We start from the raw sequence: 72,089 nt of genomic DNA on the forward strand, positions 1-72,089 counted from the left end.
CTGATAAACTCCATTTCGCTCTTAGGGTTACCGCACATTAATTCGTTCATCTACGGGAAATACGCCATTTTCCCTAGTCTATGGGATGGGTGCCGTACAACCTGTAGAATTGGAAATACCTTCCTTACGCATCGCGTTGGAAAGTAAACTTGATGAGGTCGAATGGACAAGGGCAAATTATGAAGAGCTAATTCTACTCGATGAAAAACAATTGGAAGCTCTACATCATACCCAATGTTACCAAACTCGCATGGCTAGACACTTCAATAAAAAGGTCAAGACGAGAAACATCAAAGTAGGAGACTTGGTGTTAAAAGCATTAAGGAAAAATTTTCAAACTCCAAGAGGTAAATTAAGGCCTAATTGGTTCGGACCATACCTTGTCAAAACTATCCTATCAGGAGGTGCCGCAAAACTAACTAACATGGATGGTAATGAATTCTCAAACATGACAAATCTTGACCACCTTAAGAAATTCTACCCATTATTACTTGAGTTTCATACTCAAAAGAGCTACGTTCGGGCTGATTCCTTGACAAGGATACGTAGGCAACCTTTTACGGGGTGCGGCCACTTTAAATTTTATAAATATTGCACTCCCGCATCATCACGCTGAGTTAGCGTCAACGTCGCGTTAAAAAAGAGACCAACACGCCGTGATAGTCCTATCGCGCCGCGATAAGATCATCGCGTTGCGTTGAGTTCGAATTTTTAGCGTTGAGAAACTGCTATAAATCTAGGCAAATTTCGGTCAATTTCGAGATATTTCGACTTCCGTACTTGAATCTTTTTTCGAAATTGTTCAAGTTGTTTTCATTGCTTTAATATAACAAAGAATTTAGAATAAAGTTGATTTAATTAAAAAGCTTAAAAATTGCATTAATAAAGAAAATTACATTATTGATGGAGTTAAATGAATCTTTAAAATAAAATTGACTTAAAATTAAAAATTGTCTAATAAGCTAAAAGCAATGCAATGCTCTAATCTGCCTTCTCCTTTCTAGCCCTTTTCCAATTCTTCTCTGCTTCTTCCTCATCATCTAAATCCTTCACCAACAAGGACCCTTTAGCAAACACACTAACCTTATTTTCAACCCACACTTTCTTGTCTGTAGAGTCAGTCTTTCTTTTCTCCTTGCCCTTAGAAACACTCTTTTTCTTAGGCATAACAGGAGTCTTAAGTTCAACTTTTGAACCCAGACGGTCTTTGGCAGGGATTATCTAGTCACCTAAACAATCTTTAATATGTGTCTTCTCTGCAATCGTACTTTGAGCTTTGCCTTTGTCCTTTTGGGATTTGTTAAGCAACCATTACTTCACTTCTCTAGATGAAGGAGGTAATACTGGATTGGAGACAGCTTCCCATAAGGGACGGGTATACCAATAATCATCAAAGCGTTCAATGTCATGCGAAACAGGATGCTCGTAGAGTCTACGAAGATCCCCAGAAGGGATAGTTTGTGCAAGGACATATTGTCTTTTTACCCTGCTAGGGAAATAAAAGGTCATCTTTGATAAACTTGGAATACGGCAAGCAGGTTGAGCATTGGTCCTAACCATCTTCTCAATTTTCCACCAAGGGATGACCCACTTGACAGATAAGTCCCGAGCTTCAAAGATTTTACTCCACTCCTGGCGACCTATCTTCAAAGAGAAGAGTTTCTTTCTTCTTACAAGACAATTAGGAGTGTATTTTTCAATATTGTTAGGAGGACTTATTAATCTAAGTCTCTCCATTAGCCAAACTTGCATGAATAAAATAGAATTATTATTATTGTTACAAAATTGTATTTTTAATTTCTGTAATTCAAAGTATTAATTTTCTACGTGTAATATAATTGGAGATCCTCGAAGCGGAGCTTTGGGGTCCTTTTTCAATTCATCCAAGCTAAGCATTGTTTCACCAACAATTAATGGCATGGGATTCCTCCCGGCATCTATTTGTTCCATGACACATGCTAAAATAGCTTCACCTATATGCGTGCTACCATTGGTAAGTAAATATTGGCTAACCATGCAAAAAAGGAAGGCTCTTCTCCTTCAAACATGAAAGACACCGACTTTGGTTTATTAAAATAAAAAGAAGCAAAATTTTAAGATGAACCTCGGTGCCATCAACTATGACTTTTAAATCATTAACTTTAAGTTTGAAAAATCTCTCAAAATCCTTATAATAGTACTCACATATCGTGGGAATCACTGCTAGATCTAAGGAAGGGAAACCAAGAATCGTACCAAATTCCTCCGATAAAGGGCTAATCTCATCATCGACAAATCTAAAAGAATGGGTAATCCCAATGTTCTACGGCAACATGGATAAAATCAATATCAAGATCTACCCCTTTTATGCCAAATAAACCCCCCATGTGGAAGAAGTCAAGCTATTTTCTCTCCTTAGAGAATAAAGACCAACACTACTCACGGGTTGTTTCACAAAAATTCCTAACCATTACTACTTGATTGGGAATTCAAATATCTACATTGCTATTTACTCGAAATTGTTAGGTTTTGATGAGTCCAACTCACCGCGGAAACAAAACCCAAGCCCAAGGAAAAACTCACAATTAATATAACCAAAAGACATAAATAACAAGGTTAGAGAAAAGACTAAATTACCCTTGATGCGTGCTTCGCTTGACCAACGGAGCTCTTACTTGAGAAAGCTAAGCCTCACAAGCGCAACGGCCTCCGACGATATCCATTCACAACATGACCCCGACCGGTCTCTTACTTGGAGGGTAGCCAAGTCGGACCAAAACACTACTCGAGTAATTAATGAACTTAAAGGTTTTCAGTCAAGTAGAGATGTCTTATTGAGTTCTTACTCAAGTGAGTTTTCCCAATTCCCAAGTGGGATATTTATAGGGAAACTCAAGTAAGAAAACCACTCTCCCATTAATGTGGGAGAGTTGGTAAAATCAAGTTTCCCTTTTTATTTTTAAATCAAAAATAAAAGAAAATAGCAAACAACTAATTAATCAACAAGTGGCAATTACACAAGGAGAGGTTAGGTGAGGACCACAAGGGGAGGGGACCATGCCATCCTCCCTAAGCTTCCCCAAAACCAGTTCAAGCAAGCCACATGCGCCAACCAGCTTGCGCTGCCACAGCAGCACTGCTATGTGCGTTGCTAGCTTGCTTGGCTAGCTTGCTTGGCTCGCCATAGCAGCTGCTACTATGTGCAGGCCTTGCTAGCGTTGGCTCGCCATAGCTGATGCGGCTATGCGTGTGCCCTACTAGCATGTTGGCGCGCCATAGCTGCTGCGACTATGTGCGTGCCATGCTTAGCATGTTGGCGTAGCACCAAGCCATGCACTCACATGCAGGCTGCTGCTGCCTTGTGCGCGGCTGGTGCTTGCGAGCCATGTACATCTAGCACCATTGCCTAGGTGCGGTGCACATGCTAGCACCAATTGCCCCTAGCACTCGGTTTGCTCGGGGCATTCCAATGCTAGGGGTATTTTGGTAATTGTCTATTAATTAGTTTGATTTTACCATCTCGTCTTTTATTAATTTGACTCGACTTGCGACGCTCGGTCTCGACGCTCCTAGCTAGATTTTCAACGTCTAATTCATATTACTCGAGCGACTCATTAATTCTTTCCGAATTAATTCGTCGTGTCGGATCCTTAGTTGCTTAGGTGTGACCCGAAGGGTTCAGTCAAGACTAAGCTGTAATATTAATTATACATTAAAATTACTGATCGGAAGCGGCCTCCACCTAGGCATTCCGATCACTTGAACTTACTGAATAATTAGCTTTTTAATAGGTCCAAACCCTCTATCGGAATAATACACTTGTTCGAAGGACACCATTCCTTTCAGATATTATGTTAGAACTGGCGTATTTGGGGGCTTTTTTATAAACGCATCGACGCAAAACTCTATTCGAATTCGGAGAAATCGAGACCATCGTGCTGCGATAGGACTATCACGCCGCGACAAATTTCTGGGGCCAGCACTGACAACGTGTTATCCGGAGCATGTTAATTCGACTTTGACTCGAATTTGTACTTCGATTTTTCCGGGGGAATTTTAAATTTTGAAAAAATTTGTCCAACTCTATTTTGGGAAATACAAATCCTCACACATTCATGATTTGGAAAAAATTATTTTATGTTTAGATCATTTTAAGCTTATTTTAGTCAACTCCATTTTTATTTTTTCATTTTTTTCTTTTTGGAGAGAAATTCGGTTACCCTCCGATGATAATAAAAATGTCGGAAACTAAGCACAAATTTGTCAAAAATCTCACACACTAACATGCATATAATAAAATGTAAAAATAAAATGCAGAGAATAAAAATGTACATAATAAGTCTAGTGTATACATACATCACGCCTAATTGAGTCATAAATCCATAATGAACAAAGTCCTACATAGTCAAAAATATACACAAATAAATAAATCTACACAGGTACAAAGGTTATGGCGTCGGAGGACGGATACCAAATGTATCGTAGAACTACAAGTTCCGAGGACTCACTCCCTGACCATCATCAGCGCCCCCAAGCATCAGAATCGAGAGTGTGGGGCCAGCCCATCCCGACTGACCCTACTACAGCTGCCGCGACGACGAACCCACCTCGTACGTCCCACCAAATCCGAAAGGGACCAATATCGGACTTCCCCGACCAGGAGGCCTTACCGCCGCTCCTTTAGAAGAAGAGCCGAAATCATCCAGTACTACGGTATGATCCGACACCTCTCTCCCATCCTCAGTCTCGACCGAGGTATGACGACGCCTCGATCCAACTCTCTCTCTCGAGCCCTCTAGCCTCGAGCGAGTACATGACGGAGGGGCAAGATGAAAAAAAGACCATAAAGTGAATCAGATGCAAAATGGAAAATAAACATAATAATAAAAGTCAAGAAGCATACCGGTGCAACGTCATTACCACCACGGCACGAGGCTCAGTGACTCGGCCTCACCAGCTAGTACCGGAAGGCGTCCATGGCTGCCGCCATACTCGTCATCACCTCCCGCGAGAACTGCAAAAGTAATAAAGTCATAAATAATCAAGATATACATGCTGATGAATGCAAAGAGATAACTCACCCTGTTCTAACTTCGAGGGATGGACCTCGAGACCAGACGCCACTCCTCAGTGGCAGGAAGCACCATCTCCTCAATCGGACCGTATGTCCCCTGGTACACGATGGACATACGTGGAGGCATGAACTCAGTAGCTACTACAGCCTACGAAAGTAAACTCTACCAAGTTAGTATCGTTGCGGGCTACCGAGAAAGACCAATCAAAGATGCGAGAACAAACCTCCTCCTCCTCCTTGACGCAAGGAGGCGGGGTCAACCGCGGCATAAGCCTCTCCCCATAAGATCGACCCGGATGGTTAAAGCTCCGCCAATCCTTACCGATCGGCGATGAACCCATATGAGCTCGAATACGCACCTGGTACATCATATGCGCTTGAGGACGAGATTGGACGACGAAAACCTCCGCGAAGTGCTGAACTGCAACCCTCTCGCCCAGGTACACCACAGCATCCTATGTACCCCAGAAGTAACGCCTCTGGACGGTGTACTGATAAACTAGCGCAGAACAGTCCAATCCCATCTATGGACGTTAAAATACGTCAAGACCCTGCAAAGGACATCTACAGCGGAATAGACGACAATGTAGCCGATCCTCTTACTAAACCTTTGTCTCAAGAGAAACACAACAAACACGTTGAGGTAATGGGAATCAGGCATGTTGGAGATTGGCTTTGATTTCCCAAGTTATGTGTTTTAATTAATTTTGGATATTTCAATGTAAAACACTATGTTGAACCATTCAGTTTATGGAGTAATTCAAATTTTATACAATTTTTATCACTCCATTTCTATTTAATTGTGGTTTAGAATTAAATAATTAGCCCATTCGATTTTAAGAATATTCAAAATAGGGTATCAAGACAATGTCTTGGATAAAGAAACACCTATTAAGTGAACGTTGAATATTATAATCGAAAATTATCCCTAATCAAGGTCATTTAAATGTTGGACGATTAATGACCACTTGAGATTAGTGTGTAGTATGATTTATAGCACCATTTCTTGTGCTACAAGAACATGATTGTCGTAAATTATTTGCACAGGTATTGGTTTAGAACAATACTGGATAGACCTATGAGAATACTTTAAGAGATTAACAAATTGTCATATGTATATTTCTCATTAGGACTATCGGAACCTTTTTCCTCGACCATGAGTATTGCAAGTTCTCTTGTTTGAGTACTAGTCCGTTTTGATGTCTGACAAGCGTCCGCCGTACATGGGGATTATAACGGCAACACTCGGGAAGCTAGATCCTCTTAGTATGAGAAGCTTACAGTACAAGACTGGGACACTACTAAAATTCAACCAAATTGAGACGGTCGCTGAGTAAAAACGGTCGCTAAAAATTGCAACCATCAACGGTCGTAACGTGGTGGTCGTTATTCACTTGGTCTCAAAAAAGCATTATTATGACCGATTGATGGTCGCAGATTTTTTGCGACTATTTTTATTGTTTTCAACGACCATTTGGAAAACAGTCGCAAATAGTAATAATTGCGACTGGTTTAATCAGCAGTCGCAAAATTGGAATTAGCAACCGTCATAAGCCGTCGCTAAAATTTTTTAAAAAAAAAACAAAAATAAGAAAAATCACACCCACCCTTGTAGTTTACATGCAGCCTCACTAACCCACCCAAACCACCTTTACCCACCACCACTGCCAACCTGAACCACCTTTACCCACCACCACTGCTCACACTAACCACCTTTACCCACCACCCACCTTTACCCACCACCACTGCTCACACTAACCACCTTTACCCACCACCACTGCTCACCCTAACCACCATTACCCACGACCACTGCCCACCCTAAAATACCACTAGCCACCTTGAATACACTACCTAATCACCTCGAAAACACCACCAGCCACCACGAAAACTCCAACCCACCCCATAAAACTCACCCGGCCACCTCAAATTCCCATCCCTTTCCCACGAAAACCCTACTCAGCCACCACAAAAATCACCCGTAAACCAAATTAACAAAAATTTTGAACATGAAAATAAAGCAAAAATTAAACCTACAAAAATTAACGAAAATTAAATCCAAAAATAACAAAAATCAAACAATTTCACTTCGAATGTCAAACCCAAAAATTAATGAAAATTAAACCACAAAATTATCTAGAAATGACCCAAAAATCAACAAATGAATAAAATCAAACCCAAAAAGAAACGAAAATCAACCAAAAACGAAAAAAAAAAACCAAAAACACGAAAATATACCTCAAATTTTGAAGTTTACCTCAAATTTGTTTTATTTATGGCCAAATTCGACCATGAAAAGTCTAGATCTATAGTTTTCATGGTCGAATTCGACCTTAAAAACAGTTAACTTGTTTACACCATCACCTATGCATCAAACCAAGGGAAAAACGGACCCGAACTCGCCAACACTGGACTCACCAACAACACCACCATTGCCAGACTTCTTAAAAAGAGAAGGAGAAGAGGAAAGAGAAGAGGAAAGAGAAGAAGGAGAAGAGGAAAGAGAAGAAGAAGAGAAGAGGTGAATTAACGGTGTAGGGAGGAAAGAGAAAGTAAGGAGAAGAGGAGAGAGGCGTGAGAAGAGAGAGAAAGGAAAGAAAGAGTAAAGCGGCTTTCGACAAATTAGGGTTAGGGTGCACCTCTTTTATACATGTTTTTTTTTAAAAAAAAAAAAAGGCACTTTTGTGACCGTTGTTAGCGATCGTAATTTTGTGACCGTTTCTTAAACGGTCGCATATTGCGACCGCTACTGACGGTCGCAACAGAATTAATTTAGTTTTGAATTATTTTTCACATGTATTTTATTTTAAAAAAATGTTTAAATACCTTTGCGACCGTTTTATAACCCAAAAACGGTCGCAATATTACGACCGCGTAAAAATCGGTCGCAAATTTCATATTTTTCATGACGGTCGCAGAAAAAATGTCGCAAATTGACCGAATTTTAGTAGTGGAAATGTCCTCCTATTAAAAAACAATGGAACATGTCTTTGTTGTTTACAAGGCCTCTCGATGAGCGAGACTGTGAAAATGCATGGCCGTGCTCAGATGAATTTTAGAAATCATCTGCTTATTGACAATCAAACTCGAATATTGAGAAACACTTTTAGACGTAATAAGGATGACGAATAATCTTACGTTATAGTTCATGAAGAGACATTAAGTGACATAGGAAATAGGCTATACACAAAAGCCGCACTTGCCCAGAAGGACAAGTGGGAGATTGAAAGGAATGGTGTCCTTCGAACAAGTGTATTATTCAGATACAGGGTTCAGAATTATTAGAAAGCTAATTATTTAGAAAGGTTAAGTAATCGGAATGCCTAGTTGGAGGCCGCTTTCGATCAGTAATATTAATGTATAATTAATATTACAGCTTAATCTTGACTGAACCCTATGTGTCACACTCAATCAATTCAAGTAGACGATCCGTAAAGACGAATTAATCCGAAAGAAATGAATAAGTCATTAGAGTACTATGAGCATAGACGTCGGATATCGAGCTAGGAGTGTCGAGATCGAGCGTCACGAGCTGAGTCGGAGTAATAAGACGACGAGGCGGTAAAAATCAAGCAATCAACAAGTGCTAAATACCCCTAGCATCGGAATGCCCGAGAAAACTAAGTGCTAGGGGCATGGGTGTTAGCATGCGCGCCATACCAAGCCGAGGCTACTAGCAGCGCTGGCTGATGCGGGCATTGCGTGCTAGCATGCGCGTGCTAGCATCGCTAGCAATAGCAACATGCTAACATCGCTGGCGCGCGCTAGCATGCTAGCGAGCTGGCAGCAACTAGCAGAGCCTAGTTTTCAGCGCTAGTAGGCCAGCAGCAAGCTAGGCCCTGCTAGTTGCTGCTAGTAAGACGCGCACTGCCCCGAGCCCAGCAGCCCGCAAGCGCGCAAGGCTTTCTGGGCCGAGGCAGCAGCCCCGCACCAAGGCCAGCAAGCCCAACCAAGGGAGCCATGCGCCAGCGTGGCGGCCTTGGTGCCTAAGGTTGGTTGTGGCCAGCTAGTGTGTGGGGAGTGGGGAGGCCGAGTATGTTGCGTTTTGTGAGGGAAGCTTAGGGAGCAAGGATTTGGTCCCCTCCCCTTGTGATCCTCACCTACTCCCTCTCTCTTGATATGCCACTTGTTTATTCTTGATTGCATTGCCTTTTTCTTTTGATTTTTTATTTAAATTAAAATAGAAAAAAGATATTTTACCAACTCTCCCACATTAATGGGAGAGAGGAATGTTCATGGAATTTCTCTATAAATACCAAGCTTTGGAATTTGAGAAAACTCACTTTGAGTTGAACTTAATAAGGTATCTCCTAATAAGTGAGAAAACCTTTAAGTTCGTAATACTCTAAGTTCTTTTTGGTCTAGCCCAGGCTAAACTCCAAGGTAGGGGTCGTAAAAGTAGTGCTTGATGGTGGAATTTCATAGGAGGTTCACGCACTTGCGGAACTAGCTGTTCAAGTACGTGCTTTCTAAGGAGCGAAGCACGCTACATGGGTAAAATCGTCTTTCCTCTTCTCTTGTTAATTATGTTATTAATTACGTTAATTAATATGCTTAGTTACATTTATTTATGTGCGCGTCTTGGGGTCGGGTTTTGTTTCCGTGTGGTGTTGGACATCACGAAACCCAACACTGCAGCATTACTGGTTGAAAAGGGAAGGGGTAGATGGGGATGGTCGAATTGCGTTTTCTGGTGGGAAGGGGGTAGGGGTATGGGTGTGCTAGGAAAGGTTTTTTTATTATTTTTTTACCATTGAACATATAACACGTGTCACATTAGAAAAATAAAAAAGTTTTACCCATTCATATTGGTCTGTTAGAGGAAAACACATATCAAAGTTCAGCTTATTAGATAGTAATCGAAAATTCAAATTATTCAAAGCAAATCGGTCAAAGTTTGGATTATTAAAGAGAATTTTTCCTTAAGTTTTCCCATGCATTTCCCTTTTTAAATATTTTTCAATTCACATTTTAAGTCATAAATTTTGTAATTAACGATAGTAAAAAAATATGATTAAATTGATTATAAAAGATAATATTCTAAAGGTACATATCAAGACGAATCAAATGCAACCTGTTTTGATCATGTTTTTTTGTTATATACTCCATATAAAAGTGTTTGATAAATTTTGTGAGGGGGAAGTAATTGCTTAAAAACTACCAAAAAACAAGGAAATTTTATGAAGAACTATCCCAAAGATAGATTGTTTTATGAACACATACCTATTTTTTTTATTTGTGAACAACCATATGTGCATAGAATGGAAAATGTTTGTCTAGCACTACTGATTCCATCCAACTGTACCGTTTGTAGGGCCCACCCCTACGATTTCTCCCCAATTAACTCCTTCCCCAAGAACCCTAAAGTCATCCAAAAATCCAAAAAAAAAAAAAAAATCGATCAATTCAACACAATTTCTCACAAATTAGGTAATGTTATAAGCTATTGTTTTAATCCTTTGTCTCTTTGATTGGTTTAGGGGTTTTAATTTACTTCAATTAACATAATTCGATATTCAATAAAGGATTTAGGGTTTCAATTCAATTTCGGGATTTTATTTTCGAGGGTTAGGGTAGGGGTTTTGCTTAATTATTTAGGGTTAGGGTTTGAATTCAATTGCATTTTAATTAATAAATAGTTACTTTTGTTTCATATTTATTGGGTAGGGCGTCTAATTCTTCATACCACTCTATTTTGTAATATCGAAGCAAGCAACTATGACATTCCACAAAAAAATAGAGACATCTTTGGCTATAAAAAACTTAGGCAAAAACTTGTAAATTTCTACAACAAGGAGATGAGTACGAAAGAGAGAGATAGTTGTGAGAGGAAACAAAGATTTGTCTAGGTTATATTAAGAGTGTGAAGGATGTAAGGTCTAAGCAGAGAAGTAAAAATGGAGGAAAAGTAAATGAAAGAGAATAAAATACTTAGGGTGAAAATTTCATCGTACACCCAGGTGTACCATGAGCATGGTACACCCGGTCAAAATACATGAGTTATAAAAACGCGGAAAGAACATTGTATACAAGTACAAAGTACACGACCAAAAAAATAAAAATAAATAAATAAATTCCCCTCTTGATTTAAAAAGATTGACTTGTTATTTTTATTCCTTGATTCATTATTTACATTCCATATTACTTTTGATAAACAAAATTTCATTTTTTTTTTTTTGTTAAGAGAAAGAAATTGGGTTTATAGAGAAAGAAACTATGGTAACTTTGAATTTCAAAGTGATTTAATGTTATTTCGGAGTTCATTTTATCTTTTTGATGAATCATTTAATTGAAAGATCGATGTAATTGACAAATTCGTAGTTGAGAGTAAAGGTATTTTCAAATATTTTTTTTTGTTATCTATTTTTATGTTTTGGTGTTATTTTCTAAGGTTGAAGATGATGTTCTTCTTTTTTTTATGAATGTTCTTTTATCATTTTTTTAATTGCAATGAAATATGTGTTTTAAGTCTGATCAATATGTTCTTTGAGTCTAAACTGTATGTTCTTTACAATACAAACAATGTTATTTAAGGTAGTATATATTAATCATGTTCTTTGGTTATAATAATATAAATTATGTTCTTTGGGTATAATAATACAAATTATGTTCTTTTTACTTATATAAGATGTTCTTATATTTTGAATTTTGAATTTTTGAAATTTAAGAAAAAAATTTAAATTATATTTGTTTAAAATTAATTTTAGATAGAGAAATTTTTTTTATCTGAATATTTTCTGATTCAAATGTAATATTTTAAAATGATTTGACATTAAATAATTGGTAAAACTCAATTCATAAATATGTTTTACCTCTTTGATAATAAGTATCTCATAATATATTGTGTTCTTTATATTTTAGTGATATGTTCTTTTATAAATTCATGATGTACTTTATAATTATTTGCTATGTTCTTTCCGTTTTAATCTGGGTGTACCATGGGCATGGTACACCCGGGTGTACAAACCACCAATTATAGGAAAGTGCTAGACAAACTTTTGCCATCTTATAGGTAATTGTTCACAAATTTTAAAAAATAGATAATTATTTACAAAACACCCTATCACAAAATTTCAAAAAAACAAGGAAAATTTGCAAATTGCAACCATTTAAAGTTCATATTTTGCAAATTGCAGCCATTTAAAAAAAATTGCAAATTGTAGTCCAAAAGTTTGTATAAATTGTAAATTGCAGCCTGATTCAACTTTTTCATCGATTTACGTGTCGAAAAATCTTCGTTTAAGGTTTTAAGGGTCATTTTAGCCCTTAGGAGCCCGAATTAAGCTCTGAATTAGCAAAAAAAATAACGTAAGTGTTTCATTTTTACAGTTTCCTACAAATCGATACATTTTTATTACGCAAAATGAGGCACTTGCGTTATTTTTTTGCTAATTCCGAGCTCAATTCGGATCCCTAAGGCCTAAAATGGCTCCTAAAACCTTAATAGAAAATTTTTCGACTTGTAAACCGATGAAAAAGTTGAATTGGACTGCAATTTACAATTTATACGAACTTTTGGGCTGCAATTTGCAATTTTTTTTTAAATGACTGTAATTTGTAAAATATAAACTTTAAATGGCTGCCAATTTGCAAATTTGCAAAAAAAAACAAAAAGAAAACAAATACAAAAACACAAAAGAAAAGCTGAACGACCAAAATCCGTTTTCAGTTTGAAAAGTTGACAATCAGAGCCCCTAATCCCAGCCAAAAAAGGCTCAGAAAAGTGACACATCAGCTGCAGTTATGAGCACCCAATAAGCAGGCACACTTGTCTTTCTTTACTACATAATCTCATACTGTTACTTTACAAATACCCAAAAAAATATTAATTTTCGGAACACCAAAAATTAAAGAAGAAAATACCAAAATACATTAAAGAACCTTCTCAAGAAAAGCCTTTTGGTTTTAAATTTCTTTGTTAATTTATCTCAAATTCATTGATCTATTTTGTAGTTATACACTTATATCTAAATGAATGCTATCCCTATGTCAAAGTCCCTTCATTTTTTTTTTCCTACCATCTATTGCAAATACACAATTTAAGAACATTCAAGTATTGAATAATGTGTTTAGGTGTAGAAAAATAAGGTAGCATACGAAAGAGAATGTGGAAAGGTGGTTCTATGTACTTTTTGTTCTCGAATATCTTATATGCTTTGTATTAAATCATATCTTAGGGTATTAATATTTTAATCGGGTACTGATAAAAAATTATAAATGAAATTGATATTTTAATAAAAAACATTGAGATAATCAATAATCCGTATGTAACAGAAGTAAGATTTCATTTATTATAATAGAAAAACTAATGGTCAAATTTGTGCTTAAAGTCAGAGTGTGTCACATATTCAGTAATGGAGATAGTATTACAAAGTGAATAGGATGCTGAAGACATATTATATTCTAAGACGCTAAGGTGTATGCCAAAAAAACTTCCTCTAATATTTTTAGTTGCATTACTTTGTAAATTGGGGATTTCTAGAAAATTTTTAGAGATAAGAGAAACAGAAAGAAAAAAAAATGACCCGTATGATAAGAGAGAAAGAGAGAATTTATTATTTGTATTTAAAAAGGAAAGTGATGCAACTATTTTTACTGATTTTCTATTATATGTTGAACTTACTGATTTTTACATAAGCACCGCTAACAAAAATATGTTGAGAACATAAATTAAAAGAAGAAGAAGAAAAAACAAAAAAAAACAAAAAAAAAAAAAAAGGGTTATTATGGAAGAAATTCGGTAATCCACCATGATATCAACAAAATCGAGGGAGAGGACCAAACAGTCAAAGTTTCACTATCCTCCATAATTCTAAATCCTCTTTTCTTTTTCTCTCTTTTTTCACAGCTATTCCTCTTTCACTATGTAAAAAAGGTTCAAATTATAAATCATTATAAATCCTAGCACATTATCACATCACACTCCCTAAGTGTAGCCTCACTCACTCACTCACTCTCACTAGAGGATAACAAATACAAAATAATGTACCTTCTTCAACTATAGTAGCCTTAATCCACCATTACATTTTCACATTAAACCCGATTACCCGGCCCGTTTATTACTACTAGAAATATGCTTCAAAGAAGGTACATTGTTCAAATATTGGCTCTATGTTCAGTATTTACACTAGGTCTGGGCCAATACAACTTCACTATTCCGGGCCAGCACCCGGACCCGGAAGCTGTCGCCCGAGAAGTTCATAGGTAAGAGTATCATTTTTACACTCTTCAACATTATTTTATGTTGCATAACATCTTTTGTTACGAATAAATCAAGTTATTATTGGCTACATTGTTGAATTCTAAGATAAATTCACCACATATATATATATGCAAAAGTAGTTTATCATATAAGGGGCATTTTCTTATCATTTTTATAAAAACTGCTTTCCTAATCTTTTTTAATCAGGTTGTTGTGTGTTCATTCTACGTACATTTTATGAATATTGATTGTTATCCCATTTTTAAGGTATTTTGGTTATTTCTTTGTTCATGTGTTCGTTAAAGATAGTCTTGGTTAGTTGTATCTTAGTATCTTTACCAAAGAATACCTTGATTAGTGGTGTTCTGCTTTATTCCTTAGTTTACGAACAAGTATATGTTTTTCATTTTGATATTTGAAATAGAAAATGAACTCCGTAATAATAATGTACTATATAAAACCAATGTTATATCAGAACTATAATTTTTAACCTACATCTACAAAAATATAACTTTGTTTTGTACAAATTTAAAAGTAGTGTCTACTATCTAGTGTGCAATGTAAATTGAAAAGTTACTGAAATTGTGGGGATCGATAGAGAGATAAAGTTTCTTTAAAAAAAGATAATTGAAACTTTTTAGAATATACATTTGGGTATATATTTGATACAAAGATGTTAAAAAAATGCCCATCCTTACAAAGAAAAGTAGTGCCAATTTATAAAGAGATTAGATCACATATGTCCAAAAAAAAAAAGGGAGAGACTAGTAATCTAATAATGTACAAATCTAAAGTTTATATGAGATATTAAACTTCATACATTTTTATTATTGGCTCACCAAAATCTAAAAGTAATTTTACTCAGTAGAACAATGGTAAAAAAAACTAAAATTACACTAAGACTATGTTCACTTCACCCTTAAATGATAATAGTTAGTAAAAATAATTTTAGCTCATTAAAAATAAGTTCAGTTCAGTAACAATAATTTTAGTTTAGTTGAAATCAGTAACTTTTAAGAAAAAACATAATAGAGAATTACTAAGTAAAAATAATTTAAATTTTGCAATCATAAATTTTAGCAAAACTAAGCTGAAATGACAAGGGCCTAATTATAGAAAAAAAAAATTCAAAAAAAAAAAAAAATCATTTCAACAAAAATAAGTTAAGTACATGAAAAAAAAAATAAAAAAAAAAATAATACCAACAAGGATTAATATTACTCGTATAATTAAGTTAAACAAAAATAAGGGGAGGAAAACATAATGTTAATCAATTTGCAAACAAAATCCAGATACAAGTATATGATTTTCTGCTTTTATTTGAGCTATTTATTTTAATACTACGTACTTCGTATGTCACTTTAACTTTTAGCTTTGGGTTATGTTTAGGATAATAGAATAATGTTAAGTGATCTCTTTATGAGATTATGGATTAATGAATCATACATTTTATTTTACTGTATAAATATGATGAATAAAAAGAAAAAGTATTGTACTAGTGTGTAGTGTGTTTGAGGTTGGAATGTGAGCTTAGCTACCCTACATGGGGCAATGGGAAACTCCATGTTTCTTTGAGCAGTGTAATTTCATGAATAGTCTAAGCTAATTTTGTCAGCAGAGTCGAGGACTAGCTATAGCCTTAGAATTCTACATTTTCACAGTCTTTTATGCGACAACATTCCAAATTTCCAACTCTCTCTTCTTTCTTCTTCTATCCAGGTGTACGAGTACGGAGTAGTTTATTACCCTTTCCTGCACTTTTAAAAAATCTTGCCCACTAACTCAAGCTAGATCCAATTGTAAGAGATTTTAGTTTTAAAGGGCTGAGCCTTCTTATTTGAAAACAAAAATTAAGATTCGTGCGTGTGGTTGGTCACACCATGTTGATGGTCGCTTGTTAAAAAGAAAGAAAAAAAAAAAAAAAAACTCTTATAATACTAGTCGAGTAACTATTATAATATTGATCAATTAACCTGTATGACACTAATCAAATAACTGTTATAACACTAATAAGGTAATTGTTCTAACACTGATCGAGTAATCCGGTCTTATAACACTAACGGTCACATATAAGAATTTGTGATTCATCTTTTGAAACTTGTTAATTAAAGCTGCTCGTCTCCTTAATAAACTATAGAATATTGCACATTTCTAAAGGAGAAAACATGGATTTTTGTCTTTAATGATTTATTCATTGGATTTCCTATGTTAATAATTAGAAAAGTCACGTTCCTTCAAATAAAAGTTACTAATAGGGAGTAATTATGCTAAGTGATTATATCTTAATACATACATTTCTATATAATAATCGATGGTGGGGTAGGATGGTTGCCTAATACGTATATAAAAGTCAAAACATGGGAAGAAAAACTGGATGCACTTGAAATCTGTAAATGCCTCTTCTTCTTTTTGATTTTAACTTTTCTTTAGCTTCGTATTTCACTTTGTGCAAACTTATTTAAATAATTTAACTACAACCTGTTACGTAGTTTATAACAACATTTGTACTCTTAGAGAACCAAAAGAGTCGGGAAAAGAAGCTAATTTAGGCCCACATTCCAATAATTGTTAAGGCCAACATATAAATTTATAATACCTAATGATTTGTTCTACTCGGCTTAATTTCAGTTCATCAATTCAGTTTAGTTCAATTTAATTCTTAATTTCCTTCTCTCATAAACAATTTATTTTAGGTCTATTCAGTTCAGTTCAGCTCAGTTCAGTAAATTAGAACACGCGCTAAATTCCGAATTCCCAATATAGTACCCTTTATTGGGACACATAGATGAAATTATAGCGTGAAGACAGATTGTTATTATGATAAAAATCATAAAATGCATAGAATAAGTTAGAGGTGACAATTCAAATCCATAATTTTGATTTAATCAAGTTTGATTGGATCTAATTCGAATATAAGTCATGTTAAATTATATTGATAATTTGGATTAGGTTATTTTCAGGTTGGGTCAGCTTTTGACATCTCTAGATTAAGTGTATAAGAGCGTAGCTTAGTAGAATAAAAGTTACTAGAAAACTGGTTAAAAGTTAGGTTAAAACTAATGTTATAACAAAAAATTTTGTACACCTAGTGTATTTTGCCTTAGAAGTAAGAAGTGAGTCATTGCATTTATTCAAGCAAAATGGACATTAGTAATATGAACATGCGAAGTTGCTAACGATTTTATGGCTATTTATGTACACATTTGCAATCAGAATATATATTAAGTTGAATATTGATGACAATTTCGCATGTTCTTCAGCGCACTTTGTTTAATTAGTTAAACTATCTGACGAAAGTAAACATTATTGTTTTCCTACGCAGGCTGGTGAATGTTTCAGTAACAAGAAGACATTTACTTGAAGATGCTTCAAACTGCGCCACCGGCAATCCAATAGACGATTGCTGGCGATGTGACCCAAATTGGGGAAACGACCGTCAAAGGTTGGCCGATTGCGGTATCGGGTTTGGGCAGTATGCTTTAGGTGGCAAAGGTGGTGAGTATTACATAGTCACTGACCCTTCTGACGATGATGTTGTTAATCCAAAGCCTGGTACACTACGCTATGCTGTTATACGAACTGAACCTCTTTGGATCATCTTCGCTTCTAATATGGTTATCCACCTTTCTCAGGTATGCAACTCTTGTATGTTATCCCAATATTAGTCTCTTTTTTTTTTTTTTTTTTTTTTTTTTAGCAATCATGCATATATAATAAGACGTATGCTTCATAATTCAATCTATGATTTCATTAGAATTTCTTATAATAGTTCGTATCAATCATATAGGCCCTGTTCACTTTACCTTAAAAAAATATTATTAAGTAAAAATAATTTCAGTTCAGTAAAAATAAGTTCAGTTCAGGAAAATTAGTTTCAGTTCAGCAAAAATAATTTCAATTCAGTAAAAATAAGTTCAGTTCAGTAAAATTCAGTTATCTTAAAAAAGAATTATAATAAAAATCAGTAAAAATAATTTCAGTTCAGCAAAAATAGTTTCTGTTCTGTAAAAATTAATTTAAGTTCAGTAAAAATAATTCAAGTTCAGCAAATATAATTTTGTTTCAGTAAAAATAATTTCAGTTCATCAAAAATAAAGTGAAGTGAACGGAGCCTTAATCCGTCATTCTCTCCATTTCTAAATCTAATTGATTAGAGACTGACTTAGAAAATCTTTTTTTTTTTTTTTACTGAAACCATAGAAAATCTTATTTAATAGAAATCATATTTGCAAAATGTGACTATGGTCCAATATAATACATGACAATATTTTGGCTATGTTAGGCCACGACGGATAGATTAATCAAAATTTTTAAATTGGCTGAGCCTGATAAGATGCCGAAATTAACAAGGTAAAACTTTAAGCTAAATTGAGCCTTGATTCTAATAAAACAAGACATACATGCTTAGCAAAATTCTTAAATCAATTTCATCTATCAGAATTTCATTTTAAGCACAATTTTAGTACAAAAATTTAATTTCTACTTGAGTAAGGCTAGTTTTTTAATGTGTTGTAGGAGTTAATCTTCAACAGTTACAAGACAGTAGATGGGAGAGGGGTGGATGTACACATAACAGGAGGAGGTTGCATAACCTTGCAATATATTAGCAATGTAATTATCACCAACATCCACGTCCACCACTGCCATCCATCTGGTAACACCATGGTCCGAGACAGCCCAACCCATTATGGTTATCGAGGTTTGTCCGATGGGGATGGGATCTCTATATTTGGATCTAAGGATCTTTGGATCGACCACTGCTCGCTGTCTCACTGTAAGGATGGGCTCATCGACATTGTAATGGGCTCAACCGCTATCACGGTGTCCAACAACCATTTCTCCCACCACAATGAGGTTATGCTTCTAGGGCATAGTGACACGTACGATCCTGATACAGGAATGCAGGTACGTAACATTATATAACACTAAGGAAAATAAAAAACATAATCATGTGAGATGTGACAGACTGACAAATAACTACGTGATTTATTAATATTTAACAGGTTACAATCGCGTTCAACCATTTTGGACCGAAGTTAGTACAGAGGATGCCAAGGTGTAGAAAAGGGTATATACATGTTGTAAATAATGATTTTACACAATGGGAGATGTACGCAATTGGTGGTAGTGGAAATCCAACCATTAATAGCCAAGGAAATCGTTTCATTGCTCCTTTTGATCGTTATGCCAAAGAGGTAATACTTGCTTAAGCCTCTAACCAATGCCGTTTCAATAATCTTGCTAATTTCTGATTTGATGTAACTATTAAACTGTTTTAGATGTCATGTTATTTAACTAATAAAATCGGAGGTGACATTTAGAGTCGTAGACCACGTATCTATTTTGATTTAACATATTTCTCCGTTGTTTGTGGCTTGAATTATATACAGGTACCAAAGTAAAAGGTTCTCTATGTTAAATACTGTAATAATATTCATTGATCATGTAAAAGTATAATTTTTTTTTTTTTTTTTTTTTTTTTGAAATCTTGTAAAAGTATAATTTAAACTATGTGCATGACAGCTAAGTCTGAAGGCGAGGTGAATTTGTTTAACTCAAACAAAAAACTATGGGAAAAACTTGCTCCGTTTTCTTAAATCCTACTCAATTATTGTTAATACGTAAATCAAGAAAAGTGAAAATAGAGACCATATATATGAACACTTTTGTATTAATAGGAGAGAAATAGAGCAAGAGTAAAATATTTTTAAATGAAAGGTAGAATGCACAAAGTGATTAAAAGCTTATTATAAAAGGAATAGTGTAAAAGTGATTAAAATTAAAAAAAAGAAAACCGATGAAAACAAAATGTAAATACGGTAGGTTTTAAGAGAAAGGAGGAGGTATTAAATTTTAAATTATGAAGTTTGCCAATATGCAAAATGATAACTAACTTTGACGTGGGTCCCACGATATGATTAAAAGTCATTTGTTTTTGACTTTGTATGAAATTGAAGGTCCCGTATCTGATAGTAGGACCTAAATTATCGTTGGATACCATTTTTTCCAATAACATTAATGAACTCTGTTGTCCTACCTCCTACGTATGAGTAAAGGGGAGTGATTGTGTGAACATGCATCAGCACTTCCATTGATCTAAAATTATTAATCACTCGGCTGGCTAGCTAGCTAGTGAACTATTTGCATGCATGTTTAACTTTAATTAAATATTTTACAAAAAAATAAATAAATAAAATAAAATAAATAAAAAATACATATTAATCGTAACATACCGGGTAAGTCTTGTATGTAGCTAGCCACACGGTGTGGCCACATTTTATTTATATGTATGAGTAATCTCAATTTTTCATAAGAGTAACCTCATGTTGTCTGTAAAAGTAACCTAAATTCATTATATGAGTGAATTTAAGTAATTTAGAAATAAGTAACTTCAATTGTTCATTTGAGTAACCCATATTCTTTTGTTTTAAAAAATGAAAGAATAATTCTACTTATTTAAGAGAGTAACCCCTATTTCTCATTTAAGTAACTTACATTCGCGTTAAGGTAACCCTATTTGCTCATCATCGTAACCCCCTAGCCACATATAAGATTTTGTGTAACATGAATCTTCTCTTCTTTCTTGGTTACAATATAAGTTGAACTTGTTAGTTATGTTTAGCCCATGTCATGAAAAGACCAGTATTAAGGTGAAACTACAGAAAAAATGTAAACTACATAAAGTAATTTTGTAATTATTTTGGGACAGTTTTGCAATGGAGCCATTGTAAAAACAAAATCTACACCATTGGTTGTCACTACGTATATTAGGACCGTTGATTTAAATTGACAAGAAATATATCCAAAAAAAATTTCTTAAGCAGTTTTTCATTATTCCTTTGCAAAATAAACAATACGAAAGCTTTCATAAAAAACTTCTGCCAAGTATATATGATCAAAGAATCCACTTAACATAATCTTGGCTTTTGGGAGAAATTCAGAGGGATATTCATGGAAATTTGGGGAGTTTGGAGAAATTTTGGTCATTCTATTCTACAAACAATCAAAAGCAAAATTTGTGAGGTTTGTAGCCGAATTTCGATCATAGATTCTGAATTGGGGATTAGTGTTCGAACTATTGTTACATCAATTAGTACAAGAATCCGTTCAAAAAAAAAATAGTACAAGAATAAGTAGGGAGAGTTGTGGAGAGCAGTAATTAAATAATTTTGAACTGTATAATTAAATTAAAGTTGGAACAATCAATCTTGGTTATACTAATCTTATCCATGTATAAAACTATCCAATGTATAAAATCAGATTCCTTTTTAAGTTTAGTTGGGAGTTTTCCATTGATTATTTATTTATACTTTAATCTCCATACTTATTTAATGGGGATTAAGTTGAAGGTTGAAAGTTGGATACTTAGAAGTTAGAACGGTATCAATGGCAGCAACAAGCAGTTTTTTTTTTTTTTTTTCAGTTTTTTTTCTAAAATAAAGTAGCTTTTGAAATTTATTAATTTTGTTTTTAATGTAAAAGTCAAATAATAAATGGACAAGATTAAACTTTAATATTTACTAGGGGAGCCTACGCGCGCGTTGCGCGCGACATATTCGATGTTTATGGTCGAGTTGTAATAGCTTGTCATGACACCCAAAACTTAGTGACTAGGCTTTTAAACGCATATACTAAGAAATAAATTGTTAACAATCATATCCTTGCGTAGGTACGGAAATGTAACACTTGAAAATATATATACACTATTCACTTTTTAGTTGTAAGCTTTTAATGGTGCAATATGGCTTTTATTGTGAATTATAATATACACCATCCGTCACTTTTAGTTGCAACACTTGAAAAAATATATATATATTTCATTTTTTAATAATTGATCTTTATTTTTATTAACTTTTTTGTTGGGCAAAAGAGTCATGTGGGATCTTATTAGATTCATCTCGATTTATATATATGTTTTAAATATTTAATTTTTAGATTTTTTACATGTCTATAATGTGAGATATAAGAGATTGAAATTATGTATTGACAAGCGTGAAAATTAAAATGTTGCAACTAAAAGTTAACAGAGAAAGTTTCAAAAGAAAAAAGTCTAATTAGGTGATGAGGTATTGAATTCGGTGGATTTGTGTGTGTGTGTGTGTGTGTGTGTTTTTTTTTTTTTTTATGAAAATAGTAACAAAGTGGATTATATCCAGCCTATTCCCTAACCCCTTGAAGAGGACTATGATCAGGTTAAATAGTTTTGCTTTCTTACATTAGAAGAAAAATAACTTTAGGCGATGGAAGTGGGAAGGGAAGGAAGACTAAAGAAGCTAAGAAAAATAAATACGGAAAGCATTAGAGTTAATACGACATAAATTGGTATATGGGTAAATAAATTTTTTTAGGGGTAAAAAAGTCATCACACTATTCATAAGAGTTCTTTTAAACTTAAACGGTTGAGATTAAAAGTAGTTATAATGGCTATAATTTTTATGTAGTCATTGAATAGTCTTCCATTATTTTGTAATTTTCAGTAATGTAAAATCTTGCAAACAATTGTATTCTAATGAAAACTACTTTATTGATAATGTATATTTTTTTTTCCTTCATACAATCAATATATTAACCTTATTACCTTATACGAAGCAGTCTATAATAAGAGTGTTTGTTTTAACAACGGAGTAAAGTGACCAAAAAGGACAAAAACCCAATCAAGCACTTCTAAGCTATTTTTCCAAAATCAATTTATAAATCAAAAGCTATACTTGTATATCTTATTAATTCCTCCAAAAAAACCAATAACTGCCTTAATCCAATAATCACATCAATAAATATTTGAAAGACAACATATCTTCATTATACTGTTACATCGAAGTCAAATTTCCATCATAGAAAAACATGTTATAGCAAATTCTATGTCATTGTGCACAATACAATATAACTTGCATTTACACGAGTACATTCTAACACGATAGTATAATGATGTGGGGATAAATTGGAAAAATGGATGCAGGTAACAAAGAGAGTAGGAACAGACGAGAAAGATTGGAAGGGGTGGAATTGGAGATCAGAAGGAGACGAAATGGTGAAAGGTGCATATTTTGTGGCGTCAGGAGCGGCTGTTGAAGTCCAATATGAGAAAGCTTACAGTGTGGAGCCCAAATCTTCTGCCTTCATTGACCAACTTGTCATGCATGCTGGCGTTCTTGGTGACAGGTTTATCATCTTTCCCTTTCTTTTTCTTTTTAAGCATCTTTCTCTTTACATATTATTAATATTATTTTCGTGATTAAAATTAAGGAATCCCCGTTTAATCTTTGGAATAAATAAATCAACAAGTTTATCCAGTCAGTATCACTGTGGGACCCATTTTTATTGAAAAAGTTGTTGATTTATTTACGAAATTTCCATGTGATAACAAATATTGTGTATCTCAAAGATTAATTTGTATTTACCCATTAAAATTGACTTTTAATTTACTACACTCTCCGTCCCATAATATAACTCCTGTTTTTCTATTTTGGAGAACCAAAATGTTGTTCATATTTCCATGTTTTAATAGTATGTAAATATCATTATACCCTCACTTTTTTAACTTTATTCATTATACTTCCTAATTTACCCTTAAATTTTGCACATGCTTTGTGCTTTTTTTCACTTTCTCTTTCTAACTTTTGTCCATGATTGTACATCATTTTTATTAATATACTTTACCCACTTTCTCCTTCTATTTGTTAAATACCGTAAAAAAAAAAAAAAAAAAAAAAAAAAAAAAAAAAAAAAAAAAAAAAAACAAACAAAAACTATATTATAGGACGGAGGGAATAAATTTAAATGGTAATTGTATGTGATACTACCTAGTCCCAATAATGCTACCTATGAGGCTATGATAATCAAATACACAAGGGCCAGGAATACAGTACGGATTACTGAATAGTAGATGAGTTTAACTTTAGAACAAGATTAGCCCTATCTCGTCTTAAGATTTTTTTCACATGCCACCATCATATATTAATAATTTTTGATATTTTATAATTATGTTAAGACTCTTTAAGATTCAACTAAATTTAGATCTTTATTCCTCATACTCATTTAATATTGCTTAAATTTACGTACTATTTTTATTTTCTTTTTTATATACGATATTTTAATAGTATAATTTGCAATCGTGTTGTAAGTTACATATCTTACTTAGCTGAAAAATAATATCAAACCACTAGATACAAAATTATAAATAATAATGAAATAACATGAATATTGCATTGTGATATATATACATAATACCATAGTCGTAAAATTTACATAGTATTTGATTAAAATACAACAAAAAATAGCAAATAAAAGAATACTTTGTATTAAAATACAATAAACAATTTTATCAATAAATATATATACAATAGTCAATAACATGAAAATCAATTAAATTTACACTTTACATATTTTTTTCAATAAAATTAAATCAAATATTGTTAACGATTATATTTTTCAAGGGAAAAAAAATGTGCTTTCGTATACATACATAGGCAAATTATAGTGTATAAAGTATTAAAATGAGTCTTAAGTTGGGTCTTGAATTTTCAAGACTCCATTTAAGACTTTGCTTCATAAATGTTGAAATTTTGTGAAGTCTTGTCTTAAGACAGTTTAAAAGTGATTTGCTGATGTCATGTATAGTTTTAAGACCTAGGGCTAATCTTGCTTTATATAGTGTTTATACAAATACGAAGTAGGAAATTTATAAGTCCAAAAACAAAATTTAATTGTAGCCAACATAAAAGATGTGGATATGTTAATAACATTAAAATTTATTGATATACAATTTTGTTAAACATTCCATAAATTTTAGTATGTTTTTTTTTTCTTATGTTGTTTAAAGATCTTTTCAATTGCATTTTATTTCGTTTCATATTGTCTCATGTCATGTACTCTGTAATAAATATGTTGTGTTTAATAAATGCAGTAGACACAATCTAGGCAAGTGGAGTGCTGGACCAGGTGACAAAACAGGATTAGACTCAGATGATTATGATTACAGCGATGATTATGATGGAGCCACACCTACAAATTCATCCCCAACTTACACTCTTCTATTCCTTTTGTTGATGTTATCATTTTGTTATTTGTATGTCATCCCGCCTAACGTCGATTTTCTATGACAAACATCTTAAAATCGAATTAATTCTTGTTTGTTACTTCTAACTTTGACATTAATGAGTAAAACTCTTTATGTCTCTTAACTAGGGCTCTTTGTCATTACGGAGTACAAACTTTCTTTTATAACTTTGTCTTTTATCAAATATTTGGGCTTAACATTTGGGCTTAGGTATATAATTCGGTTTTTATTTGGTTTTTTATTTTATTTTATTTTATTTTATTTTTATTTTTAAACCCAACCAAATCGTAAACCATATTTTAAAAGTTTCCCAAACCGAACCATTAAAAAAAAAGAGAAAAAAAAAACGGATTAGTAATTCGATTCGGTTAGGTTTTAAACTGAATCACTTTCACCCCCTAGTTAATATATTTATTCTTTTCCTCTATATCTCTCCTATTCTTGAAATCCGTGTCCTCTGCTCATGTTCCAATATTAGGTAGAGTGCCTCTCCGGTTGTAGGTGATCTTAGGATTAATTTTCATCACTTGCCCTTGTGCTTCTCTTTAAAAAAATGTGACATGAGACATGACACTTAAATTAATTATTTTGATCGTGCGATAAGATAGGAAAAGAAGAGAACAGAATATATGAATTAAACAAAAAAAGAATCATGTTGAACATGAATATATATATATAGGGTGTGTTTTATTTACCTAATTTTTACTAATATGAACTTATCTTATCTTAATTGAACTTATTAAAACTTATTTTAATTGTAATTTGAACTTTGGTGACCATCATCAATCCTTATTAAAAACTTATTTTTCCTGAATTTATCTACTTATGAAGTTTGAAATAAGTGAAAATAAGGTGAACATAACTTATTTTTAAAGTACATATCTTATTTTTAAAGTGTATATCTTTAATTATTTAGTCTCCTATTTCTTCTCCTATAGCTTCCTTCTCCATCTCATTTATTTTTACCACCTTTCCCTCAATGATAAAAACCATGCGTTGCAATAAGAATCATTACATCAATTAACAATTACAAATTTATAATAACTTGACCACAAAGGTAATAACTGTATTCATATTGACTAAGGATGAGAAGGATATCAAATAATTAGGCCACATCTTCTATTTCTATTCAAATCTTCACATTCCAAAACTAGGGAAATTGTTCTTTGAGAAAAGGCTCTATCTTCTTGAATATATATATATAAGCCACTACAAATTAATAAGCTTCTAATTTTCGCATAAAACCAAATTATTCCCATGACTACGTAATATATAAGTAATGGTTACACTTTCATTATATATACGATTATTGAAGTTGGTCAAGCGTGAGCATGCATGGGCAAGCTAGAAGGATAATTTCCAAAGAATATATTTGCATATAATTTGGTGTCTAAATGAACTGAATGATCTTGGATATAGTGGATATGTTTGGTGATCTAAAAATAATTAATTTACATCTTATGTTATCCATATTTTATCCTTCTTTAATTTATAATCTCACTTTGAATAGCTTTCTTTTCCCTTTTTAGGAAGTGTACGCAGCTTTGAGGACCGATCTCTGACGTCCAAAACAAAACCGGATATAAAGTTTGGATTATAAAACTAATGTACCTAAGATAAATTTGATGCATTTGCATATGATTAGATAGAATCATAGAATAAACCTATATGCCTCAAAGCAACTCCAATGGCAAGCTAATTGTCAAATTAGCTTGCCATGCCACATAAGATTTTAAGCTAATTATCATTTTAGTTCTCTTTTGCTTCAATGGCTAGCTATTAGCTTAGTTTAGTAGTAGTTGTTGAATAGAAGATACATGGAAAGAGCTTAATTGGTACAATGAACATTTTATTTTGGCAAGTTTAATTCCCAAGCAAATTAGCTTGACTTAGCCAAGCTAATTAAGTTTTCTAGCTTCAATGGTCAAGCTAGTAGTTAGGGAATTATTGAAATTGCAAGCAAGTCCCTAGCTACAACCATTGGAGTTGCTCTCAATGCCTCATCCAAGCCGCTGACCGTACAAATGGAAAGTACTCATTGTATAAGGCGGGATGTTAGGATGGACAATACACAATTTAGTATAGGGTGTACAATATAATTTAGTATATCCGAAATGACAATACAACGGGAATCGGATATGAAAAACAGGTTAGTGTCAAAGGGTTACGATTAAATTAATTAGGTGATTCGACATGACAAGAAATATGTTTAATTAAGCATGTCATTTAATTTAGTGTTAACATTTCCAACTTGAATTAAGATTTAAAATGTACTCAACCTATTAAAGAAGGATAACCAATACGGTTTTTTCACAAAACATCCATGAGTTATCGACCACTTAATATAATTAGCCATATACCCATCAAAATTTTCATACTCGCCATCTATGTACCCATGAGTTTCCCGAAATTGTCACCGAATGCATGCCCTTAATGACAAACACCATTAACTCTTTTAGTCATTAAGGTTAATTATGCCACATAACAACTTCTGATTGATTCAAATTTAAATTAGTTAATTAATTAATTAATTAATATAAACTTTAAAAAATTATGTAAAAAAAAACCACTACCCCATCCCAACTACCCATCCCCGTCCCCAACCCAACTTGTCCCCCACCCTCGCCGACGCCCCTCCTGGTGTCGATCGTGCCGCCCCTTTTCCCCTGAACCAGCATACCCTACCCCAAATTCCCTGTCCTTTTTTCCCAAAACCCTTACACGAAACCCCTTACCAACTAGCCTAGACCACCCATCCATTCCAGGACCCTACCCCACACCCGTCATGGTGGCCTCACGCTTCCCCCTAACCACCATTGTCCCACCTCGACACCCCTTCCCCCCCATAACGCATTGAAAAACCCCTCCCTTACCCCTGAAACCCCCAACCACCCCTCCTCTTATCCTCGAATACCCTAGCCGCTAGGTTTAAGGGTTGGGCGAAGGGTGGTAAGGGTGGGGGATAATGGTTCAGGGGGAGAGGGGCATGTAACCCCGACCCACATTTTAACTATTTTTCAATTACTTAATTAATTATTTATCACAATATTTCTTAAAAACAACATTTTGGTAATTTAATTAGTAATTTGAATTTTTGGACAAAAAAGGTATTCGGATTTTGACGCCAAGTCTATTTTCAAGGTTAATTATTATTTTGGATTTGGATAAAATTAATAATCCATTTAAATTAATTACAAAAACTGAAAATTATATAATTATAATTTTGGATATATATAAAATATAAAAATTTGATTTTTTTAAATTTATTTTGGTTTTTTTTTTTTTACAAGAATTTCCTACATTAACTATTTTAATAAACCAGAAATTAATATATGATTTTTGGATTTTTGAAATACAATATATGATTATTATTAAATGGTTTGGTCTGAAAATCTGTAAAATAAAATGAATTTTGATTGATTTAATTATCTTACCTTATATTATTTAAATCTCTAGATTTTCCTATTTCCATAAAATAGTATCTTACTTATATTTGATCATGTATATTTTGTTACTAAGTCTCATATATATACTTCTTTAAGTAAACCTTTTATTCCTTAAACCATATTCATGACCTTGCCCTCGCTCAGTGGTGGTGTTAGTTTAGATGAATTACTACAAGAGGGGGGGTGAATAGTAGTAGGTTCCAATCGCGGAACTTAAGCGGAAATTAAAAACAAAACGCAAAAGGAACTTAAAGCACACAGCAATTTTACGAGGAAACCATCCAGTGCCTAGCTGGAAGTAAAACCTCGGCCCTATAGGGACTTATAAACAAATTCCACTATAATAGGCAACTCTCCTGGTACAACCTATTACACAGACCTTTGCTTTAAAAGTTCCTCCACGGACACTCGCTAATTGATAAGAACCTATCCTATCAGACCTAAGACACACTCAGGCACCTTTTTCGACCCAAGACACACTCAGGTTCCTTTTTCGACCTAAGACACACTCAGGTTCCTTTTTCCCACTGTGCACCCCAAGACACACTCGAAGTGACTCACTACCACTCGAATTTTAGAGAATTCAAACTCTTACACTCAAACGTGAATTTAAAAGAATTCACAATCTCACCCCAAAACCCAAAACACTCAAACCTTTTTTCCCATTACAAGATCTCATTGAATAACTCTAAATACATATATATGAATAAAGAGATAAAACTAATATGTTGGACACTCGAGATTTGTCTGGAACTCACTGGACGAACTGTAACCAAAACCTGATAGGAACTTTTACCAGGAGGACTGACTTAGCTTCGTGGTGAAGGATAAAACCATTATGCACGACCACTCCACTTCATCAGCCTCAACTTTGAATGAATACATATGAGCATATTTATAGTACACTCAAATTATTCATTTCACCTTGAAAAAGATAGGTTTTATGAAAAGATAAGTTTAAAAGATATTTTCTAAAACAAGTCTTCCGAAAATATATCTTTTTGTTAAGAATAAAATCTGTCAATAATAAAAAGATATAATTAATATAAAATCAGATTTTATTCAAAACTTATCTTTTTGTTTAAAAATACTTTTTAAACTTACTTATCTTTTTCCAAAAGGGATTTATTAGAAAATAAATATCTTTATTCAGTAAAACCAAATCCCTAAAAGATATGCACGTATTAGATAAATATATATCATTAAAACCGACTTTTAAAGACGTGCATACTTAAGTTCCTATTAGGTTCGGAACTTCTAACAGTCTGTGAGTTCCTGACAAGTCAGTAACTCTAATTTCATTGACTGTCTGGAATTCACCTTGGCTCTATATAAACTTGTTCCAGACCGACTTTTATGTCCAACATACTTACATGAATCCTAGAGCAATATACTTCTATTTCTCCGTCTTCATGTTGCTTCTCTGAGATTCTTGTTCTGGAATTCTGTAGTCTTGATGTATTCTGGATCTCAGGATTTGCCCCAACATTACACCGGAACCAGGTCGTTACACCCGTTTTGAAGTTCCTGTTAGGAAACTTTGGGAAGTTCCATTACTGGAACTCTTCTTCTGTATTTACTTGTCCTCATGGATCTTCCAAAGTTCCTTTGTCTCAGTTCCTACTTCAGCTCCCAACGCTTACTGAACCTGCAAACATCACAACACTAGAAAATCCTTATTAGATGGAAGTTTGCTCAATCATAACTATCATCATCAAAACCTCATAAGGGTCAACAAGTTGCCCCTTTTTGATGATGACAAACTGAGCAAACTTCTGAGGATAACAAAGTAAAACAGAAGGTTAGTTTTTTCATTTATAAAAACAATAAAGAAAACTAAACTAAATTAAAAGACTCCTACACATACATGACCTATATATGCATAGGATACTTACCTCGTGAAACTAACATATGCAAACACCTATTTACATAGTTACCTTCATGGTTCCTTAGCCATCATCATACTTATCAACCATAACACTCATCATTGTTCTTGTTCCCTTATTGTTTATCCTATATTGCTTAAGTTCCTGATATATACCTGACGTTACTCAGGTTCCTTGTACCCTGTTCCAAGCATGACTTGTTCTTTCTATGCACAACTAGACAAACATGTTAGATAGATAATCATCATTAGTTTATAATCGTTAAAACCTAATTACTCAACAGGTGGTCAGTGGTAGTTTGTTGGGAGGAAAGAATATTAGAATATGTATTAGAGAGGATAAAAACATTGAATACATGCGAGGGTATGTTCATCCATTTAAATTTAAAATACAGACGTTGCCTGATAAAATATTAATGCGGGCATCGTTTAACAACTAACCCCGATTAATATATTACTCCATCCGTTTCAATTTGTTAGTCCCACATACTATTTTGGGCGTTTCAAAAAGATCTACCCATATTGAATGTATTCTACTTTTAACTTAGTTTTTATTTCCTATTTTATACATATTAAATTCTGGTTGGTTAGATTAATTGATTGTGAATTAATGACAAGACTCTAAGTAAATAAATTACTCCCTTGATTTATGTAATTATGGCTAATGCTTTCCTAAAAAAAATCAAAAAAATTAAATAAGGCAAAACTATTTATGAATTCTTTTTTTACTTTAATGCTAGATTCTAAACATTCTCCTTTTCTTATTTTAAGTGATTGATTCCATATGGGACTATCATACTGAAATGGAGGGAGTACTTTGTATCATAATTTTGGAGCGTAACCTATGGTATAAATTGTGTAACTAATGAATCAATTGCCCTATATAAGCCTTAGCTTGTTAATTAACTTCTTACTCAGCTAATTGCCTCTTGATTGCCATTCATTATGGACTTACCATTCTTTTATCATCCTTAATCTTAGAGAGCTAATTAATGGCCTTCCATGTTTTGATTTCCTTGGTATACAATATTCTTCTTTCAAAGGGAGAGAGGAAAAGAGAACTCTATTAAACTACACAAAAGAAGAAAAAACAAAAAAAAAAAAAAAAAAAAAAAAAAAAAACAATTAAAGAAAACTCTTGATTTTTTTAGTGCTTATTACTCCCAAAAATCAGATTTTTGACTTTTTATTGACTTTTCTTGACTTTGACCAAGCGAATTGGGTCTTAGAGTCAGCAAAAGGCTTTCGGGCTGAACTGATAGGGATATAATGAAAATTGGGCTAATATCATCTAAAGGCTCAATGTTAAAAGCCGATTTGGAGGCAAAATGGGTAATTTAATTTTTAAAAAGAGTTGGCATCAAGAGGCATAACTATACAACAGTTGTGGGAGTCAGCCATAACTACTCCAATTTGCCTACAAATAGAAGTATGAAGATCAAAAGAAGGATATTAGCAAATTAATCAACAACAAGCATTTCATTTCTTTTAAACTTTCTTCTTAGCATTCGTAGTTTCCCTTGGCTTAGTAGCCAAGCGATAGTTTATTTTATTTTCTCTTAGAATGTATTGAAGACCGTTCGTCTTTTCTAATTGTATGATCATGGAGTTAACCTCTCCTTCAACTTATACAATTATAGACCTGACTCTATCCTTTAATTAATACAAATGCATTCATATATATCTTTTGTCATATATATGTTTATCTACTTGTTTCTTTAAGTAATCTAACTTTTTTTTACTTTCTTTGGAAAAGCTTCCTTATTATTTGTGATGTTACGTTAGCAAGGTTATCAATCTTTGAAACCGGTAACTCGAAGGGCAGCCACCTAATACTCTAGAACGAGATAGAATATTTAATTTGTTGACAAAGAACAATATTTGCCTCAACAATGCTCAATCTCATCCAGTTGGACAATTTTGGCATTCAAACGATTTTATCCATACAAATTGGTACATTTTTTTTGGTACATTATATATATAATTCACTCCAATTCTACTATTTAAAACTCTGTAGTGTGCAATATCCAGAATTGTTATTTTCCATGTTTTTGTATACGATAAAATGTTCAATCATATAATAAGTGAATGCATGCTATTTAAAATTATTTTAAAAAATATCATTATTGTTAGGTAGAACAAGATAGAGTATTTAACTTATTGGCAAAGAACAATATTAACAGTGCTCAATCTCATCCAGTTGGACATTTTTTGGCATTATTCAAACGATTTCATCCATACAAATTGGTACATTATATATCTAATTCACTCCAATTTTACTACTTAAAAACTCTGATTAGTGTGCAATGTCCTGAATTGTTATTTTCCATGATTTTTTGTATATGATAAAATGTTCAATCATATAACAAGTGAATGCATGCTATTTGAAAATTATTTTTAAAAATAGGAAAATTTGTTTAGAAGGGACATATATGTTCATTATTTTGTCTGGAAGGATCTTATATGTTTAAAGTGGTCTAAAAGGACCTTACAAGTTGATTTTGTTGTTTGGGGGAACCTTAAGGTCGGAATCCGACGATAACTGATTTTTTCCTCCGACGTTGACCTCTCATGTGATCTTAAAAAATGACCCCCTTTTCTTTTTTTTCCATGATTTCCCTCAAATTCTCTTATTTTGATTTGTGTCATTTGGGGATTAGAAGAGAGAGGAGGAACTGGAGGGAACTCGTGGAAAAAAAAGGAAAGGGGGTAATTTTTAAGACCACATGAGAGGTCAACGTCGGAGAAAAAAAGTTAATTATTGCCGGATTCCGACCTCAAGATCTCCCAAACAACAAAAAGGTCCTTTTAGACTACTTTAAACATATAAGGTCCTTCCAAACGAAATATTTAACATATATGTCCCTTCTAGAAAAAATTTTGCTTAAAAATATCATTATTGTTATGGAAAAAAAAAATTAAAAAAAAAATGCTTAATTGTTATTGCACTAAATGTGATAAAGGCATAATTAATTACGCAGTAAATTTGTAGGAAATATATAATCTTAAGATTTTTTTTTTTTATTTTTTTAAAAAGACCCAATTAATATTGATGTGGTGATTGCTATGTCTTCATTTTTCATTCTATAGATCACGTGTTTAAAACATTGTACTAACACTTACTCCGTAACTTTTTAATTGAAAAGCCGACATGTACATTGAATAATTTCATGAGAATATGTGACACATAAAAAATTTTTAACACGCTTTTTAATATATAAAAAAAGTATGGCAAGATGATTTACATTAATTGAACAAATCCATATCCCACGTGGTATCTAGGAAATCCCATGCACTAGCATCTTCAATACACCACGTCGTTGGATAACTTAAACTTAAATCTGGTAAACCATTGCTCATCTCCCAACACCCTGGATTGTATTTATCAGTTTGATCCACATCCCTTGATACCGTGTTCAACCAATCCGATACCCGGTTTTCGTTGGGCGAGCTTGTGATCATGCAATCGGATAATCGGTTTTCATAGGACAAGTTCGTGTTCATACAATCTGATAGTCCCTTTAGTTTGTCGTTAAAATCAACATAATAATGACTAGTTACGGCTTCAATGTTTTCATCGGTAGGTTTCGTGTTATTATTGTTACTACTTATTTGTGGAGTGATCATATTGCCTTCTTGGATCAACACATCTAACTGATTGGAATAGTTGTTTGTTTCCTCGCTTGAAGAAGATGTTTCTATCGACGATGAAACGTTACGTGTAGGGGATGAGATTGAGTGGTTTAATAATGAAAATTGCATTTGCATTTTCTTCCTCAGATGAGTTCTCCAGTAATTCTTCACCTCGTTGTCAGTTCTTCCAGGCAATCTTCGAGCAATCTTAGCCCATCTATCGCAAAACAATTTAAATCAATTTAATAATATTCCACATGATTTCGTAGAAATTGTCCTTACAAGTTAAATACGTAATAACCATAAAAAGGTGAAGTTTTCTAACTTAGGCATGGCGGTTAGTGAAAGATACAATAGAGAAACGTTAGAAATTTAAAGTGGATATATAAAAACTATGAAAAGGATTGACCAAGGATGATACGTGCTCTACTAAAAGGTTATTTTGGTAGCTTTCACAAAATATTAACTAAAAAACTTGTAACATATGCAATTTGGAATTAGTAATGTTTTGGTGTAGGTAATAAAACATAAAACATGTGACACTTTAAAAATTATTGTCGAACACACTTTCATAGATACTTAAATCATAAAACTCACTTGTTACCCCATCTCTGATGTAGCTGAAGTATTAGCAACTCCTCTTGTGAAGTTATAGAGCCATGCTTTAGACAAGGCCGAAGATAGTTCAACCATCTTAACCTACAGCTTTTCCCACTCCTACTTAACCCTGCAAAACATTGAAATATAAAATATAAATCATCCATGTCAACAATACTCGTAGATTGTTTTATTTATTTATTTTAAATGAGGATTGGGTACGCAATCTAATAAAGAAGAGATATTGATCCACTTACTGACTTACAAGTGTAAAGTTTCATACTAAAACCAATTAGTGATCATAAGAGTACTTCCAGTAACTTATAAAAGTGGTATTTTCATTTCTGATTCTCTAATATGACTATATGAGATAAGTATAAACGACAAAGGAGTTTTAATAATACTACATGAACCAATATCATTTACAATGATGCATTGATACATTAGCAAACACTAACCTGAGATCTTAGCCACTGTATCCCATCGCCGTGCACCCAAAACCGCGACAAAAGTTTTGAGTCGCTCATCTTCCTCTTCGTACCAAGGTCCCTTACGTAGATTTTCTTTCCCCATTGTTGGTTAACAAAACAAATATCTATGATAGTAGCAAACAATGACTATGAATCGTCTTAAGAAATTGAACTCGTAGATGAAGATGTTTTGCTAAGAGCTAGTTTAGCTATTTATACTGATGAAATAATGGCAAAGAACATCACAAAAAGGTTATTAAGACTCAGTAATCTTACCTGGCAACAATTATAGGTGGATAAACACCCAAATTTATATGAATACATAAATAAAAAGGTACCCAATTGGCTCAAATTGAACTCATGGTGATAATCATACATTAATTATCTAGTATGTCATCTTCTGGACATGGACTAGTACATAAACATTATTAGATTAGCTTCCTTTTTGCATCACCCATTGTTGCTTTTGGCTATTGATGTTGTGTAATTTAATGTTAATTAGCGAGATTTTCGTGTGCTTAGGTACTTAATTAAGTGATGTAAGCTCCGCAGCTCTTTAAAGATTGCGTATATTTGGTAGTCCACTTGACACTTTAAACCATATTGTTTAATACTAACATATGAAATGAAAGTGTAAGAAATAATAAAACTTGAGATAAGATAGCTTAGGATAATATTCAATGAATGATGAGCCACTGGCGATTTGAAGAGCTAATACCGAATCTACGAAATCTGATCTTATGTGCTTCCATCATTTCTTTATTATGAAATTATCTGAAATGGATATATTTGATGAGTTAGCTAGGGTATTGCTTGTGAAATTGTGTTATTAAAGATTGGAATTCCAAGATCATTGCCTATCCAAACATATTCGATAATGTAAGTAGTCATTGTTCGTCCATAATATATTGTCGCTTTTAATTTTTAATGACGAAAATAATTGTTAATTTCAACCCATGGAGGTTATTGGGGACTAATTGAGATATGAGGCTAGAGCAGATAGCTAGCTCTCCGACTTTCAAACATGGTTAGGGGACGAATCTCACCAAAATAAAAGGGTTTTAGAGCAATGATAGACGCCTAAACCCTTAACTGTTCTCTAGCAGCCGCCTATGCTGTGCACTTTGTAGTCACCCCTCACCCGACTCACTACCAACATAATGTAATGAGGAAAAAGAAAGGGGTGAATTTGACTAAATACCCCTTTATAGATTAAAAGGTCAGTGGGTTGTACTTCAGTAGCAACCATCGTAATCAAATATTGCTCATCCTATCCAGGGGTTGTATAGTACTCCCTCCATCCCTAAATTACCCCTTTATGTTTGTTTCATGGGTTTGAGAATAGAGACTGGGAAAGAGGTTGGAATTTGGGTATATATGCCCTCCATTCCCAACAAAATATTACGGGGGGCAAGTATTAGGAGATGAGAATTGTGAGAGGTGAAAAATGACTAAAATGACATTGATGAATGGGGTAAGAGGAGAAATTTTAGAACGGATAATTTTGTAAATTTCTAATATATACTCCACATATTACCATTTACTGCCAAATAAAATATTGGTCTTATTGTCTTATTTTTAAAGATTCCAAGCTGCAAATTCCAATCCCTAATTTCATCTATATTTTTCAAACTCTCATTCTCACATACCAAACGTCCATAGGATTAAAAGTAAACAAAAGCACTTTTCATAACCCAAACTACTTTGCAATTAATCAATCAATAACTACATACTAAAAGACATATCAGCAATGACACATTTTATTTCTAGTACGTCCCTTATTTTTATTTTTTTTTAATATCTATATAGGAAATAAATCTTATATATAAATAAAAGATTACAAAAGATTTTCTTTTAAAAAAAAAATAGATTTAATGTATCATTCCAAATTTATATTGATACCATAATTTTTTAACATAATTTATAACATATGTAGAGTTACGCACTACTTTATCATTAATAAAACAAGGATTTTTTTTTAAAAAAAATATGTATTTAATCATGTATGAAAAGCTTGTCAAGTCTTTAGAAAGAGAGAGAGAGGAAAAAAAAAAAAAAAAAAACTTGCCAAGAATGATATGAAATTAAGTCAGTTGATTATTGAGAAAAAAAAAATGCAACATACATAATAAAGAGAATGAATAATAGTGTGCAAAAAACAAATCTATTTACGGATTAAATATATATTGTTAAGATTTTTATTTGGTTAACAAAAAGAAAACGGTATAAATTTGTTGGTGAAATTTATATAAATATATATACATACGCATTTTAAAATATCTATTTTGCCAATAATAGACTTTCATAACAAATTCATTTTACAAATTAATACTCCCTTCATCCTTATTTACATTCCTATTTCTAAAATTACACGAAAATTAAGGAACTTTAAGTAATCTTAAAACCCATGATTGGAAAGTAATGTGGGAATTACAAAACATTTATTGTTGTATTTGAATAAAACAGAGATCAAATGATATTAAATGAAGCACATGACATCAATCTTCTTTAAAAAAAAAGGACCAATCACATTTTTTGGTGAAAAATAAATGGACCAATCATATTTCAATATAGTGCTACACATGAATTCAGAATGTTTAAAAGGGTGAATGCCAAAATTATGGTTTATGTGCCATTAATTGCAAAACAGAAAAATAATAAAAGTAATGTCACATCACAACTATTTAGGGGTAATTTGGGGATATTTGACAAAAATTTACTTACTAAAAAGGAAAAGTAAGAATGTAATTTTCAAACACCTAAAATAAAAAGCAGGATGTAAATAAGAGACGGAGGCAGTAACTTATAATTTAAGGTCAATTAAAGAATAGTTATTGAAAGTTACCATGCAAGGCACGGAACCTAACCTAATGTAGTTATATAGTCAATATAGCTGGCACTCACAATTTGCCAAAATAAGCCAGGAAAGCTTCTTTGCTCATTGTCAAAAAAATAATTTTAAAAAAACAGAGTAACATTTTGGCCTAACTTGACCAAAGCTCATATATAAGCCAATTATATCATGATGTCAACAAACATTACGATCGAACCCAAAAAGGAAACCCAAATAGATTATCAACGCCCATATTGTTACTATAAGTCTATTACCCCTTAAGAGCAAAAGTAAAGGAGGTCATCCTTACAAGAAGAAAACTCACTCCCCCAAGTACTTTCAAATGTACGAGGTATACTATTTAAGTACTAACTTGGACATCGGAGGCTCTTCCCTTAGAACCCACACCCTCATCTTGCAAGGACCTGTGTCAGAATCGAAGACAAGAACTGCAAACACTCATACCATAATTAGGGCACCCTTAAACCACCCAAAACCATTTGATTACTCCGCGGCTTAATCTACCCATAAACCAAAAATGGGAATGACCTACAAGGAGTTTACTTAACCAAACACTTAAATTCCAATCTAGACATTTTACATCAACAATACAGCAACTCATTCTCTTCAACAAAAACATTGGGTATATTTAAAAGGAGATTATGATAGTTAGCGCAGAAGTGATTGCTTTATAATAATACGGAGTAATAAAAAGATTTCTAGTTGTTCAGGACAAAAAACATATTTTACAAACAAAATTTCACCATCGTAATTCAAATAATAGCATATTACATTTATGTAACATCACGCTGAGAAAATTCTTTGACAGATGACACAGATAAACAAGTAACTCCACAATGAAACCCAAAAGCCTATTCAAGTATACCTGACAGGTTATCTTCAGCTTTGTAACCCACAGCTCATCTACTTGAAAAAAATATGCAGTACCAACAACCAAGAGTCAGCCAATAAGACGAGGACCTCCGCAATAATTCTTATTTCTCAATGTTAAATAATTATCAACGATCAATGAATGACTTGTTCATCAGATCCACCGCTGAATCCATAAACTGCATACACAGCCATCAATAGAAGTTCAGCCAATAGCACGAAGTACAAAAAAACTGCATACAAAGGCTGTTTGCTTGTTTCTAATTGCAACAGTATCTAAATAATCTAATAAGTGGTTGTTGCCTGGGGGGGGGGATGTTGCACGAAGAATGGGTCATGAAGATGGCTAGCTAAATCAGCAATGAAACTTAATCAATCTTCAATAAGAGAGAAAAATCAGTGGCTTAAGAACACTCAATTCCAACTCCTGTGTTGAGACCTAAAATCTTGGGCCAAGGTCCTTCCAATTGGATCAACATTTTTTTTCCCCCTTCTATTCAGAAGGATCACTACTTCTGCCCCAACAAGTTTTCAGCAATATTTTTTAAAAAAGTGTTAGCATCCTACGAAGAAGAAGCAATACCTTCAAATCAAATTATTCACGCCACTTTTAACTCGAGATTATATTCTTAAGAGGGTTAGTCACCATGCCAACACTACATATGCATTCTTGAGTTTTAATCCTTGGGGACAGCAAAACAAGCCTTATAAACTACAGTCAATCCTTCAACAACTAAAAGTAGAACCGCATAGGCATGCTGTACATGACCTTCCACTATTTTCTTCTGATACATGGCATACGAAGAATAGAGGTGTAACAAATATTTTAAAATGAAGGCCAAGTAAATCCAATTATCCATGAGCAAAGTCTCCCAAACTCACAGAATTTGAGATCATTTTTCCATGAGGATGCATTAAACTAACCAACATATTAGAAGTCACCACCAACTAACCAGGAAATTGGCTAATCCTCACTACTAACAATAAAAGTTATAAAACCTCTAACCAGGTTGTTTCCTCTTTGAAACAATTCTGCAACAATTTCCCCTAAAGCACACTATTCCTGACTACAAGTCTCCATGTAATACTTTCAACTCACAAAGATATAGAATAGGAACTAGCCCACCTCAAAATAATTTAAATGGTTGACATCTGGAACTATAACCACACAGCAACCTAGAAATTTTCCATATAGACAAATTATGCCTTAGATAAAACTTAAGAATAGCACAGTTAAATAAATGAAACTTGGGGACAAAAGTAGAGGATATATATATAGCTATCGTAACTAAGAATGATTTAGTATTTTACCTTCCCAATATTCTTGAGTTCCCGCCCAACTGGCTCCATGAATTTCAAGTCAACTTCTATAGGCCACACCTGAACACATAGCAAAATGCAAACATAAGGGTGAGGATGACATGCAAAACTAGAAAAAGACCATTATAATCAACAGATTAAGGTTTAAGATATAAAAAAGGGAACACCAAGAAAATATAATTTGCACAAAGCAACCTCGCCCCATCTAGAAGCAAATGATAAGGATGAAGTGCAACGGGTCATTAGCAACAATTTGATTACTAAAGATATGAGAGATGGTGTTAAAAGACAAATTCTCTCACCAATAAGCAAATCTTTTAATTTTAGGGCACAAACCCCAACAAATCAGACCTCATGAAAAATACGAATGAGGCTGAAGATAAAGTTAAGCAGCACAAATACATGCAATTAGATGTCAAAGGACTTGAAATGAAACACAGTCCTTCCCCCCCACCCCACCCACCCCCCCCCCCCTCCCCCTTGGAAGTCGTAATGAACTGCTATTGTGGGAAAGCTGCAATCCGTGAATTGCCATCCATTGGAATTCATTCCATTAGAGCCAACAGACGTCCTAACCTTGAACTCAAAGTTGGAACCCTATGCCACTCTGTTACGAGATTACAGGTGTACATCTCTAGTTTGAACCCCATGAACTCAAAGAAAGATTTATTGCTGAAATATCCATCAAGAAAAGCTTTAAGCTTGAACAGAAGCTTTGGAACAACCTTATCAGACAACAACCTTATATCAAATGTCTAAGATTTGAAGATATATGCTTCTCCTTTTTTACACTTCTGCTAAGCAAAGATTAACCTCTCAATCAATATATGCTGAAAAATGATGCTGGTAGTAAGCTCACTGATAACACAAGATAGGAAGATATAGCGACATTTCAATAAGATCTATTTGGAGGCTATTCGAAAACAAGGCAAGTGCCACAGATACATGCTACCAAAGAATAAGAGCATAACTCATCAAACCAATCTAAGGCAGGGAGATCAAGAAGCCTTTTTTCTATGAGCGACAATATGGATTCACAGGCAGATGGGTTTCACACGTTCAACAAGTGCTGGCATAATGCAGAGGAAATCACTGAAACCATTCTTTCTTCAGCAGGAAGCTCTGTATTCAAGTCGATAACAATTCAACTTGACTGATTTCAGATACGTAAAACCTTGCTCATCTTAAGAATTTCAGACTTCTCTCTTGCTACAAGTATCAATAACAAGCCATCACTTCCCCAACTGTTTTGTGACATGCTTCGTTTCAGCTCTGCCAAGTTCTCAATATAGTCATAGGGAAAATGGAATTCTATATCCAAGGCGCTAAAGACTTGAGGTAGGTAGCCTCTTCTTATCTCTTTGTATTGGCAATGGAGTTTTGTCACAAGAGAGTTCAAAGGATAATCAGAAAACCAGGGTTTTACAAGTCATCGAGGATGTTAAGAACTCAAGCTGGCCTATCCCAGATATGAGAATGAGTAGATAATTGATAGTAAAGAAAAGTTATATTCAGCTGCAAACTTAGGGAAGCCTTGACGAAGTTTGATGTTTATTGGGAAAATCAATATGAAGACATGACAGAAATCAGTTAGCTTCCTGGCTTCAATCAGGGGATATTACCCACCTGGAAATCAAGAGTTCCCTTTACACCCTTCTAACTAAGGAGAGCAGACAGTGTAAGCTTAATTTCTAGCATTAAAACCAGGATACAGGCTGGGATTATACATTAGGTTTTAAGTGGAACTCAATATTTCTGGTGCAGTATTCTTGCCATTGTTGAGTTTAAGCTTTAGCTAGTTATTTTTATAGAATGAACTTGAGACTAACAGAGATAGATTAATGGCTTGAAGCAATGTAACTATGCACAGGAAAGAAGGACGTCTAGGACTTAAGGAAGTGCTGGCTTGGAACAAGGCCTTCCAAAGCAAGAATTGTATGGGAAAAAGAAAATGGTTCGAGTCTTTATGTGAGAAACTTAATCTCTCTCCTCAACTAATTTTGTAATCCTCCAAGCATAATTGGATCCATGGAAACTAATCTCCCTCCTCAACTAATTTTGTGATTTCCTGAGCATATCTGGGTGTATGGTGCACAGCTTTGTTTTGTTTGATACAAGCTAACTTTTCTCAGAAATAAACAAAATTTGAACAACAGAAAATTACTGGTGGACAGAACCTGCATCCAACCTTTCCTTAAAACATAGCCTCAAAACATTTTCTAACTTCAGTTAACTATAGCTATATTGGAAAAAACATTAGCATGTCAAATTCATTGAACAAACTACAAAGACAAACATGGATTTTAAAAAAATGATGCAACTTTATGCATGTTTTACACTTCTCAATCTTTACAATCAATTTTCATTTAAAACCGAAACAAATTACATTCAACTTGAGAGGTGTTTTCTCCTCAAACTCGCAGTAACTGGGATCTCTAAAAGTGTACCTTTTTGTAACCCTCCTACTAATCACTTATTAGAGGCTGTAGAAAATACCAAGCAAAATGTTATTCGGAGATCAAACTACCTTATTACTACTCCAATTACATAACACCTCAAGATATTTTGGTGATCCTTTTGATGTAGCTTTATGATTATCATCACTTCACTATTCGAAGCATACATGAAGTCATCAATACACCAATCCATTGAGACACAAATAATGCCTTAAAGATATCAATCATCGCCATATAAGAAGAAAGTACTATACAACAAACAAGGGAAGGAGATTTTCCCACAACTCCACACATTGTACATAAAACAAAAAGAACTCCATAACAAAGTTATATCAAATAGACAAAAGCCTAACTTATTTTCTAATATTGTGCACGAAAAACTCCCAATCTATGTCCTTATTAAATACGAAGCATACATAGATTAGTAATTTTTAACAAAACCAATACATAAAGTTATATACAGTCATAATTGTTGAACATAAAATTGCAAAATCTTGATATATTTTTGAACATTTATCAAAGAGCTAAACAGTAAAACATCAATAATTGATTAAATAAGAAGTTAATTAATCAAAATAAACAAAATTTAAAGTAAAAAACAGAAGAAAAAAAAAAAAAACACCTTTAAACCAAGCAATTTAACAGGTGTAGCCTGACCAGGAACAATGCAATCTGGTCCTGCAGACTCCAATACAGCATCAACAGCTAACCCATTTCCCACTGGATTTGAATCCTGCAAATCAAATTACATGAAAAAAATAGCTAAATAACGGACAAAATTACAACCCAACAACCCAAATTTCATCCCAAATTCATTGATAAAATTTTGTGAAAGAAAAAACCCAGAAAAATTAAGGGAGAAACGAAAGAGAATGATACCCTCATAATGGAAACAGCGTAATTGGAAAAGGGATTTTGGGGAATGCGAAGAACAGGGGAATGGTGAATTTTGGGAATGGGTTTCCCCTGAGATGCCCTCCAAGGCGCATCCTTTTGAAGCCCTACTCCACCTCCTTTCTTTGACATTTCAATTTTATTTATGGCAAATTTGTCTTAATTTGAAGCTGTTTTTTAAAATTATGAGAAGAAAGAAAGAAAGTGGTGGAAGTTCAGAGGAAGAAGATGAAGTTATGAGATAAATTTTGTGAAGTGAGGATTTTAGTTAAGCTCGAATTTGGATTAGGGGACTAACTCCTAGTCTCCTATACTTACTTGTGCTTAGAGAAATCCCCTATTTTGCAATTTTACAAAGATAGCCAAATTTTAGTTAAAGAGAAATTTGAATGACAAATTTTAATTTTTAACCCCTCAAGACAACGCGAAAATGGTTTTTAACACTATAAAAATAAAATCGGCAACTTCGCCCCTTCCTTTACCCCTCCCCAAAACCGAGAACCCTTCCCAAACGGCAGCTTACGGTCAAAATCGGCCGATTTAGGGCCGAAATGGTCGATTGTGATAGTAAGTAGTTGATTTAGGATCGTTTTGTGGTTGTTCGAAAGATGAAGGGCCTTTAATTATGGTCGTTGGGGTGAGATTGTCGGTTTTGGGGAGGGGGGAGGGAAGGAGGGGATTTCCCGATGGCTAGGGCTGGTAATGGAAGCGTCAGGGGTGGAGCTGTGGTGGCAGCACGGTGCTGGCGGTGGGGCTAGGGTGGTTGGGTTAGTTTTAGGGTTTTTTTTTAATTTTTCTTTTTTTTCAAAAATAATAATATGGTGACACGTGGCACAATGGACCTCAATTAATATAATTTTAGATGGCAACTGTTAAGTGGTAGTAAAATCAAATTTTTTAAACTTTCGATAATTTTTTATTTTTATTTTTGCAGCGTTAAAACTCAAATTTGTGTTTTTTTTTTTTTGTGTGTGTTAAAATTCAAAATTTCTAATTTTAAATTCTATGAGTTTTTTTTTTTAATTTTTTTTAAAATGTTGTACAAAAATAACTACAAAGTAAGAAGTATTTTGTTTATTTCATTAATCCTAAAAAGTTTTTTTTTATTATTATTTTTTGTTAAAATGCTAATACAATTAGTCAATGCAATGTGAATGTCCACACCTTAGTTTTCTTCATTGCAATTAATGTTTAGCCAACCTCCTTGTCACCCTCTAAGGTTGTAACTCATACTGTTTTACTTCGTAGTATTTTGCACTACTATAAATACCATGCATGTATGATGAACACAAAAACCATAAAGGAAAATTTGAAATAAAAAAATCCAACCTTTGCACTTTCTTCCCAAAAAATCCAACCTTAATTTATTCCATTAAAAACCCAACCTTTATACCCCTATTCATCTAAAGATCCATTACTTGTTGATGACTGGTTTTTTTTAAGTTATATGCCACGTGTCAGCTATGAATTGGTCAATTTTTTTTAATAAAAAACAACAAAAATTCCGAAAACCCTTTCCACCACCACCACCTTCCCCTGCCACCACTCCCGCTCCCCCTCCCCTGCGCGCAACTCCCCTCCCCCACCCCGGAATTCGGGCGGCCAAAGTCCAACTCACCCACCGCCGGCCTTCCCACACTACACCTCCCCTCCACGAACCCAGATGCCTACCCCAACTTCCACCATTGCTCGCCACCACTAACTCCAAACCGCCCAACTACCAGTACCAAACCTCAACCCACAACACCGCACCTGCTCCAACCCACACCAATTAACAATCGACCAACGCACCTTATTAAAGTTGGTTGAGGTTGGTTTCCGGTGGTTATGGAGGGGTTTCAGATCTTGGTTGTGGCTGCGAATTTTCGGATTTTAGTTGTGGTGGCTGGGTTACGGGTTGTGGTGTTGGTGCGATGAGTTGTTGAGGGTGGTTATGGTGGGATTTCATGCCAAGGTGGTGGTGAGAGTGGTTACGGGATGGGTTGTGGTGGTGAGAGAGTGGTTGACTGGTGTTGGCGGTGTGGTGGTACGAAGTTCTGGTGGTGGTGTTGATGGAGTACTGGTGGTATTAGTGGGTGGTTTCAATTTTTGAGGGGAGAGGAGAGAGAAAGAAGAGGAGTGAGAAGGAAAGTGAGAGAATTTAAAAAAAAGAAAAAAAAAACCTGTTTAATAGGTTAAAGGTCAAATGGACCTGTTAACGAAGGGGGTAATAAAGGTTGGATTTTTATTAGAATAAATTGAGGTTGGATTTTTTTTGGGAAGAAAATGCATAGGTTGGATTTTTTATTTCAAATTTTCCAACCATAAAAGAGTTTTATATAATGGTTGCACTACTATAAAAGAGTTTGTTATACTTCGTAGTATTTTACAGTGTATGACATACATTATACACATAAGTTATTTTATTGAACTGAAATCAATTTTACTAAACTTAAATTATTTTTACTGAAGTGAAATTAATTTTATTGAACCAAAATTATTATTTTTGTTAAACTTAAATTAATTTTACATAACTGAAATTAGTTTTGCTAAACTTAAGTTATTTTTATTGATTTTTCTGTTATATTTCTTGTTCAAAATGACTAATTTTTACTGAAATGAAATTAATTATACCAAACTAAACTTAATTTTACTGAACTGAAATTATTTTTACTGTACTAAAATTATTTTCACTAGATATTATTTTTACAAACAAACAGTGCATTGCACGGGCTTCATCTAGTGAATATATTATACAATAGTATATTATTAGCAGTATATACATTTTGAAATACACATATAAATGTATATTTACGTACAATATGTTTCACCAACAAATTTATAACATTTTCTAATATTTTATCAATATGTATTTAGCCCGTAAATAGATTTTTTTCTATACACTATAATTCTTTCTCTCCTATGCAATTTTTTTTTTTTCAATAATTAACTGACTTAAAATATTTTTTTCATATCTTTGCTAGCAAGCTTTTCATACATTATTAAATACAGAAAATCTATATAAAAAAATCGTTGCTGTAATAATGGTAGAGTAGTACGTAATGCAGAGTACTATGTATTAATGTATGTCACAAATTATGTTAAATTGATTTTTTTTAACTTAAGTTTATGTTATCAAAATATATTGTGGAAGGATACATTAAATCTTTTTTCTTCTGTTATTTATGTATAACATTTGTATTCTAAATAGAAAAAATAAAAAAGACTAACTAAGAGACGCATCAAAAAATAACACGTGTCATTTGTTATGTGTCATTTTGTATATAGTTATTGACGTTATTTGTTGTATGTAAAGATGGTAGAACCTAACACAACACACTACTTAAACAGAACCCAACATAAAATAAGTTTGGATCAAGGATTTTGGTACATTCAGATCAAATAAAATGATATGATTTGATTTAATGGGTTAGGGTTAGGGTTAGGTATATGTTAAGTAATACGAGCAAAATAGCATAATAGTATGCATAGTTTACATTATACAAAGTATCTTATTACGGTGTAACGAAACAGGAGGAAAACCCAATAAGAAAATACAAGTTAAACAAAAAATACGTTGATCTAGTGACATTTGTGTAAATAAATCAAAATTTTTTATGAAATGTGGTACCATTAATATTGAGTTATTTACAAAAATATCATGTTGATTGGAATTTTATGTTAATTTATTTACGAAACTACCACTAGATAAACTTTCTTTTGTTTATCATGAAATTAAACTGGGACAGCCTCAACCCCACTTTCACAACATAAGAAACATAAGGTGTTTTTCTAAATGGCATTTTTGTAATAATTAATAAGAGGAATTATATGAATATTTTTAGTATTTTTTCGGTAACTTTTTTTTTTTTTTTTTGTCCTTTTCTTCTTACTGCTCCATCTTCCTCATCATCCATGTTCTTCCTGCTTTCCTCCACCTCCATTGTAGTAGCTCGTACACCACTACATTTACTACATGTTTTCAGCAACGAAGACGCCAAATTAAACTAAAACCCCAAGTTAAAAGGGAGAAAAGAAGGGTATGGTTAACCCCCAAAGGGAAGATTGCATCCTTCTCCATTAAAGACCTTCGCCAAGTTCAATTCACCCATTGAACTTTCTTTCTTAATGTTCTTCAATTCTACAATCAATAGCTGGTTTTGCTTGATGAGAGATTTTTTTAGACAAAATTACAACATTAACCCAATTTATTCACTGAAAATTATGAATTTGCCTCGAAATTTTGCTTCTAATTTATTCACTGAAAATGACGAATTTGCCTCAAATTATTGCCTCTAGGCAATGGAAATTAAAGTTGGCCAACTAATTAGAGGTCATTTTTCCACCTCTGTTACATGGGTTTGATTCTCAACAGTCGCAAAAAGAGCCCCCATTCCCCCCTCTCCTTTCTACTTGCAGTGGACTTCTCCTTCCCAAAAAGGCAATAATGTACACAAAAGCTTTAAATCATCTTGCATGACAGATAAACAAGATAAACCTCTTCATTAGATTCAAATAACTAGATCAATCACATAAGCTACGAATTTAAACAATATTTCCGGGCATATGCAGCCAAAGAGCCTAACAAAGCTTTTGTATATATCAATCTATACATAAAAATTATCAAGATTGATCGTACACTACAGATTTCTCTGTAACGAATAAGAAGATAGAGCCGCGAAGACACAGATTTACAATAAACATCTCAATGGGTGATAATGATAATAATGAATTAACATTGCAGATAATTTAATACACGTTTATCCAACCAAATCAAATAAGCAAAAAATAAATAAAGAAAGAAAGAAATTCAGTAGCAGAATCACCCAAAAAAGGAAAAATTCTCATGATGTAACAAAGTACAGTAAAGATCAGGTCCCAATCTTCTACTCAAAGGCGGAATATGGGTGGTGTATCCCTTCCTATGAAATAAAACTCAACATGTATCACAAGCAGGCAATCAGTTGAATTTGAAGACGTGAAAATCCTCATTACCAACTTTTACGTAAAAAAATCACCTTTAATCAGGACTAGTAAATCTAATTTGGGTTTCTTTAGCAAAGAAGAGCACATACACTTATAGGAAGAGACTTGGCAATATCATTCTTAATCTGCAAATTTTTTGATACAAAATAAATTACATTTTATCGCTGATCTCCCCGACATCTTCGGTGGTCAGAAAGAAATTAAAAGAAAAAATATTTAAGGGCCAAAAAATTATGAGATAATGGGAAAAAAAAGAATACCACCAAAATGGAGATAAGAAAAAGTCCACCAAGCGCCTTTACTTCTTAATACTGATGGACACATAAAGTCAGGATCCTTTAAATCACTCAAGCCGTCACCATATCCTCTCCTGCCACTTCAGCTAGTCTCTTCCACGTCAATTGCCTCTGCTCTTCTACCTCTTTCGCTCTGGCTACTTTGTCTTCATATTGCCTCTGGCACTCTTCAAATAGCTCCACATCCATTTCCAAGAACATTTTACGAACGTTGACAGTGAGCCCATGAACAGCCTGGTTCCAATGACTTTGAATGTTCTTTTCCAATGCTTCAAAAATGATAGGTAGAATCATGGTCCTGTTCTGGGCAATTAAGCTAACTATGTGCTCGTTGTTCCATAAGAAGAGTGCTCGTTCTGCTACCTGCAACACCAACAGTATGTTGACATGATTTAAAATTCTGCATTTGCTGTGAACAGCAGTAACAAGTATAAAGAGAAACATACTAAATGTCACAAACAAATAGAAATAATCGATGGAGCATTGTTATTAACTATAAATCAGGTAAGAAAACAGAAACAGAGAGCAGCTATTTGATTCAACGGGACACTTAACCCTGGGATTGGGAAGCACACAATACGTGAGAAGCAAAACCTACAAGACAAGCTACAATTTCAGAGATTTAAAAAAAAAGGGAAAAAGTACAGTTATTCTAACAGCCTGTGCCGGGTTAATAGTGTGGTTTTCAGACATTAGTTGTACAGTGGATGAGAGTCTTATGGAGTATAGAATAACACGAGAAAAGAAGAACATGTCAATAGCCCAATGACAGTAATATAGTCTATAGACTATACTACAATTCGGAGGATATTATAATACACTTCCTCTGTATTTATTAATTGCAACACATCACTTTGGCATGCACTTTAAGGAAGATATTAGACTAGGTAAACTGACCCATTAATTGAAATATTTTACCACCGATAAGGAAAAAAAGTGTTAAGTTGTTACAGTTTATATTTTATTGTTTAATCCAACCATTTACCTTTTCATCACTTCCTCAAATAGTGTGCCAAGGTGTTTGCAAGTAAAAAAAACATAAATAAACATAGGAAGTATATCTCAGCTGAAAAAAGTCCATTCTGGCCCCAAATATCATGCTTTTCACGGAATGCAGAATCACATTTGAAAAATTTAACAGCAATTCGATAGCTTGACCATATCATTATGTTCTCCAAAAGTCAACTATCTAATCAATTGGGAGACAAAGAAAAAGAGTGAGCACTAATGTTCCTTGCAATATACACTTTGCTTAACAAACAACATTATTGCTAAATATTAAGCATAGTTGGGGTGTATTCGACACTTCAGCCAAGTGATTTATCTTAAATTGTGTATTCAGTATATTAGCATAGCCAATCAAATCTAATAGCCAATATGTTCCTTTATTTTTTAAACTACACCCAGTGAGTTTCTTTCAATTAACACATTATTATACAAAGTATCAATTTACTGGATACATTCCACATAATTTACTGAAGTTATACTCCATATATTAGTCAAACCTACCACCTGCTATTAGAAACAAAGCTAACACTAATTAGAAACAAAAGGATAAAAAAAAAAATCATTATTATAAAATAGAAAAAAAATTGTTATCTGAATATTCTTTGTGAAGGCCCCAAAACACACATGATACAAAGAAAGAAAGAAGGTATGAACAGGCCATTTCATTAAACTTGTATGCTATGAACCTATAGTTAAATATGGCCCCAAGATGGAGAATATCCAGCTCAAGTTCCAACATAGCAAGTATTCACATTGCAAAACCTATAAAGCCCTAATCCCCAAACAAAAAGACATAAAACCAAATAATAATATTAGTAAAACCCCATTTGTTAATATGTATATAGGTACCTAACTATCTCAGTCCATGAAAGATACAAATATAGAAAAAGAAAGAATCCCAAATTGATCAGCATAGAATCAATTCATCAGTAAGAAAAAGATAACATGACAGTAGGAGCCAGGACGATCTTACTCAATTTGGAACTATCCAAAACACGTGGTTTGAAAGTTTGAAACACAATAATTGGTTGTACCACTGTATAGTGTATACTGAGAAGATCCACAATAGTCTCACCAAAAAAAAAAAAAAAAAAAAGATCCACAATAAACAACACATGAGGCCACACTGTGTACAAAAAAGCTACGTGCCCAGGTGCAGGGCTCAAGGAGGATTATGCTTACATGCAAGGTGCTTCTGTCCACTTCAGCATTAGGAAGCCCACAGATGAGAAACTACTAATATCCTTAGTGGCCTTTTTGGTAACTATCATATCATTTCAAATGAGGAATTGTCCCAGATAGCTTGTTTGGAAATTATAATAATTAGTACTTGGATTTGACTCAAATCCTAGTCTTTGAGTGATTAACTTTAGTTTATAGAATTTGAAATCCAATTTTAATTGATGTCACTTCAGATCCATTGAACCATTTTCTCTCTTCCCCTTTTTTGATATCTCCCCAATTATGAAACCCTAACTACCATCTACTCTTCTCTTTCACCTTTAATCGTGGCTCTCTCTCTCCTACCCACCTTCTGCACGAGTGCACAACTTTCACCACCGTCACATCAACCATCTTTGAAGCGCCACCTTCACCTGCGAAAACTACCTCCAAAACCCCCTCCTCTTTCGCTGCAGATTGAGATGGGGCAGCAAAGTCAGAGGAGAGAGGATGGCAGCTCTAGGCGCATCATTGGTCTCAAAGTTCATGAACTTAAATCTTAATACTTCCTCTGTTTCTTTTTAATTGCTACACTTTCCTATTTTGGAAATTGTTAATTGCAACACGTTTCATTTTTTACATTTCTTCCCATCTCTCTCCTACCCACATGGGTCCCTCTTATTTTTTCTCTCTATCTCTCACCTCTTAAAAAATTGCCTAGGAGATCGTGAAAATAAAAGTGTAGTAACTAAAAAAAACGAAGGAAGTAATAATCAAATATTACAGAAGGAGAAATATAAAAATGTAAATTTAGGTTAATTTGAGCCGATTTCTCACCTGTTTGGGTCAAGGGGAATTTTGGAAGAACAATTGAGGAGGAGAAAGATTGAGAGGGGTTAGCAATGTAAGAGAAGGGAGAGGAAAGAAGAGAATGGACTAAAGAAGTGCAGATGGTGCGAGACAAATCATTTGAAATTCTAAGTTTTTCCAACCAAAGAATTTTATAAATAATGTCAAAGTTTTGGAATCCCAAATTTAAAATGTAATGCTTATATTTAAACACTACCAAAATGTATTACATAAAACTAAAAGTCGTGCCTTTCCATATGGTACGCTAGCATAGTATTATAAGAACTTGCTAATTCTAATAGCTATTAATTCCCCATAAATAAATAAATAAATAAAAATTCCCAATGACTCTTGTAAATTAAAAATTAGTGCCTTACTTTACCAAGGAGATTTTTTAGCCAATAACCCTATGTCTAGGCTCTATAGCCTTAATGTGTTTTATGCGTCATGCACTAAGAATAAAAGGCCTATAAAAGAAAATAAGTCAACTTTTTTTACAGGTCAACAACAAACTACAGTCAGCCATTTAATGAGAAAGTCATCCAAAAAAAGTGGCAAAATATACTTCATATGGGTTCTCAAACACAGTATCTTGTATCATGCAATATAAAACATAATGAAACAATTAAAATCATCAAGGAAGATAAAACATATACTCCCTTTGATTGCACACCTTTGATCATTTAATGCCCCTGAATATATACACGTTGAAAAAATTATCAAGGTGTTGATAACTTTATGTTTTGAATATATACTCCCTCTGTCCCTAATTTTTTGCCCCATAACCAAAAATTAGGTCAAATTTTAAAATCTTTGACCTTAGTATACTCTTAATCCATATGAGATAATATAGTCACGTGGGATCTTATTGGATTCTTCTCATTGTATATTTTATAAATATCTGATTTTATAATTTTTACACGTATGAAGGTAAAGATAAAACCGTTTTAAAAAACGCGCCTCGGAGACCGTGGAAAGTCAAATGGTGCAAAATATTAGGGACAGAAGGAGTATATCAAAACAAATCTAACAAGATCTCACTTGAAAGTATATTAATGTCCCTTTTTCCCATTTAAGAGTGCTAAGTATATTAAGTTTGCCCATTTCTAAAATAGGCAATGACATTTTTTTTTCCCTTACGTTTCTTTTCTCAAAACAACTTAGGTCTAGCAATCTTTTTCTCTCTCTCCGTCTCACTCATTAGAATATTATTATAGTATACACTGACCTTATCATATGCAAACACCATACACCATGGGACCTCATCTTGAATTGGCTTGGTTACTGCATCTAAAACCATTACAGGGTCAATTCAAGATAAGGTCCCATGGTGTATGTTGTTTGCGGATGATATCGTTTTGATGAATAAAACTAAAGATTGGGTTAATGCCAAATTAGAGCAATGGAGGCAAAGGTTGAAATCTAGGGGGTTTAAGCTAAGTCAGAGTAAAAATGAATATTTGGTATGCCGCTATGGTACATAGAAGGGGACAAGCAATGATGAAGTGAGCTTGGACGAAAAAGATTTGACCATGAATGGGTGTTTTAAATATCTTAGATCGAGGTTAAAGGACAATGGTGACATTATCAAGACGTGGCCCACGGGATTAAGTCGAGGTGACTTAAATGGAGAGCGGCCACAGAAGTGTTTTGTGACCAAAGCATTCCTTTACATTGAAGGGGAAATTCTATAGGACTGTCATAAGACCAGTGTTGCTTTATGTAAGGAGCAAATTAAAAAGATGAACGTTACGGAACTGCACATGTTAAGATGTGAATGCAGGAACACTCTAAAAGATTGAATAAAAAATGAAGTTACTTGAATTGCTTGCGTTAAAATCACCTGCGTTGGTTCAAGCATGTAAGACACTGGTTCAAGCATGTAAGACACAGACGAAGGTGCACCACCCACGAAGAGTGGAAGAGTGGGATCATGGAGAGAATAAACGAGGTAGAGGGAGACAGAAAATGATTTGGTTGGAAGGGGTTAGGAAGGATATGAAGCATACAGATTTGCAAGAGAATGAGGAATTTGATCGTAAGGGATGAAGGAGGAAGATTTTTGTGGATAACTATACTAAATAATCACTTTTGATTCATGTAGCCGAACCCACTATGGGATTAAGGCTTTACTGATTCATATACAATGAGCTTAACACCAATACACATCCTAAGACTATGCGCCACAATAAGACGAGCACTTGTTATTGGAGCCAAGGAACATGTTGACAATTACGGTAAAAAGTTTACAAATTTTTATTCTTGATGAAAAATTAAGTGAAACAACCAATTGCAAAATTTCTAATACGAAGTATGTAAAATATGCTCTTATATAGCATATATCCAAAGTTTCTCTAGTACGAAGTATTCTAATACGTAACCAAAAAAGGTGAGTGCTAGAACGCTATAGCAATATTCATCAAGCACATGTATTGAGCATACTACAAACACCAAGGCAGAAAAAACATTAGTCTATGAACAATAACAAACAAATCATACACCAATCTCACAAGACTGAAAAAGAAGGCAAGGCACAGAACTGCTCCAGAAACCTTATAAGACTAAAGTCACTGAACTGACACCCAATTCAAGTTAGCATGTCTTCCTTGACACCCAATTCAAAAGAAAAGACCCTATTCTAAGGATACACAATTACAGTAGAAAATTTATTTGTGTAAGTAACAAAATAAGGATTAAAAATAGTGTGAGTAAATAAGTAATCAATGTCAAAAAGATATTATATATATATATATATATATATATATATATATATATATATATATATATATATATATAAAAGATCAAGCTTGAGCTAGACTCCATTAACCCAAGGAAACGTATAAGACTATAAACAACATGTTCTTAAGAGAACAATAACATATTTCTCCATCTGTATTTGACTCCATGTACGGTGCAAGCATCCCGTTCAATAATCTAACAACATGAAGCTCATAGCATGAAAGTTCAATCCACAAGGCACAGCAAATTCAGGGAAGCACAAACTACTATGCATTAAATTGATCACTACAAAAAGAAATTGCTAAATAATATAGCAAGCATTTATGTATAAATTCGGGGGTTCTTTTCTTCCAGCTTTCGGTGGCAGGGGAGAGGGTAACAACAGGACACAGGCAAAAGGAATTTTTCATACCTGAAAATGAGGACTGTTAAGGCAGCGAGCTATCTGTCTAAAAAGTGGGACCATACAACGTTGGAATTCAGCAGACTGTGTTGCCTCTAATACTTCTTCTAATTCCCCAAGAAAGAGAACTTCTTTTTGGCAATTAGTAACTGGCCAATATTTCAACAAACCCCTTATCACTGTATCTGCCAACTTGTAATCTTTTTCAACAAACTGAGTGATGCAGTATGAAAGTTGCTGATGATATAGCCCGACTGGCTTCGGTTTATGAAGTGGGATCAAAGCTCGAACAAGAAACAACTTGTGCTCCTCCTTCATTGGAAGAGCAAACCCATTAATTATACTTCCTAGAATCTCCAAAAGCTCACCAATCCCACTATGTCTTTCAGTCTCATATATGAACCGATAAAAGATGTTATTAATCGCCTTCCTGATAAACGGTCGGTGCACCATAAACTTTCCATATATCCTGTGGAGAATAGTTTTCAAATACTCCCTCTCCCTTGGATCTTCTGAATCAAACAAATCCAGTAGCTTCAACACAAAGGAATGATCGATGTAACGCTTAGCAACCTTAGTGTCAGTGTCTTGTGACACAACATATCTCAACAAAAGCTCATACACAAGCTGCAAATGCGGCCACGAGGGCTCTAGAAATGGCTCCTCCTCTTCAGGGTCAGTGGCCTCAACACCAGTATTTTCGTGGGATGTTGGGGGTAAACACCTAAATATATTTATTGATACCATCTTAATCATCTCATCTTGCACAGTCTCATGAATCTTCCCCGAACCCGACTGAATAAACTCGATAAGTTCCATCAATGTTTGCCTTTTAATTTCCTTTTCCCGAACCGATTTCAATGTATCAGTGAAATCAAATTGATAACAACAGATTTGCAGCTTACGCAAAAACAGATTCTGGCGCTCTGCAGCCGGGACATCTTTAAACATAGGAAGGGCTTCAACAGAACCCGAAGGCGGTACTGTAACAATCAAACTCCCACCACCAACGCCCTGTGGCGTGGCATTTGGACCACCCGAACCTGGAACCCCAACTCGAGACGCATGATTAACAACAACATTGGACGAAGCCACCACCCCAGATCCTCGATTACTAGGTGGAAAAGCTAAATCATCTGATTTAGACCCTTTTCGATTCCCTCGTTTCATAAATTTATTCAACATCCTGGCTTACTCTTACCCTCCCTGTCTTCCCCAAATCTCCCCCCTTTTCTCTCTCCACAAAAACCCTAATCCTAGATTGAAAATCCGATCAAAGTAATAATACCAACAATTGAATCAGATCCCAGATAGAAAAACCTAATGTTGATGCAATATTCACCATTTGTACTCCATTAATTCGATCCGAAACAATTATCTAGAACCAAAAACACAAAAAACCCAGAAAAAATAAAAATCAAAGATTATCGAATAAGAAATGTTACCGTTGTAATGTCAATCGCAACGCTGCAGAAAATGGGCAGTGATTGAATAAAAATTTTCGATCAGAAATTGCCGAGTTGCAGCGAGTTGATCGGACTCGGATAGGGGATTTGCAGGGGACGAGACAAAATGGGAGATTTTTTTGGGGAGAAGGAAGGAAGAGGTGAAAGGAGGGGAAATATAAAGGTTTTTTTTTTTTTTTTTTTTTTTTTTTTTTTTTTTTTTTGGGAGTGAAGAAAAAAAAAAGGTGAGGGCAGGAGAGAGAAAATGTTCAAGGTGAGAAACCTTAAAAACAGAAAATGTTATGTGAAGGATTATTGTTGTGGTAGAGGGTAATGATAAAATTGGGAATACTATAAAATTTTTATTAATTTAGTGTTAGGAGGAAAAATATTTACGAGTATTAATTATTATGGACTATATGGGAGTGATTTCCATCAATATCCCTACCTTATAAATCAATATTGTTAGAAAAGTTATAAATTCCAAGATTATGTTAGTTTTTGTAAATATTCCTTACATACCGTCCATGTCACCATAAAAATTGATTTATATATTTTTTTCTTTTAAAGTGAAACCGCTAATTGAATTAGCGGTTTACTTACTTGAAATTCATGTACACGAAACAAAATAAATGAAACCGCTAATTGAGGGCTTGTTTGGCATTGTTTTTTGTTTTCAGTTTCCAGTTTTTTTGGAAACAAAAAACCAAAAATTGGAAACAAGAAAAAGGTGTTTCCACTTTTCTGTTGTCAGTTTTCATAATTATCATGGTTTTAATAAGTTTGACTAATTTTTGATTCATTATGTGACATATATCATATGATTTTAAAAAACAAAAAACCAAAAAACAGAAAACCACAGTGATGCCAAACGAACCCTGAATTAGCGGTTTCTTTTTGATAAAACCGCTAATTGAATTAGCGGTTTTGTTGTAAAATAGTAAAAAACAAAGAAAAAAAATAGTTGATGACGTGGACAGTATGTAGGGAATATTAGCAAAAAGTGACATATTCTTGGAATTTATAACTTTTCCAACCATTTCTATGGAAATCACCCGCTATATGGTCATATGGATATCTATAACATAATTGTAGAGTCATTTTTCAACTTTTAACCACAACACTCCAAACTCTAAATCCTCCATTTTTGTTAACTTTACTTTTTAATTTTTATTATTATTATTATTTTTTTTTTTAAAACCTATTAATTTCCATCAGAAATTCCTATTCCATAACTACTACTAAACAAATTCAATAACTTCCACTATCATATTTACACAAATAAATTAATAATATCGTATGGAGTAGTAATAAAAAAAACATTGATATATACGATTAATATATTCCGTGCTTTAGCACAGGTACGCTTTAGTGTTTCTAATTTTATAAAAACTCTTGTAATTATCATTGTCATATTTGCTAAGGGAATATAGATGATATCCTTGTAGGTGTTATAGTTTCATGTATGTCAACGACAATTTTATCACTTTGGCTTGAGAGTTGAAACCTTTTTTTTTTTTAATAAGAATGTTTAAATTTTTGTAAGCTAGTCGATCATGTTTGTATGTATGAAACAATAATAGTTGAATGTTTAGTAGATATAATTTTTTTTGCCCTATTCTAGATATTTTTTCAATTTTGTCAAAAGTAGAAAGGCTAGAAATAAATTGTAGGCTATTATGGATGAAAGGAGAAAGCGAATTACTAAGGAGAAAGACATTGCGAAGATTGCTGGTAATTACTTTAGGGAGATATATGGAAGAGATGCGCTAACTCCGTCCTCAGTTTCTCAATTGGATAAGCTGCGCCCAATTGGTCTTTGCAATATTGTTTATAAATTATCTCTAAGTGCATTACCAATAGACTAAGGAAAGTGATTAGTGATCTAGTTAGTCAATTTCAAAATGCTTTTATTCCGGGGAGAGCAATCTCCAACAACATACTTCTGGCCCGTGAACTGTTAGAAAATATTAGGAAAACAAAGAAGGGTGTTAAAGGTAAATTGGCCATTAAGACGGACATGAGTAAAGCATACGATAGGATCAAATGGGATTTTCTAGAGAGAGTTTTGTATAAGTTTGGTTTGCTTGAGTTGATGGTTAAAACCATCATGAACTATGTTAGCTCGGTTTCCTTCTCGGAATTTATTAATAGTTCTCCGAGGAAAAATTCATTCTAAAATGTGGGCTTCGTCAAGGGGATTCGCTATCCCCTTATCTTTGCATTCTTTGTATGGAAGGCCTTTCAGGGCTTATTAGAGAAGAAGAAAGATGTGGCTGCATTGTGGGAGTTAATGCAACATAAAAGGCACCGAAAATAAGTCACCTCTTCTTTGCAGATGACTCAGCTTTCTTCTTGCAAAGAAAAGAAAGCAATGTTTTAGCCTTAAGAAATGTGCTAGACAACTATTGCAAGGCCTCGGGTCAAGTCATTAACCAAGACAAATCAGTTTTGTTGGCCAACCCTAACTGCTGTGAGGATGACACCAACAGGTACAATGAGCTGCTAGGAATTTAAAAAAAAAAAAAACAGTTGGTTTGGGATTTACCTTAGTATCCCAATTGATTTTGGGATGTCTAAGGAACAATATTTAGAGGTTTGGTGGACAGAGTGAAAGAAAGATTGAATGCGTGGAACTCCATTTTTCTAGCCCACACTGGTAGGCTTACTCTTATCAATTCTGTACTCTCTATCTTAGGGACTTATGTGCTATCAGTCTTCAAATGCCAGGTAAATGTGCTGAAGAAAAAAAACAGCATAGTGGCCAGTTCTGGTGGTTAGGAAACAAGAATGACAAAGGTGTTTATTAGAAGGGTTGGGATCACCTTACTCAGATAAAGGAAAAGGGGGGGATTGGGCATTCTTGATGCTCGTCTTTTCAACCAAGCTCTCCTTGCTAAACAAGGATGGCACATTATAAATGACATTGAGTCTTTGGTCAGCAAAGTATTTCGAGCTAAATATCATATAGATAAGCTCTCACTTTTTGGTGCACTTGAAGCTCTGGTTCGTGGGGTTGGAATGGAATCAGGTGGGGGTTGCAAGTCTTAAAGCAAGGATGTGCGTGGTCCATGGGTGATGGGTGTTATGTAAAAATTCACCATCCTTGGGTTATTCACCATCTCTGGTTTAATGGCAAGCCACCAAATTGGGGAAACTAAGACTGCTATTCCCATGAATATGTTGCTACCCTTTTGAAAAGAAAATGGGGATTGGGATATGGATGCTTGCAAAGTATGGTTTTCAAATGGAACAGTTGAAAGAATCACAACTATTAAGGCCTTGGAAGCTGGATTTGAAGACATAATTATCTGGAAGGGTGATAAGAGAGGAATCTACTATGTGAGAAGTGGTTACAGCATGCTTTTTGACAGGAAGCACAATCAAGACATGGCTTAGAGCAACAGCAAGCGAAGTAACATTAACTAGAAGCATGTCTAGTGAAATAATGGGACTACAAAGCAAAAGATATTCTTGTGGAAGATTCTAAAAGGTGCACTCCCTGTTGGCAGTGAAAGAAAGAAAAGGGGTCTAGGAGAGAGTCATCACTGCAGCATGTGCTTGAATAAGGAAGTTCAGAGCAGTTACCATTTAGAAACTTTGGAGCATTTGTATAGAGATTGTAGCTTTGCTAGCCATGTTTGGAAAGGTTGTAGGCTAGGGATAAATGTATCCTACCAGGGAAATATTCCACTTGCTGAGTGGATTTACAAATGGCGGAGTTTGTTATGTGACAAATAAAGGGGTCTGGAAGAGAGCTACCAACTCTTTTTAGCAACTCTTGATAGTATATGGGAAGCAAGAAATAACATGGTTTTCAAGCATTCAAGGCTGAATCCATGGGCTGTAATCAAAATTTTGGAGAACAAAGCAGCCATGTCATCATGCAAGAAGACGAAGGATAAAGATGAAAGTAATATAGAGAGCTCAACTCTAACCCAGATAAAGGTCACCATGCTTTGAAAGAGACAACAATGAAGGTCAACAACAAATTGAGTGGCATTATTTAATCATGGGGACAGGTACCTGTAGCACTATTTGCTTGGGAATCAATATGATAAACTATAGGAAAAGGAAAGGGAGATGGTGTTGGTCTCTGAAGTCTGCAGGTGCTATCATAAAGCAAGGATTCAGGTGCTGACTCAAGAAAGAAGAACTATCAAGTGGCAGCAAGGTGATCACAGGGGCATCCAAAGTGAAAGAATGCTTCTTCATAAGATCAAGGACTTATTACCTAATTTTCATTGTTTGTCTGTAGGTTATCGAAATACTAGGGATTAATCTCCCTTTGAACAGCTGTCCAAAAAAAAAAAAGAAAAAAAAATTCCTATTATCTATAGAGTAAATTGAGGGATTAGCCATTGGCTTTTCTAAACAAATGAAAGGATAGTTGCATGAATTCAAAGAAGATAATCAACATTTGAATCTGAATCAAAATGACACTACTAGAATTCGGTTAAATTGCGACCATTTTTCTACGACCGTAAAAAAACACGGTAGCAAAATTTGAAATTTGCGACCGATTTTAACGCGGTCGCAATTTTACTACCGTTTTAAAGGCGGTCGCAAATTTGCGACCGTTTTTGGCCTTTTAAACAGTCGCAAGAATGTTTGAACAATTTAATATAATTCTAAATTTAAATAATTAATTTGCGACCGCTAAAAACGGTTGTAAATTGCAACCGTTTTTGATACATTTGCAATTTGTGACCGTTTAAAGCGGTCGCAATTTGCAACCGTTTAAAGCAGTCGCAAAAGGGGTTTTTTTTTTTAAAAAAAAAAGTATAAAAGGATACCCATTCACCCAAACCCTAATTATTTCTTCTCGCACGCCGCTCATCTCTCCTCTTTCTTTTTCTCTCTCTTCTCTTTCTTTTTCCTTTCTCACGTCCCTCTTCCTTTTCTTTCTCTTTCCTTTCTCTTTCTTCTCACTCTGTTGTTCATTCTCATCACCGTAGTTCTCATCAGAATTCTCTTTCTCCTCCATTTTCATTCTTTTAATTCTTCATCATTTTTTCTTTTTTTCGGATTTTCATTAACGAACGAACTTGGGTGTTCAGATTTTCGTCAACAAAAGAAAATTATGGTATTTTTGGTTAAATTCGACTATAAAAAATTTCAGATCTGGAGTTTTCATGGTCGAATTTGACCATATAAACACAAAGAAAATGAATTATTTGATAAGGTAATTTTAGTTTTTTCTGAAAATTTTGTTTGTTTTTGTTTATTTTCGATTTTTGTGGTTTATTTCGTTTTTTTTTTCAAATTTCTGGGTTTATATTCATACTAATTTTGTTTGTTTTTTTTCTTTTTTTTTTGGGTTTGATTTTTTTTTTTTGTAGTTCATACGAATTTATGTTTGATTTTTTTTATTTTTGGTGTTGGTTTTCATACGATTTTTTGTTTGATTTTTGGGTTTGTTTTTTCCGATTTTTGGGTTTGATTTTTGTTGATGCTCATATGATTTATTGTTTGATTTTTTGTTATTTATGTTGATGTTCATACGGAAATTTCATGGTTTGTTTATAGTTGTGGGTTAAATTTTTGTGTGGTGATTTTGTAAATTTTTTGTTATTTATGTTGATGGTTTTCTTAATTTCGATTTATGGTGATATTGTGAATTTCTCGTAATTGTGGGTTAAATTAAATTTTTTGGGTACTGTAAGGTGGAAGGCGTTGGTGGGTAGAGGTTGTTTAGGGTGGGCAGTGGTGGTGGGTAGAGATTGTTAAGGGTGATAGGGTGGAGTCACTTGGTTTCGGGTGGTAAGTGGCGGTGGGGCTAGGTGCGTTGCAGGATTGACTGTGTTATATATATATATATATATATATATATATATATATATATATATATATATATATATATATATATATATATATATATATATATATATATTATTTTTAACTTTTAGTGACCGCCTATAGCAGTCGCAAATATTGATATTTGCGACTGGCACTAGAACGGTCGCAATTATGTCTTGAAAATATTAATTACGACTGTTCTAATGCTGGTCGTTGAAAATAAAGAAAACGGTCGCAAAAAATCTACGACCGCCAAACAGTCGTAATTACGTCTTTTTGCGACCAAATAAATAACGACCACCACGTTACGACTGTTGACGGTCATAATTAATTTCAACGACCATTTTTGCTATGTTCAGCGACCGTTCGAGATGGTCGTAGTTTTGCCGAATTTTAGTAGTATGAGAGTTAAAGACACAAGTAGGGATTATATTTTTACCTTTTAGTAGGGGTGTTTAGATCCAAGTAGTTGATAAGTCGTCCCGTGTACCGTTCCGGATAATTCGGGTACCCGAATCATTCGGGACGGGACACGAGTACCCGGATTTTTTAACCTAAAATCTGGCGATATTGATTGTTTTCATTTGTAAAAACCTGCTGAATATTTTTTTACAGAAAATCTGCTGTCATTTTAAAAAATAACCTACTATAATTTTTTTTAAAAAATAACCTGCTATATTTTTTTTTTAAAAAAAAATACCTATTGTATTTATTTTTAAAATAAAAACCTATTGTGTTTATATCATGCAATACCTGCAATTTTTTAAATTTGGTGACATACTAATTAATAACTTAAAGCTATAAACTACAAATCAAAGTTAAAAAATAATCCAAACTAGAGTTTAAGGACAGGAATACAGAGTTTTTGAGTCTTCAGCTACATAACTTCAAAACATATAAAGTACAAATAATGGCACAAAGCTACACAACAAACAAAATGGGAGGGCTTCAATTCATTCACTTGTGAGATCCGATATTTCAATTGTCTCATCAATAACAATAGCCGGTTGTTTCAAAACCTAGTCTTTGAGTCCTACAAAACACAAAAAATACATTAAAATAATTACATATCACATATATTATATTAAGTAGTAAAATAAAGTAATATATAAAGTTACAAAATCACCTTCTTCTTCCATATTTTCTAACACAAGCAAGCTTTCCTCTATAGTAATAGGGACATTGGAACTACGCATCCAATCTTGGTCACAAACAAGAGCTTTTACCAATTTTGTGATCGAAGAAGTGCGAAAGGAATCTAGAACATGTCCTCCCATGCTAAAAGCGGACTCCGAAGCAACAGAAGAAACCAGAATAGCAAGAATATCTATGTAACACCCCCAAATCTCCCTCTATCAGAATAGCAATGAGCGTTCAATTGGGTAAATGGAGCGTGAATTCCCAGAGGGTTATAGCCATATGTAGAACACATATGGGTTCAGAAAAGAGGGAAATACTCAATCAGGAAGTAAAATCGAGCAAACAGTACTAGAACTGGTCAAAGCAAGAAGGTAGATTTCTGGCTCGGTATTGGAAGAACTTAGCGCGAGACAACAGGGACTGTCGCGAGACGATGACCCTATCGCTACGCGACATTGGTGTTGCACAGCGACAGTGCCGTCGCACTGCGACGGGCACTGTTTTCTCAGCGCCAGTTCCTACATGCCTCAGCAGCTTTCTATTCTTAGAATTTTCTAGTTTTTCGTAGCGTTATTTCAATTCTAGTTGTGAAAGATATTTCCCAAATTTCCTATGTGAAAAAATCCTATGTTTTTGACGCATTACGGATGGTCTATCCAATGCGGACCTTTTTATGCATATGCCAATAATGTCAATCAAAATTACGCACATGAACACTTAGAACTTTTCAAGTCTTATCCACTCATTCTAAAGCATTGCCAAAATAAATTTTAGGAATTAAAATAGAAATCCTCCTGATATGTCTATTTTATGTAGTATTTTAACCCCGTCCCTTGGTCATAATTGGTAGTGTTTTTGGCTCTTTAAAGCCACTTTTATTACTAATTTGTGTTTTCTAGTGTTTTCGTAGTTTTGGTTGAGTTTTGTAGGGAATTGCACTTTTGGAGCATTAACCCGGGATTTTTGGAGCGACTATGAGCATTGGAGGAGCACGACTAATTTTCGTAGCCCAGGGCCGGTTAGAGTCATCAAACCGGTGATTAAGGGCTCGACATTTGAGATACCAAGGCATTTGTACCGAGTATTCAAGACCCGAAGAGGAAATCCAGATTGGGACAAGTTACGAGCCCAATCGAAGTCCAAGATAACCTAAGTAGCCTTGCCCGGCCAAGTATGGTCCCGCCCGAAGGCGCGCCCGGCCGGGCGGGGCGGAAGTAGAAAAGAGTCCTTCGCCCGAGCTCGCGCCCGGCCGGGTGCGAGAGAAGATCAACGAGGAAAAAAAGGCGGGCCCGATCGGGTGGTGTGGCGCCCGACCGGGCGCGTGTCTCTGAAGAGGGTTTAGGGTGTCGTTTAGTTTGTTTAAGTTTAGGATTTTCTTGCTTAATATAAATACGTTTTCATTAAGCAAGTTTAGCATCTCTTTTATCTCTTTTACCTCTTTTTTTAGACTTTCTCTCTCTACTTAGTTTTATTTTCTCTCTCTACAACTTTATACCTTGTTCTTGATTCAACTCATTATTTCCGTTAACTTTGGTAACGATTTCTTCTCTATTAATTTCGGTAATTTTATTTCTTTATTCATCATGTCTTATTTAATTGCTTTGATTAGTGTAGATTTAATTATGCGTGAGTAGTTTTCTTTCTAGGGTTTATGGGGATCCATAAATAATATGTAGGGGTAATTTATTGTTGTTGATTGTCAATGCTTAATTAATTTCCTATTGATTGATTTAATGTTATGCAACTAGATTTGTGCAGATCTTTTATGCATGAGTTTAGCAATATTGATTCGAGATTCGAGAGATGAGAATTCATATTTAAGCTTAGTTTCAATAGGCAGGTTAATTTATAAATGGTTAAGTCGAGATTCGAAAGATGAGATTTATTGCCGGTAGATTAATTCTGTGATTGTAATACGTAGCGAAAGCCCTTTATGATTTGATTAGTCGATGCGTTGATGATTGATTATTATGTTTTGCCTTGGAATGTTATTTATTGGTGAACCTATGCCCTAGGCCTTTATTCCTTGATTTTCTTACCTTTAATCTTAGTAGTTTAGTTTCCCTTGATTATATTATTTTGTTACTTAATAATTTAGATTGCTTAGATTAATTAGGAATAGAAAGACTCGTTTCCCTGTGGATTCGACCCTACTTCCCTATCTGCATTTGTTAGAGGATTTAGGAATTACTTTTGATTGGGTGATATGACTTTAACCTGTTAAAATTTGGCGCCGTTGCTGGGGAAAGGGTTTATTTTTATTTCTGATTGTTTTCTGTAGTCTAGATTATTTCCTCGTGTCTCAGAGAAAGTTAGTTCTTTGAGGCAAGTCTCATATTTGTCTTTTAGTTCTTTGTTTATGTCCAGGTGTTCCAGATCAGGTTCTATTCCATTCGATCCTGAGATCGAGCGCTCTTTCCATAGACAAAAGAATCTTTACAGGCAAATCCTAGCGAGTTTTGGGGATAACGATAATCACAGAGACCCCCCCAGCTGATTCTAGTGATTCAGAAGTCCCTTCAGATTCAGAATCAGAGATGACAACACCTAAGAAGCTCAGCGATTATTCGTAGCCGTCGCTGACCGATTTTCCACATCTCACTCCCACTCCGACTCTTGATGGAGTGCAATTCGAGATTAAACCCCAATTTATCACGATGATAGAAAAAAAGCAATTCAGTGGAGCTAAGGGTGAAGACCCAAATCTTCATGTTGCAGACTACTGTTAATATTGCAATACCATCAGGCAAGCTGGGGTCACGCAGGACCAAATTAGGGAGATTCTTTTTCCTTTTTCTTTATGCGGAAAAGCTAAATTATGGTATAATGGATTGAACAGAACTGCACTTGGTATAACTAACTAGGAGACTCTTGTTTTGAATTTCTATAATAAATATTACCCTGCAGAGAGGACAGCTTTGCTAAGGAGCGCAATTCAGAACTTTGCCCAAGAGCCAGATGAAACTTTATATGAGGCTTGGGAAAGATTCAAGGATCTGCAGAGAGAGTGTCCCCACCATAATTCAACACAGTGGCAGTTGATCCAAGCCTTTTATAATGGGATTGGAAATTCATCTAGAACAATATTAGATCCTGCAGCTAGTGAGAGGTTTATGAATCTTAATGTTGACGATGCAGGTCAAGTTATCGAAGGTATGGCAATCCAAAATTCCCAACATGGGAACCCTAGAGGCTTTGCTAACAAAGGGAAACATAGTGTTGACTATGTTTCCTTTTTGCAAGCTCAATTAACCTCTATTTGGCAGAAATTAGATAATCTTAGCACTGCAAATATAACTAATGTTTCTGCAATTAATAATATTTCTAATAAGGCTTTCTGTGAAAATTGTGGAATTGTAGGTCATTGGGAATAAGATTGCAGGAGTTCTGCGGAGCAAGTTAATGCGTTTCAAGCTTATAGGCAGAATGACCCATACTCCACCTACAATCCTGGGTTCCAAAACCATCCATATCTTTCCTACTGGAGCACCAATGTTCAAAACTCGCCACCTCCACAACAATCACAGGCACCACAACAACCACAGCAGAAATATTACCATCCCAACGCTGGCCAGAAAAACCAACCGCAACAACCCTCCTCATCTTCTGACCCTGCTTTGACAGAAATTAGGGCGATGCTAGCTAGTATGCAAAAGCACATGGAGAGTAGAGATGCTCAAATTGATTCAATCATAGCCCATAATAAAATTGTAGATAATCAAATTGCGCAGATTTCCTCTACTCTACAAGCCCGTCAATAGGGAGCCCTACCATCGTAGCCAACAGACCTTCAGATCAAGCTTTTACAATTACTCTAAGGACTGGTTCACACTATGATGAGCCCCCTATGCCCAAAGATGATGCATGTTTTAATGAAAAATGCTAATCTTGATTCTGTTAAACCAAACAATGTTGCTAATAGCCCTACAGGGCTCAAGAGTAGTACAAATATTTCTGATAATACATTGTAGGGTACAACTCCAGGGAAGGTAGCAGCTCCAGACAAGAGTAGTAATGCTCCAAAGTCAGTTATCAAACTTCCATTCCCCAATCGACATTTAAAAATAAATTTGGATAAGTAGTTTGGTAAGTTCCTGGAGATGGTGAAAGATTTGTAGGTAACAGTTCCTTTTACAGAATTAATTACACAAATTCCTGCATATGCTAAATTCATGAAGGAAATATTGACTAGAAAAAGGTCTATTAGTGAGGTAGAGACAGTCGCTTTTACCGCAGAATGTAGCGCCGTATTACAAAATAAATCTCCACCTAAACTGAAAGATCCGGGTAGATTTTCTATCCCTTGTCATATTGGCAATCTGATAATAGATAATGCATTATGTGATTTGGGTGCTAGCGTTAGTGTCATGCCATTGTCTGTGTGTTCCAAGCTAAATATGGGTAAATTAGAAGCTACCAATATTCCTCTGCAAATGGCCAACTGTTCTTTTAAATACCCCTTAGGTGTTTTAGAGGATGTTCCTGTTAGAGTAGGTAAATTTTATATACCTGTTGATTTTGTTGTTCTTGATATGGCTGAGGATTTGCAAACTCCAATTATTTTGGGTAGACCATTCCTTAATACTGCAGGAGCAATTATAGATGTGAAATGTGGTAAACTGACACTATCAGTAGGGGATGATAAAACTATTTTCAATTTGAATAATACCCCTAAAAGCCCCATGACAGAGGAGAAGTTTTTTAGTATTGATGTGGTTGATAATTGTTCTAATAAGCCCCAAGCTCTTGCTAAAGACCCCTTGGAGGCGGTATCTTGTGTTGCATCTTCTATAGGAGAAATAGAAAAATGGCAAAAGGAAGTTGATGCAATAGAAAGAGCCCTTTACTGTGTGGGTCTTGGCTTTGAAGATGAGAAGGTGGAGACAAATAAGCAGGCTGTGGAAACCGAGCCTATAGTAAGAGTTCCACTGGATCGAGTTGCAATTGCTCAATCTAATGACAAATTAAGGCAACCTAAGGTCAAAAAGGGGTCCCTTGTGAGAAGTAGCAAAGAATCACCAGTTCACGCCAAGGAGGACCCTCCCGATAGGGTGGATTGGCGCCCTACAGGGCGTGTCAGGAAGCCGGGTCGTGGTCTAAAAACTGCTCGACCGGGTGAGGAACCACCCGACCAGCGCGGTAGGCCAAGGATCTTAAATTCTCAACTTGTGGTAAGAGGGTCGTGCGGGACCTAGATAAACCAGTGCTTTGCGGGAGGTAACCTGTATTTTCTTGCTTTTTAGTATAGCTTTCTTTCTTTTTCTTGTGAGAGGAGAGAGGAGGGAGTTTAATGAGTTTATTGTGTTTATACAGGTTTGAAGGAAAAGAGTTAGCCAAATTTTGGAGAAAAGAGAAGTAGATACTCGTATTCATAGTGCTGTAGCGCGCCCGATCGGGCGCGAGAGCTACGTAGAAAAATCACCAATTTTCGCCCGATCGGGCGAAGGCGCGCCCGACCAGGCGCAATATTTGACGATTACGGAACTTTTCTCGCCCGATAGGGCGAGGCGCCCCGACCGAGCGCGAGTGTTGAAGAAAAAAATCGGGTATAAATCGCCCGATCGGGCGAAGAGGCGCCCGACCAGGCGCGAGAGCTATATCTTTCAAAGCACAGATCGCCCGACTACGCGAGATGGCGCCCGACCGGGCGCGAGAAGAAGAACGATTATATAATTTGATCGCCCGACCAGGCGGTGTGGCGCCCGACCAGGCGGTGTGGCGCCCGACCGGGCGCGAACCCATCTGATCTTCTTTCCCCTTCTCTTTCTTCTTTCTTCTTCTTCCTCCGTCTTTCTTTTTCCATATATTTCTCTTTCCTCCATTGTTTCTCTCTCTAAAAACCAAATTTTCTCTACCTTCTCTCTAAAATTTCTTCTCCATTTCTCACCCAAATTCAAAAATAATTACACATTCTTACTCCTCTCTTCATCCTCTACATTTCTACACCAAAATTCCCCAATTCCAATCAAAAATTTTCATACCCATGTTTTTTCTATATGGCATCAAAGGGGGCAAGATCAATTCTTGGGAGGAGCTCTAGTTCGAGCCAGCAGTATGATCCGGAATTGCAACTACCACAATGGCCAACCATCCGAATTGCAACCCTGGAGAAAAAGGAACGGCTTGTAAAGCTCTACGAGCGTGAGGTAATCCCTTCACAGTGGTTACACCGCTCTACTCTTGAATCTTTTGGTTTGTATGATTATGTTAGACGATTCATGAACGATATAGGAATGGGAAAATTTGTTGATATGCATTATCCTACGTATCGTGAATTGACTTGTGAATTTCTTTCCTCTTTAAATGTTGTAAATAGTAAAAATGGGCCGAATTTGTTTTTTAGGTTGAATAATAGGAATATTAGTTCAACTTATGTTGAATTCTGTAAATTATTTGATTTGGAATCTTAATTACCTCACCACTGGCATGCTGAATATAAAATGGATGATATTTACCGTGTTTTAACTGGTTTACCGGCCCCGAACTCCCAACATGCCAGTGCCAAACCTATTCATCACCCTGTCCCTAAAATCCGGCAGAGATTCTCGGGTGTTTGCTTTTTAGGTAGGAATGAACCACGTAACTCCCAAACCAACGAACTAGCTGTAATTGGACATTATGTGTTTGGGTTTGGTAAGCTGAACATGGGTAGACACATTATTCACCACCTTAGTAGACATGCCACGGCTAGTATCCTTATTAGGTTAGGAGGCCTAGTTACTAGAATAGCAATTAAGAAAGTCGGGTTTGTTGAGAGTAGGCCTCACGGTCTCACTAACTGTGGGCCGGACACTTACATGACCGCTAGGTACCTTGAGGATTTGGGGTGGGTAAGAGTGGATAGCCAACAAGTTCCCCATTGGTGTGTTAGGACAGGAATTGAGCAACCATTGCCTATCTTTCCCCTGCCTAACCCCGACTTGACTGCCTTTCCCCCGGGGCAAGAGTCTTACACATATGACATGCTAGTTGTCCACGCCCGGGGGCAAGCACATCCAGTTCCACCACCCCAACCTAAGCCCGTGGTGGTACCATCACCATCACATATGCCGCAAATTCCTACACCTCCTCCTAGGACTGACTCTGAGACAATTTTGGACCTCCAGAGTATAGGTCAGGCCATAGGACGTATAAAGCATTCATAGGGTGACCTTAGGAGGATGGTTGGCTCCCTAGATTCATGATTAGGGTACCTTGAGAGGAACCAGGGTAGAGCCCTATATCCCATGTACGATGATTATGCTCGTCGAGATAATATTCCGGACGATGCTATTTACCCTGATTAGTTTCAGCCCCCACCCAGGGATACGATAAAGATCCCACCGCCCGTGGTATTTATACTGACTATTCATCTTTCCACGGGTATGGCCAGGATATTCCTTTTGGGGGACCGACAGGGGGGGATTTTCATCCTAACTATTTTGGTAGTAGCTCTTCTGGTGTAGGTGGCAGGTGGTGGAGGATTCGGCTCCATGGATGAGGATGATGCGGCTTAGCCATGCTGGGCTAGTTCCCGAGCCAATGAGGACATTGTCTGATCTTGGCTTGGGGGAGATTTTTGGATTTGGTATCTTTCTTCTTTTCTTTCTTTTATTTTTGGTGTGTTTTAGTATAGATTTATTGATTTTTAGTGTAGTTTTATTTCTTTGATAAAAATGAAAAAAAGCACAAAAAAAATTGAAAAAAGTTAAAAAAATTTAAAAATACGTTCCAATGAATTGTAAATCATGCTTCCTTGTGCCCCATACTTGAAAATTGTGTTGATTCTTGGTATATGATGATGAGCATTGTGGATAGGTTAGCCATGATTTGAAGTTTGATTGCTTGGATGCCTTAACATGCGTAAATTTTGCCTAACTACTTGCGAATATAGTGCTTGACTAGTTGATTTGGTTAGGAATTGTGTGTTAGTTCCTGGTATGTCAATGAATTTGAGTATTGGTTTGCAACTTTGAGTAATGTTTGTATGACTCATTATTATGCACATTGAGGAGGACGAAGGCATTTGTTCTTTTAGGTGACCTTCAGATGATTGTAGATACATTTGTTCCCTTCTTGCTACCCATGTTGTTGCTTATGCCCTTTTTATTGTTTATTTAGCCATATTACAAGCCTACTTAAGCCCCATTGGTTACTAGTCTCAAGCTTGGCTTGGGGGAGCTATTAGTGAGTAAGGTGAGAGAGTTTTGTGGTGTGCATATTATTTGCACAATTTGGGTGGATATGAGGAGTTATTTGTTCTTGATTATGGTTTATTTTCGATGATCTTGAATGTTGAATTTATTGAAAAAAAAATAAAGCATGATAGTGAAAAAAAGAAAAGTTCAAAAAAAAAGGTGAAAAATAAGTGAACTTCCAAAGAAAAAAAAAGAGCAAAAAAAAAAAAAAAAAAAAAAAAGGAAAAAATGTTATATGTTCAAATGTTCTAATTGAAGGTTGCTCAAGGAAAAAAATAGTTTCAAGGAAAGAAAAAAAATCAAGTTGATGAGTTCAAAGTTTGTTTGTTCACTCAAGTTCTATAGTATTACATTTTTATGAGTGATTTACTTTA

General features: G+C 34.6%; 4 protein-coding genes across 4 annotated transcripts; 1 reads left to right on the plus strand and 3 right to left on the minus strand.

Annotated features, from left to right (window-relative positions):
- The first annotated feature begins 13,936 nt into the window (after positions 1–13,936).
- LOC145572444 (putative pectate lyase 12) lies at positions 13,937–25,440 on the plus strand. The gene is made up of 6 exons (XM_081631419.1): positions 13,937–14,254; positions 17,575–17,884; positions 18,768–19,157; positions 19,256–19,447; positions 23,209–23,411; positions 25,156–25,440. The coding sequence occupies exons 1-6, from the start codon at positions 14,124–14,126 to the stop codon at positions 25,349–25,351; spliced, it is 1,422 nt and encodes a 473-aa protein (XP_081487545.1). The 5' UTR covers positions 13,937–14,123; the 3' UTR covers positions 25,352–25,440.
- An 8,445-nt stretch (positions 25,441–33,885) lies between these two features.
- On the minus strand, positions 33,886–35,442 carry LOC145572445 (uncharacterized). Its single transcript, XM_081631420.1, has 3 exons — positions 35,328–35,442; positions 34,870–34,999; positions 33,886–34,489 (listed from the first exon to the last, which is right to left on the minus strand). The coding sequence occupies exons 1-3, from the start codon at positions 35,440–35,442 to the stop codon at positions 33,886–33,888; spliced, it is 849 nt and encodes a 282-aa protein (XP_081487546.1).
- A 3,405-nt stretch (positions 35,443–38,847) lies between these two features.
- LOC145570548 (uncharacterized) lies at positions 38,848–44,021 on the minus strand. Its single transcript, XM_081629671.1, has 4 exons — positions 43,719–44,021; positions 43,462–43,572; positions 40,375–40,443; positions 38,848–39,242 (listed from the first exon to the last, which is right to left on the minus strand). The coding sequence occupies exons 1-4, from the start codon at positions 43,863–43,865 to the stop codon at positions 39,192–39,194; spliced, it is 378 nt and encodes a 125-aa protein (XP_081485797.1). The 5' UTR covers positions 43,866–44,021; the 3' UTR covers positions 38,848–39,191.
- Positions 44,022–48,789: 4,768 nt separating this feature from the next.
- Positions 48,790–56,760, minus strand: LOC145570547 (serine/threonine protein phosphatase 2A 57 kDa regulatory subunit B' beta isoform-like). The gene is made up of 2 exons (XM_081629670.1): positions 55,164–56,760; positions 48,790–49,357 (listed from the first exon to the last, which is right to left on the minus strand). Exons 1-2 carry the CDS (start codon positions 56,337–56,339, stop codon positions 49,046–49,048), a joined length of 1,488 nt encoding a protein of 495 aa, XP_081485796.1. The 5' UTR covers positions 56,340–56,760; the 3' UTR covers positions 48,790–49,045.
- Positions 56,761–72,089: the final 15,329 nt, after the last annotated feature.

Source organism: Chenopodium album, chromosome 12, assembly GCF_948465745.1.
Source record: "Chenopodium album chromosome 12, dcCheAlbu1.1, whole genome shotgun sequence".
NCBI classification, from domain to species: domain Eukaryota; kingdom Viridiplantae; phylum Streptophyta; class Magnoliopsida; order Caryophyllales; family Amaranthaceae; genus Chenopodium; species Chenopodium album.

What these genes read in the sequence shown, in the direction of transcription:
- LOC145572444 (XM_081631419.1), top strand. Translation starts at nt 14,124, where the DNA reads ATGCTTCAAAGAAGGTACATTGTTCAAATATTGGCTCTATGTTCAGTA. An exon ending in GTCGCCCGAGAAGTTCATAG is followed by an intron (nt 14,255 to 17,574) that starts GTAAGAGTATCA and finishes TTTCCTACGCAG; the next exon opens with GCTGGTGAATGTTTCAGTAA. An exon ending in ATCCTGATACAGGAATGCAG is followed by an intron (nt 19,158 to 19,255) that starts GTACGTAACATT and finishes AATATTTAACAG; the next exon opens with GTTACAATCGCGTTCAACCA.
- LOC145572445 (XM_081631420.1), bottom strand. Translation starts at nt 35,442, where the DNA reads ATGGGGAAAGAAAATCTACGTAAGGGACCTTGGTACGAAGAGGAAGAT. An exon ending in TACAGTGGCTAAGATCTCAG is followed by an intron (nt 35,000 to 35,327) that starts GTTAGTGTTTGC and finishes AATGTTTTGCAG; the next exon opens with GGTTAAGTAGGAGTGGGAAA. An exon ending in CATCAGAGATGGGGTAACAA is followed by an intron (nt 34,490 to 34,869) that starts GTGAGTTTTATG and finishes GTTTTGCGATAG; the next exon opens with ATGGGCTAAGATTGCTCGAA.
- LOC145570547 (XM_081629670.1), bottom strand. Translation starts at nt 56,339, where the DNA reads ATGTTGAATAAATTTATGAAACGAGGGAATCGAAAAGGGTCTAAATCA. An exon ending in TTAACAGTCCTCATTTTCAG is followed by an intron (nt 49,358 to 55,163) that starts GTATGAAAAATT and finishes TTGGTGTTGCAG; the next exon opens with GTAGCAGAACGAGCACTCTT.
- LOC145570548 (XM_081629671.1), bottom strand. Translation starts at nt 43,865, where the DNA reads ATGTCAAAGAAAGGAGGTGGAGTAGGGCTTCAAAAGGATGCGCCTTGG. An exon ending in TTAAATTGCTTGGTTTAAAG is followed by an intron (nt 40,444 to 43,461) that starts GTGTTTTTTTTT and finishes CTATGTGTTCAG; the next exon opens with GTGTGGCCTATAGAAGTTGA. An exon ending in AACTCAAGAATATTGGGAAG is followed by an intron (nt 39,243 to 40,374) that starts GTAAAATACTAA and finishes CTGTGTATGCAG; the next exon opens with TTTATGGATTCAGCGGTGGA.